Genomic DNA, 60,948 nt, shown 5'->3' on the forward strand with positions numbered 1-60,948 from the left:
TTTTTTGTGGGCTATTAAGCCCTTTGACATTTAGCGAGGAAATATGGATCCTCATACTAATTGCATTAACCGAAGTATTATTACCTCATGTGTTATATGCGTTATTTCTTTAATATGAACGTATAATGGGGTCCAGCAAAATAAAAAGTCATATATGAAAAATGAAATACAAAAAAGTAGGAAATCTAGAAAAACCTTTCAACAGCACTCAGGGCTTGTTAAGTTTTATAGTATAGTACTAATTATATCCAACTATTCTTAAACGCTGCACTTTCCAGCCTTTTGTGGAGTATGGCAAAAAAAGAAAAAAGAAAAGACAAACATTTTTTATAAATAACCGAATAGAGATCCTAAATAGAAATATTAGCAAAGCAATCAACAATTTCTGCATCCTGATTAATTATTAGGTAACAAGACATTGACCACAGTTATTCATTCTGAATACAAAATTTCTCACATAAAAAATTAACCAATCAGACATATGCAAAATTGTACATAAAAGTAGTTTAACCTTCCGGAATAAAGATATTAACCCATCCAAAGATCTTTGTTTTATGTTTATTTGGCCATTTTTTTTTTTACTTATTTCATTCCCTCTATGGCCAGAATCAACTCTCTCAAAGCAGCTGCAGCTTCTTTTGGATTTTGGAATACATGGGGGCAGATTTATCAAGGGTCGAATTTCGAGGGTTAATAAACCCTCGAAGTAAAATCACAAGAATTGGAATATCAAATTTGAAGGATTTAGCGCAAGTGCTTTGATCGAATGATTCAAACGATTTTAAGCGATCTATCAAAGGATTTTTATTTAATCAAAAAAAAGCTTAGAAAAGTGCTGGGGAAGGTCCCCATAGGCTAACATTGCAGCTCGGTAGGTTTAAAGTGGCGTAGTATGAAGTCGAAGTATTTTTTAATCAATCAAATTTGACCCATTTGATGGTCGAAGTACCAAAAAAAATACTTCGAAATTAAATTTTTTTTTCATTTGAATTCTTCACTCGATCTTAGTAAATCTGCCCCATGGTGTATGCCATTTCTATAAACCACCAAACACAACGGGAAGCCCCAGTGGTACACTATTCTCTGGTTACGTAGTGCTTGTGTCATCTTATAATATTCCCTTCTCGAAGCCATAGTATCTGCAGACAGGTCAGCGAAATGGGGATATTAGCATATTGCTCTGAAATATTAGAGCCTGACCTGAAAGTTTGCATAATCAGCAAATTGTTTCGTATTTACCAAACACATGTTTTCGCCTTTAGCAACAATTTGTATGGTATGACAAGTTTCTGGAGTCAATCTGCTTGTGGATAATAGAAACTTGCACACTTCAGTTAATAAATAGGTGGCATGGACTCCGCCAATGTGAAATTGTAAGAAGTAACGACAACCTCCAACTTGGAAAGTACCTCTTTCAGCTTTATGGCTTTTATAAGCTGTAGGCAGCTGGTAGTGAATGACTGACCTTGAGGGTTGTGTTTTCATTGTGCTTTATACTCATTTATACTCATTTTTGGTAAGACCAAATCTCTCAGAGTTCCAGCATTTTATGTACTTCTATTGTAACCCCCATTTATATTCCTTTTAATTTTTTAATTTTCCTGAAAGACCTTTAATTTCTGTAATTTCATGACATGTTAATAGTCTCCATGACATCACAGGTAGATCGGCCTGTGACAGGCTGAACAGAACCTGGAGATGAGTTGTTACTTTGTGCTCAGGATCTTGACTTTATCTTTGCAAAGTTTCTAGCTTCTTGTATGGCATCTGATACATTTTTAGGTTTGAACAATCTCAACTACATACATACATAGTTAACTGGTCTAGGGCTAGTGAATCATGCATCTTTGGTATATAGAATGAGGGAAAGCTTTAACTGACACTTTCTATAATACAAATGCTGCAACAATGTTTCCTGGTCTTTTATTGAGAAATTCTTGACTATGCCATTCTATCCCATAGTCAGGATTAAAAACTTGCTTTAAAGCAGTCTTTTGCAGCTGTACTTCCCCTTTATTATAGCCTTAAAGTTTAAGTTTCCCTTGTAGCATAAGGTTAAGCCTCATCGCATCTATTAATAGTAGCATTAAACTCAAATGGTCCAAGTCAGTCTGTCCACTCCCTAGTAATACCATCAAATGGATCAGGCCTCAGATTTGGTTTATGGATCTGCCCCTCAGTCCCTGTAGAGTTGACCTGGGTGGGTTGGTTTCATGTATTAACACTGGAGGGTCAATGAATACACTGGGTTGGTGTTTTCTTCCTCCACAACAATGTAAAATTTAAAAAAAAAACAGAAGATTGCACAAACAATGTAGTAAATAATTCTGTGTATTGTAACTGCAACTGCCACCAGTTTGTACCAAATGATCTGTTACCTTGTGGGTAGCCTGGCAAGGCATGGGTTTTAACCTGGTACAAAGAAAAAGATGACACACTTGTACGTAATGAGAGTGAATACAGTACTCTCTATTTTACTAGAATATGTAAATCAGAACCATAAAAGAACAAATACAATGAATATCAGTAAAGCAATAAGCAAAGAAAAGCAATAAGGTAATTAACAATATATTAACTGTGGTTTACCATATATAACTGAGAGTTTAGGTCCTTGACAGGCAGGCCTGGACTGGGAGTCAATATAGGCCCTGTCATTCCAGGTACACAGAGGCCCAAACAGCCCCCTACCAGCCCACTATATGGTAACTTTCTATGGAACCATACAGCAGCCCCTCTGGCATTTGCCAGAACCCACAGATTGCCAGTCCGGGCTTGTTGACAGGCTAAGGTCCTATTTATCATGTTGTGTAGAACAAGAAAAGAAAACATCACAGATGATGTTGCCCATAGCAACCAATCAGATCATTGCTTTTGTTTTCTAACTGTTGTAATTGAATTGCTGATTGGTTTCTATGTTTTTCTTCAATGTTTTATACAGCATGATAAATAGGCCCTTTTATGTTGGTACCTACTTATCGGTAATCTGTGGTTAGGGTTGCCACCTTTTAAAAAAAAAATTAAAGGTCATGGTGGGGGGTGGAAAAGAAAGGGTGGGGTGTGACAAAAGGGGCGGAGCCGAGGAGGGGTGCCGCAAAGGGGGGGCCATGGGGAGTAGCGCCACAAAAGGGGTGGGGCCACCGTTCGAAGCTGACGGCGGGCAGGGGATTTTGTAAATGGTATTACAAATTACCAGCAGCTACATTGCCGGTAAATTTGTAATACCGGCCCCCATCCCTGGCAGGTGTTGTACCGGCTACGGGTGGCAACTAGGGATGTAGCGAACGTCGGAAAAAAAGTTCGCGAACATATTCGCGAACTTGCGCAAAAATGCGAGCGGTTCGCGAACGGTTCGCGAACCCCATAGACTTCAATGGGAAGGCGAACTTTAACATCTAAAAAAGACATTTCTGGCCAGAAAAATGATTTTAAAGTTGTTTAAAGGGTGCAACGACCTGGACAGTGGCATGCCAGAGGGGGATCAAGGGCAAAAATGTATCTGAAAAATCTGCCTGTGTGTGCTTGGAAGAGATAGTGTAGGGGGAGAGCTGTTAGTGATTTCAGGGACAGATGATAGTAAGTTTGCTGGCTAGTAATCTGCGTGATACTGCTCTGTATTGGAGGGACAGAAGTCTGCAGGGATTTGAGGGACATTTTAGCTTAGGTAGCTTTGCTGGCTAGTAATCTACTGTTCTCTTTAAACAACTGCCATACGTTGACCTTGTAGGCATTGTTTGCCCAGTTTTTTTGGACGCAGCCACTGAAGCACAGTTGCCAGAAAAAATATGCCATATAAATGCTGAAAATAGTAATTTTTCGCCATACGTTGACCTTGTAGACATTGTTTGCCCAGTTTTTTTGGTTGCAGCCACTGAAGCACAGTTGCCAGAAAAAATATGCCATATAAATGCTGAAAATATAAATTTTTTTGGTTGCAGCCACTGAAGCACAGAGGCCAGAAAAATTATGCCATATAAATGCAGAAAATATGCATTTTTTTGGTTGCAGCCACTGAAGCACAGAGGCCAGAAAAATTATGCCATATAAATGCAGAAAATATGCATTTTTTTGGTTGCAGCCACTGAAGCACAGAGGCCAGAAAAATTATGCCATATAAATGCAGAAAATATGCATTTTTTTGGACGCAGCCACTGAAGCACAGTTGCCAGAAAAAATATGCCATATAAATGCTGAAAATAGTCATTTTTTGCCATACGTTGACCTTGTAGACATTGTTTGCCCAGTTTTTTTGGTTGCAGCCACTGAAGCACAGAGGCCAGAAAAAATTAAACCAGTAGGGTTTGCACCCTAGTTTGTAACGGTGGCGGAGGGAGGAGGACGCTAAAGGACAGCTGTGTGTGGAGTCATGAGGCTTGAAGAGAAGGACAGCTGCATAGAAGTCAGAACAAGTCTTCCGGCGTGCAGTAACCCTCCGAGATCCACCCCTCATTCATTTTAATAAAGGTCAGGTAATCGACACTTTTGTGACCTAGGCGAGTTCTCTTCTCAGTTACAATCCCTCCTGCTGCACTGAAGGTCCTTTCTGAGAGCACACTTGAGGCTGGGCAAGACAAGAGGTTCATGGCAAATTGTGACAGCTCTGGCCACAGATCAAGCCTGCGCACCCAGTAGTCCAGGGGTTCATCGCTCCTCAGAGTGTCGATATCTGCAGTTAATGCCAGGTAGTCCGCTACCTGCCGGTCGAGGCGTTCTTTGAGGGTGGATCCAGAAGGGTTGTGGCGCTGCCTTGGACAGAAAAACATTTGCATGTCTGACGTTACAGACCGGCCAAAGGGCTTTGTCCTTGCAGGTGCGCTCGTGGCAGGATTACTGGCACCTCTGCCCCTGGAATGTTGATGAGTTCCTGAAGTGACATCACCCTTAAAAGCATTGTACAACATGTTTTGCAGGCTGGTTTGTAAATGCCGCATCTTTTCGGACTTGTGGTATGTTGGTAACATTTCTGACACTTTATGCTTGTACCGAGGGTCTAGTAGCGTTGCGACCCAGTACAGGTCCTTCTCCTTAAGCCTCTTGATACGGGGTCCTTCAACAGGCATGACAGCATGAAAGACCCCATTCTCACAAGGTTGGATGCAGAGCTATCCATCTCCGCTTCCTCATTATCAAGGACTGCATCATCCACGGTCTCCTCCCCCAGCCACGTACAAGACCAGGGGTCCCCAAAAGGTCACCACTAGCCCCCTGGGAAGCCTGCTCCTGTTGGTCCTCCTCCTCCTCCTCCACAAAGCCACCTTCCTCCTCTGACTCCACTTCTGGCACCTCTCCCTGCGTTGCAGCAGGTGCCTGGGTTCGTTCTGGTGATTCCGACCAGAAATCGTGCGCTTCCAGCTCCTCGTCACGCTGGTCTACAGCCTCATCTGTCACTCGTCGCACGGCACGCTCCAGGAAGAAAGCGAAGGGTATTAGGTCGCTGATGGTGCCTTCGGTGCGACTGACCATATTTGTCACCTCTTCAAAAGGTCGCATGAGCCTGCAGGCATCGCGCATAAGCACCCAGTAACGGGGGAAAAAATCCCCAGCTCTGCAGATCCAGTCCTACCACCCAGTTCAAAAAGGTACTCGTTGACGGCCCTTTGTTGTTGCAGCAGACGTTCCAACATAAGGAGCGTTGAATTCCAGCGAGTCTGGCTGTCAGAAATCAAACGCCTGACTGGCATGTTGTAGCGCTGCTGAATGTCAGCAAGGCGTGCCATGGCTGTGTAGGAACGTCTGAAATGGGCCGACACCTTTCTGGACTGGGTGAGAACGTCCTGGAATCCTGGGTACTTGGAGACAAAACGTTGGACTATTAAATTTAACACATGTGCCATGCAGGGCACATGTGTTAAATTGCCCAGTCTCAACGCTGCCAACAGATTGCTTCCATTGTCACACACCACTTTTCCGATCTGCAGTTGGTGTGGGGTCAGCCACCGATCGGCCTGTGACTGCAGAGATGACAGGAGTACAGATCCGGTATGGTTTTTGCTTTCCAGGCACGTCATCCCCAAGACAGCGTGACAACGGCGTACCTGGCACGTCGAATAGCCTAGGGGGAGCTGGGGGTGCACAGGTGTGGAGGAGGAGAAGGAGGACCCAGCAGCAGAGTAAGAAGAAGAAGAGGAAGAAGACGAGGTAGAGAGCGATGGAGGAGTAGAGGTGGTGGCAGAACCGCGTGCAATCCGTGGCGGTGACACCAACTCCACTGTTGTTGTTGAGCTACCCATTCCCTGCTTCCCAGCCATTACCAAGTTCACCCAGTGGGCAGTGTAGGTGACATACCTGCCCTGACCATGCTTGGAGGACCATGCGTCAGTAGTCATATGGACCTTTGGCCCAACACTAAGTGACAGAGATGCGGTAACTTGGCTCTGCACATGTTGGTACAGGTGTGGTATTCCCTTTTTAGAAAAAAAATTGCGGCTGGGTACCTTCCACTGCGGTGTCCCAATTGCTACAAATTTGCGGAAGGCCTCAGAGTCCACCAGCTGGTATGGTAAAAGCTGGCGGGCTAAGAGTGCAGACAAGCCAGCTGTCAGACGCCGGGCAAGGGGGTGACAGTCAGACATTGGCTTCTTACGCTCAAACATGGCCTTCACAGAAACTTGGCTGGTGGCAGATGACTGGGAATGGGAACAGGTGATCAAGGTGGAAGGCGGAGTGGAGGGTGGTTCAGACGGGTCAAGGAGAGCAGAGGTAGAGCAGTAAGATGCTGGACCAGAAGGAGTGTGGCTTTTAGTTTGCCTGTTGCCTTTGAGGTGTTGCTCCCAAAGTGCTTTGTGCTTGCCGCTCATGTGCCTTCGCATAGAAGTTGTACCTATGTGGCTGTTGGGCTTACCAAGGCTCAGTTTCTGACTGCACTCATTGCAAATTACAATGCTTTTGTCAGAGGCACACACATTAAAAAAATCCCACACTGCTGACTTTTTGGAAGTGTGCGATCTGGCGGTAACAGTAGAAGTTGGCGGCATTGGCGGCAATGGCGGGTGCGTTGGCCGGCTGAACACAGGTGCCGATACATGTTGTTGCCCTACTGATCCCTGCGGGCTGTCCTCCCTGCTTCTTCTAAGTCTTATTCTCCTACTGCCTCTCTGACTCTCCGTCTCTCCATCTGAACTACCCTCCTCTTGCTCTCTTCTACTAGGCACCACAAAACATCAATCTCCTCATCATCATTCTCCTCAGATGCATCAATTTCTTCTGACACATCACAGAAGGAAGCAGCAGCGGGGACCTCCTCCTCATCACTCATTATGTCCATCTCTGTCGTGTTCTCTGCCAGAATTAAATCTGGTGTAACGTCCTCATCTCCTTCATCTTCTTCTGGCAATAATGGTTGCGCATTACTCAGTTCAAGAAACTCATGGGAAAATAACTCCTCTGACTCCAGTGAAGAAGGGGCACCGGTGGTGGAGGAAGTGTTACGTGGGGTGGCCATAGCAGTGGAGGATGAGGAGGATGTTGTGGTAAAGTTAGAAACGGTAGAGGATGGGGTGTGCTGTGTAAGCCAGTCAACTACCTCTTCAGCATTTTGGGAGTTCAGGGTCATTGGCTTTTTAAAACTGGGCAATTTGCTAGGGCCACAGGATTGCATAGCAGCACGGCCCCTAGCACGGCCTCTGCGTGGCGGCCTGCCTTTGCCTGGCATTATTTTTAAAAAAACAACAACAACAAAAACTCAGTTGGTTTTTCTGGAAACGATAATACACACAGCTAGATCAACGTATACACTACTACAGCGGTGGATACGGATTACGTAAAATATATGAATGCTGCTTGAAAAAAAGTAACTCAAGTGGTTTTTCTAGAGACGATAATATTATCAATATTTAGACAAAATGTGAACAAGCTCACACAGCTAGATGGCGGTTTGAAGAAAACACTGTGCAAATACTGCCCACAAGATCAACGTATACACTACTACAGCGGTGGATACGGATCTCGTAAAATTTATTATGGCTGCTTGAAAAAAGTCACTCCGGTCTTTTTTCTGGAGACGGTAATATTATGGATATTTAGACAGAATGTGAACAAGGTCACACAGCTAGATGGCAGTTGGTTGAATAACACACTGGGCAAAAAATGCCTACAGGGCAAATAATGCCTAAAAGGTCAATTTATACACTAATACAGCGATGGATACGGATTACGTAAAATATATTATGGCTGCTTGAAAAAAGTCACTCCGGTGTTTTTTCTGGAGACGGTAATATTATGGATATTTAGACAGAATGTGAACAAGGTCACACAGCTAGATGGCAGTTGGTTGAATAACACACTGGGCAAAAAATGCCTACAGGGCAAATAATGCCTAAAAGGTCAACTTATACACTACTACAGCGATGGATACGGATTACGTAAAATATATTATGGCTGCTTGAAAAAAGTCACTCCGGTGTTTTTCTGGAGACGGTAATATTATGGATATTTAGACAGAATGTGAACAAGGTCACACAGCTAGATGGCAGTTGGTTGAATAACACACTGGGCAAAAAATGCCTACAGGGCAAATAATGCCTAAAAGGTCAATTTATACACTAATACAGCGATGGATACGGATTACGTAAAATATATTATGGCTGCTTGAAAAAAGTCACTCCGGTGTTTTTTCTGGAGACGGTAATATTATGGATATTTAGACAGAATGTGAACAAGGTCACACAGCTAGATGGCAGTTGGTTGAATAACACACTGGGCAAAAAATGCCTACAGGGCAAATAATGCCTAAAAGGTCAACTTATACACTACTACAGCGATGGATACGGATTACGTAAAATATATTATGGCTGCTTGAAAAAAGTCACTCCGGTGTTTTTTCTGGAGACGGTAATATTATGGATATTTAGACAGAATGTGAACAAGGTCACACAGCTAGATGGCAGTTGGTTGAATAACACACTGGGCAAAAAATGCCTACAGGGCAAATAATGCCTAAAAGGTCAACTTATACACTACTACAGCGGTAGTAAAATAAAAAAAAGTAAAATAAAAAAAAATGAATATTAAAAAAAAAAAAAATTAAAGTTGGTGCTGCTGAACTACTAGGAGCAGCAGATTAGCACACCAGTCCCACTCCCCAACACTGCTAGACTAATAGCACTGGGCTCTTATAGTAGTAGTAGTAGTAAAACAACAAAAAAATAAATAAAAGCAGTCCTTACAAGGCAGCAGTCAGCAGATGAGATCAGAAGCAGGACAGCTGCCCACTGCAGCTACATACAGAGCACTGCAGTAGAAGGTAGATTACTAGCCAGCAAAGCTACCTAAGCTTAAATGTCCCTCAAACCCCTGCAGACTTCTGTCCCTCCAATAACAGAGCAGTATCAAAACGATTACTAGCCAGCAAACTTTCAACTGTCCCTGAAATCACTAACAGGCAGCAGCTCTCTCCCTACACTATCTCTTCAGAACACACAGGCAGAGTGAAAAAACGCTGCAGGGCTTCGGTTTTTATAGGGAAGGGGAGTGGTCCAGGGGAGAGCTTCCTGATTGGCTGCCATGTACCTGCTGGTCTGGGGTGAGAGGGCAAAAAAAAGCGCCAACAATGGCGAACCCAAAATGGCGAACGTCGCGCGACGTTCGCGAACTTCCGGCGAGCGCGAACACCCGATGTTCGCGTGAACAAGTTCGCCGGCGAACAGTTCGCGCCATCTCTAGTGGCAACCCTATCTGTGGTGTATCATCCTTAAAATATAGTATATTTGCTTTGTAATACATTAATGACTATCCATGTGGAATTCCCAGAGATTGCAGTGTCCAGTAGTTAGTGTTGGCTCTTTTCTGGGCCACTAGCTAAGCCAGGGTGACTGACCCTAACGGGAACTAGAACCTGGGTCTCTAACCTACTCTGATCAAGGAAGGGGCCAGACTGATGAACGTTCTGGTTCTTACGTGACAATTCCCTGAGTCCCTAACTGGGCCCTAGATCTGCAACAGCTACAGTGAGGCCTATTGTAACAGGTACCTAAGGGGCCTTAATTGCAGGAAGGGTGAAGTCCTTCCCTGACTGACAATCACTGGGGCTCATTTATCAACACTGGGCAAATTTGCCCATGGTCAGTTACCTATAGCAACCAATAAGTGATCAGCTTTTTGAAGTCAGCTGCAAGTAGAACAATTAATGCAGTAATTTGATTGGTAGCCATGGGTTACTGCCCATGGGCAAATTTGCCCAGTGTTAATAAATGACCCCCACTGACTCAATAAGTAGAACCTGCAGTTGGTGCAGCTTTCCCTGCACTTTACCAACTTTATATCCCAGGGGATCTCTGTCTCCCTGTGCATGCTCACCTTGCATTATTGCCCTGGCTTCCTCTTTCCCAGCATTCCTTACACAGTCACATGGCATCAGTCTTACTGTTTCCTAACACTGCCCCCTGCAGGCTGGACGTGAAACTTGCAAGGTCCTCATTTCTATGCATATTACAATATATCTGTAGGGAACCATATGGTTAAGCTCCCCCATGGTCCTAAAAGTATTGCATGGCTGTAAATCCTCTGCTTGGCCAACTAAGTATTGGACCTAAATTGGATAAGGCAGGGGGAGTGAGTCCTTTGTCCCTGTGCATTGTGCCTTGGCAAATTTCTGGTTTTACCAGAAGGTGTCACTGTTTCATAACTTCTTCATATAGTTAGATGCCATGTGCTCCATGTTCAGTCTACTTTCACTTTTAAGTAGAATGGAATGATTATTCCTTCTGGGCTGCTAGTACCACCAGGCCCCAGACTATGTAAAGAAACCACATGGGTGGTGATGACCTGTGTGGGCTTGGGGATAACAAGACCCCGGTAATAGATGCCTGGAGATGTATTCCAAGGAAAGAGGCTTGGGAGCCCTCAGTGAGTTTTGGCCTGAGAAAAGGGTATTACCATCACTGTTTCGCCTTGCCAAAAAATTTGCAAAACAGTGAAATTTCATGAAATGCATTGAAGCCAGTGGGCGTTTTTACACACAACAAATTTACTCTCTCCAAATGCATTAAAGTCAATGGGCGTTTTGTCTTATGGTGATTTTTCACTGCAAATTTTGCATGAAAAAAAAATTGGGAATTTTGCAGTGAATCCATGGCTGATCACTAGTGTCCACCAAGAGTGGAGTGATGGTCTGTGTCCTGAGTAAAGACTGAGGCAGGAGTTGGAAGACCACATGGGTACCACAGGGCAGGATTTATGGTGCATTGTGTATTTTACTTTGCCTTTTGCCTTTTCTTCTTATATAAAGTTTAATTTATTTTACTGCAATGGTGTGGTTAATCATTTGTTCCTAGTGGGGCCATCTGTAGGTGAATCCCTGGATCCCACTAGGTAGAAGCACTGCCATGGAGAGAAATTCCCTGTACCTGTTCATTTAGCAAAGGAGATTCAGGACTTGTGGATGGTAAGAAATTGATGATGTATATCCTATGGCACAGGGGCGTGGCCAAGATGGGGTTACAATATATATATATATATATATATATATATATATATATATATATATATATATATATATATATAATCCAAAATTGTAGAAACCGCACTCACAGGGCTAATCACAAAATATATCCCTTTTATTAGGAAACTAACGTTTAGGCTGCAACTCAGCCTTTGTCAGAGTTGAGTTGCAGCCCAGTGGCGGAACTACCCCCCGGCAGCTCACGCTCCACTGAAAAAAACTGCCAAATGCAGCCGAATGGAGGGGGTGGGGCCCGGCTGAGCATCACACACCATGGCCCGCCCCCCTCAAGTGACACTACTGTTGCAGTCGAAACATTAGTTTCCTAATAAAAGAGATATATTTTGTGATAATCCCTGTGAGTGCAGTTTCTACAACCTGTGTGTGGTCCAGAAACTATTTTCCAAATAGACTGCATGAATTAAGATTGACCGTGCACCCCACAAGTAAAGATGACAGAGTGCAGGTGTTTTGTGATATATATAGATTGTGCATGGGGATTTAAATGCTAAGAAGAGGCAACCTGTCCAGCCTTTTATGACAGTATTGCAGACCTGTAAATTCATTTTCACATTCACAGTGGAGTCCAATCCAGCCATTTTCTATCACATTATGGATAAATGTATCAGAATGTATTTGAAGTATAGTAATTTTCTGTATGCTTGCGTTTGATATAGGTTTTAAAAGAAATTAAGCTTTTGGATGCCAAAATGCTGCAGTTTTATTAGGGTCACTTTTTATTCCCGGAGAAAGGAGAAAACATAAGAATAAATTGTATATAATAAATATCAAATCCCGCTCATAACTCAAAGTCCACTCTAGGGGCCCCTGCTGCACAAGAGAACTCCCCCCACCCCAATGCATGCTCGCTCATACTTTTCATCTTTCGCAACCAGGAGTACTAGGTTCAAGGTAGTGGTGACAGGGAGCAGGTCTGAGCTGGCAGGGCTCTCAGGGTTTTCTCCCAAAGTCCCGCTGGTCCATTCGGACCCTGGACCAATCCCTTTATGATCATTATTTCTTGTATCCAGTGTTGGAATTTTAGAAAAGGAATACAGGGTTTTCTTTATTGAAGGCATTCATATATCATTAATACTGTATGCATTTTATTTATTTTAATAATTTTGTATATATGTATACTGTTTGAAACATTTTTAAGCTGTGATGAAATACAATGTTATTCTGATCATTACCACTTTCTGTCTTTACTATACAGTGCATCCATGCTTTTCTTCTCTGAATGCCACGTGGGAGAGGCACAACTGACATGGGTATAGGTTATCTGCTTGTCAATGGAACAGAAAGAGCTTTGTTTTCTCCATGAATACAGGGTTGCCTGCATTTGCCAACTGTTGTCATTAAAGGTGTGGTATGTGGGCATCCACGTGTAAGCCACTTAACTAGTACATCTTTCAAGTACAAACTAGTGGATACCAACAGACAAAAGATACAGTTGGACGCTGAAATCCCCAAATGCAAGTGCTCTATAATTGAGCAACATGGAGGCCAATTTTGTACCTGTCAGTGCTCTACCACTAATACAGTATCTGAAAATTTCATAAAGGAGAAAAATAAAGTGTGTGCTGCCACAAGAAAAAATATATAATGTAAATGGTACCACTCTAATAAACCAAAAAATATCATTGTTAAGTGTATAACAGGGAGATCCACTCACAGTTCATCTCAGTCCCAAGGTTCAAAATCCAAAAACACTATATCCAAAAAGAAGAATGTGAGGATCTCCAATAAACAAAATAGAGAGTCCTGGCACTCAATAGCAATTGCAAAGGGGTAAACCCCTACGTGTTTATTCAGTCAAACAATGCACAACATTTCGGGGGCTTGCCCCTTCGTCAGGTGATACATTACAACCACGTAATATCCCTTAAATACCCTTAGGCCCCTCCCACCAAGGTGAGTAAAAAATACTTAAAAATTCAAGTCCATTATAGAAAGTCTATATGTAGGTTAAAGTGAAGCTCCAATCATGTGCAATTATAACTCGATCCATCTGTAACAAAATTAAAAGATGCAGACATTCTAGAGGAACATTTATTGTATTATTCTTTCCCTGTTTAAAAGAAAAACATTTACCTTTCCCTTTGAAGTTATTCAGTATAATTCTTATCAGTAGATTATCTGAAAAGTAAGGAGATACATGGTTACTATTCAAATACAATGTTCTAAAAATATATTTACAAATAAACTGTAACAATCGTATTAAGTAACAATGATAAGGTTACATATGTAGAAAAAATTAACCATCTTTACAAATAACTAGATAGGCTGAACTCTTCATTTATACCTCTTGGGACCTGTGTTTGTAACAGCCAAATCCAATAACTCTCACGTTGGAGTAGTTTTTGTTTAAGATTTTGCCCACTCCTATTTGTTACTTTTTCTAGAATCTTCCACCTCAGTTGTGAAATTCTGTGTGGTTTTTTCAAAACAATGTTTAGCCAAAGTGGTTTCATATTTCTTTTGTTTATTCAATGTGTTACTATCTTCATTTATAGGATTAAAATTGCGTATAGTGGATTTGTGCTCATTCAAGTGTATTTTAATCGGTCAGCTTGTTTTACCAATATAGGCCATACCACACGGACATTTTATGTAATAAATCCCATTACTAGAATTACAGGTGTGGAAGCCTTTTGTGTAGTGGCGGGAACCTTTACTTGGATGTGTGACATAATCGCCTTTGGTAATGCTATTGCAATTACCACAATTGTGGCAAGGATAGGTCCCTGAAGGTGCTTTGTTTCCTCTAGTGTCCATTTTCTTGTGTCTAATCAAATCCCCAATATTTTTCCCTCTCCTGTAAGAAAAAATTGGTGGAGAAATAGTTTGCCAATTTTTACATCATTCTTAAGTATTCCCCAATTTTTCAAGATAATGTTTTTAATTACTTTGGAGTTGGTGTCAAATGTGGAGACAAATGGTACACTTTAGAGCCATGCCTTAAAGATACAACAGATTTCTTGACATGTATAAAATCTATTATTGAACCACCCCAAAACATCATCCTTTGCTCGCTAGATGTAGGGGGCCTATACACCTCAATACCACACGAAGAGGGGATCGAATGTATAAGTACTTATTTATGTCATACACAATTGCCTACATATAAAATCAATTTTATTTGTACTCTTCTTGAGGTAATCCTTACAAAAAATGTTTTTACCTTTGAAAATAAATATTTTCTACAGACACAAGGTTGCGCAATGGGGGTGAACATGGCGCCCGCCTACACTAACATATATATGGACAATTTTGAACAAACCTATATATTCAATAAGCCAGAATTTTCGAAACATATTTATGCCTATATGAGGTTTGTCGGTGACACCTTCTTTGTTTGGACAGGCACACAGATTGAGCTAAATGATTTTTTGGAATATCTAAATAAGACACATAGGTCCATTAAATTCACACTGGAGAGTCACCCCACTAATATTTATTTTTTGGATGTTAATATACAGTACACAGATAAAGGGTTCATAACCTCTATGTATACAAAACCAACAGATTGTAACAACTTGTTAATTCCCACCAGCTTCCATCCACCTGGGTTATTTAAAGGATCACCCAGAAGGCAGATGCTGAGGGTAAGAAGAATTACGTCTACCGATGAGTTATACTCTGAAGAGTCTACTAAAATGACTAAGAAATTTTTAGCAAAAGGGTATAATAGGGAAGAACTGGAAAAGGTTAGAAATGAAGTAGGGAAACTACCTAGGGAACACCTTCTAATAAAAACTGGGAGCAAAAAGGATAAACTCAGTCGTGTACCATTTGTCTCCACATTTGACACCAACTCCAAAGTAATTAAAAACATTATCTTGAAAAATTGGGGAATACTTAAGAATGATGTAAAAATTGGCAAACTATTTCTCCACCAATTTTTTCTTACAGGAGAGGGAAAAATATTGGGGATTTGATTAGACACAAGAAAATGGACACTAGAGGAAACAAAGCACCTTCAGGGACCTATCCTTGCCACAATTGTGGTAATTGCAATAGCATTACCAAAGGCGATTATGTCACACATCCAAGTAAAGGTTCCCGCCACTACACAAAAGGCTTCCACACCTGTAATTCTAGTAATGGGATTTATTACATAAAATGTCCGTGTGGTATGGCCTATATTGGTAAAACAAGCTGACCGATTAAAATACGCTTGAATGAGCACAAATCCACTATACGCAATTTTAATCCTATAAATGAAGATAGTAACACATTGAATAAACAAAAGAAATATGAAACCACTTTGGCTAAACATTGTTTTGAAAAAACAACACAGAATTTCACAACTGAGGTGGAAGATTCTAGAAAAAGTAACAAATAGGAGTGGGCAAAATCTTAAACAAAAACTACTCCAACGTGAGAGTTATTGGATTTGGCTGTTACAAACACAGGTCCCAAGAGGTATAAATGAAGAGTTCAGCCTATCTAGTTATTTGTAAAGATGGTTAATTTTTTCTACATATGTAACCTTATCATTGTTACTTAATACGATTGTTACAGTTTATTTGTAAATATATTTTTAGAACATTGTATTTGAATAGTAACCATGTATCTCCTTACTTTTCAGATAATCTACTGATAAGAATTATACTGAATAACTTCAAAGGGAAAGGTAAATGTTTCTCTTTTAAACAGGGAAAGAATATTACAATAAATGTTCCTCTAGAATGTCTGCATCTTTTAATTTTGTTACAGATGGATCGAGTTATAATTGCACATGATTGGAGCTTCACTTTAACCTACATATGGACTTTCTATAATGGACTTGAATTTTTAAGTATTTTTTACTCACCTTGGTGGGAGGGGCCTAAGGGTATTTAAGGGATGTTAAGTGGTTGTAATGTATCACCTGACGAAGGGGCAAGCCCCCGAAACGTTGTGCATTGTTTGACTGAATAAACACGTATTGGTTTACCCCTTTGCAATTGCTATTGAGTGCCAGGACTCTCTATTTTGTCTATACAGAAGTGTGGGGATTGCCGTATCCCCCAAGGACTGGGCACCTAGCAGGATTAACGAAGGAGGGCCGGTGAGTGCAAGCGGATATTGTGTTGGATCTCCAATAATCAAGAGCTAAATATTTTTTAAAAAAAGTAGAAAATTTATTATACCAAGAAAACCTTATCAAAATTGTGACTGTAGTGTGTATTTTAAATTTTATTTTTCCTTATTATTTTTTCTTATATTTTTTGGTTTCCATTATTCATTATTTCACTTATTGTTTCATTTTATTCATTTTTCTATAATTTTCACATATATATTTTTTTCTTTATTGTTTGTTTTTGTTTGAGGTGTATCTTTGTATTTTTGTATTTTTGTAACATTGTTTTGTGTATGTATAGAATGATTTGTCTTTTAACCACTAGGTGGAACTTCACAATCTGTAACAAAAGTGGTAACACATGCTTGCTTTGTTGTGATTGGGTACAGCCCCTTTATAACATGTGTACAGGGGTGTGCCATTTAGCCTATGAATAAGTGCCCTATCAGGCATGAAACGCGTTAGGTTTTATGTCCTAATAAATTTTCTTCTTTGTTTTAAAAATATTTAGCTCTTGATTATTGGAGATCCTCACATTCTTCCTTTTGGATATAGTGTTTTTGAATTTCATAAAGGACCCTCCTATCTTTATGTGTACTGCTCTACTGTGTAGTACAGCTGTCAATTCAAATGGTAATTTTTACCTGTAGCCAGGTCTGTAGCTTGGACTGTGTGTTGGGTCAAAAAAAGTCTACCCTATTGATTTCTGGCTAGAAATCAGTCTCCTCCCAATGGGTCTCAATTGGCCATAATATAGGTCTTAATATCTAGGTGTCATTATAAGGCAGTTGATGGCTGTGGGCCAAATGATTTGACCAAGTTGGTCTGGCCCAGAATGTGGGCTATGAAATCTGGCAAACATTCACTCCTTTAGTGACTACACAAACAATATTGCTAATTTATCTCTGCCTCTCCTAATGTTTTGTTTCTCCTGATCCACTTACTTTTACTAATCTGCAAGAAATACAACATACAGATAATCCTGGCATAGATATTTTATTTGCAACTAAATTTGCAAGTGTGGAATTTTCAGATATTCCAGAATATATTCAACATCACTGACACTAATGCTCCTTGTTCGCTATACATATATATATATATATATATATATATATAGATGAATGCAAATATGGTGCAAGTATTCATGGAATGTGGAGATCTAGTGATAGCTCTTGTTATGATTACACATTTTGGAATGCTCATAAAATTCTGGAAATCTTGGTAAAAGAAATGTATTGCATGTAAAAATATGGGAACTTGTGCCACTTTTTATACATTGCTTGTTGTTAGTAAATGAGTTCTGCTTTAATTGGAAAGTAATGAATACATTTGATTTTTGATACTTCTTATTTTGCAAATGCTTTCCAAAAGATCAGAAAATGTGAATTGTAGCTACATTACATTACATGTAAGAGAGAGAAAAATTCAATTCCAGGACCATAATCATATTTTTTCGTATGTAGTGTTCAGTAAATTCAATTTAATCAACTAAAATATTAGAAATCAAATGTAAGAAATCACAAAGCTCAGAATTTTTAAATTATGTTGCCCCACTAGGCATATATAGTCCTTTATATTGCCAACTTACAGTAAATATTAGTTAGGAGCCAGACATCATTCTGTTTTTAACTGGAACAATTTATTTTCACAGGTTTAGAAATAATACATTTAAAATGTTAAGTTCAAGAATGTTATATAATGAATAATTATTAGTAACTTTTAAACTGGTATTCATTTTATATAGTTTTAGAATTATTTGCTCTCTTCTTCTGACCCTTTATAGCTTTGAAAATACCCTGGCAGCCAAAAACTATTGCTGTCTGAAGCTGCAGCTTTAGTGTTATTGTTACATATTGTTACATATATTTCTTTTCATCCCTTCTCCAATTCATATTCCAGTCTGACATGCACATCTGCTTGGTTGCTAGATTAATTTGGATCCTAGCAACACAGATAGAACAGAAAGCCAAATAATTAAAAACCATGCATAATTAAAATGCAAATCGATTAATATCGCTCTTAACATCATACTAGAAGTTAATCTGAAGACAACCTCTGTAATCAGTTAAAATGATCACCTTTGCTGCACTTTACATAACTTTATTTTACATTTTCTTAAGAGAAAGAAGGAGACAAAACACTATTAGACAAGTTCTAAGGCGGAACATATTTGACAGTTTTCATTTCATATACTTCTTTTAAACTCATAAGAGCTTTTTCATCTGTTATCTTATGCCATTCATCAGGAAGATCAGCAGGCAGTGCATTATATACCTCTGCAAAATCTTTATTATACTTCACAAAAATGTATTTCCAGTAATCTGAGGCTGTGATGCTGGAGTCAGGCTGAATGGCCCAGTCTGGGTATATTAGACGATAATCTTTATAAGGATGGAATTTCTTATTTGTGTCTGAATTTCTAAAGCGAAACTTACTAATAACATCAGATGAACAAATCTCTGCAACCAGCTTTGTATTCTTCTTATGTTGCAAACGTTTAAACCCTTGAGGGCGATGGACAGATGCAAAGTGCTCCTTATGGTCAGTAGCTCCAGCCTCACAGGGGACTCCACAGAAGGGACACTGCTTCCCACAGCCAAACACTCTCTTAAACAGAACATCCTCTGGTTTCAGTGGGAGTTTGTCAAGTACTGATTCTGTGCTGGAAGATTCCATCTCTGATCTGATCTGTTTCTCTGTTTCTGTAAGAAAAAACTCAATGTCCTTTGAGAACAGCTTGATATCTGCTTGGTTTTGGAAACTGACCAACTGCAACTCTGTCTGGTTGATTACTAATTCACTTTCTAACATCTTACAGAACTTAATCAAAAAGTCAGAGACAGTGGATATATCTTGTAAACTTTCAAGACTGTTCCTGATTTTTTTACAGATATCAGATAGAATGTTTGTTTGCAACTTTTCTAGACCATTTTTATAAGTGTTTACTATGTGCTGATAAATCCACTCTTTCACATACAGCTCATAATGATCAATATACATGAAAAACTGACAAAATTTTTGACCTTTTAAAAGTTTCTCAAGTACATGTGATTGAAAGAAAGCGCGACAACTAAATTTTTTGGCACTTTCATTAGCCAAAATATCCTCTACAACAGCCTTCCCCAGATGCTCCCTAATCTGATTGGTTATTGCAGGTTTCAGGCAGAGCTCACAGAACTGTTTGGCTCTACTTTGTATTTCATCTTTTTCCTGGAATATATTTTTAAATGTTGTTAAATAATGAGGTTTCAGTTTTTCCAGACACAGTACCGGGTTATTTTCCCGAATAAACTCATCATGCATCTTCTGGAATTTCCAAGACACACTTTCCAAGATATGGAGTTTTATATCCAAATCAAACTCATGGGTAATGTGCAGTTTCTTCACATCATCCTCCCTGAGTCTTTCATTGATTATATTGAGCAATTCTTGGCAATAAGTTCCATCATAGTCTCCTCCTGTATTAACCTTCTCTGTTACATTATCTGAACATATTCTTATTAAAGTAGAAGCAAGGTTGGATGTTTTATTATGGAATTCTGTGCTCCAGTATACTTTCACATGTTTTGTATACCATTTGTCTGTATGCTGATCTTTAACCTGGAATTCAACTTTTCCAAACCCTATTAAATCGTTTATCCTAAGTAATATCTCCTTTATAGAGGCCCCTCTGTTGGACAAGTCTCGTTTGAGCTCCAGTAACATTTCCTGACTGACATTGCGTTTTTGTAAAAGATTCCTTGGTAACTCAGCTATTGTACTTTCCCACATATTCTTAAATTCCTTTTCTATTTCATCATCTTCAAGCTGACTTTCCCTTTCTCTGACCTGTTTTATAAGATTGGAAACTTTCTCCTCAATTGTTTTTTGGTAAGTTTTCTGTATATTATTTATCTGATGTTTTTGTTTTTGGATCCTAATAGTATCATCGATCTTTGATGTTACATAACTTTTTAATTCGTTTTGGAGAGAATGTACCCTTCTGGTGAAATCTTCTCTGTATTTTTCAATTAGGTGAACATTTTTTTTTTACTTTCAAAATATTTTTGTAGCAATTGTAACATCATTTGCTTCTCATTGCAAAGGAAAGTAAACAACTTATCTGTAATATCATTGACAATTATTGGTTGTAGTTCATCTGCTGACTGATTTTTTATACTGTTCTCAGTGCTAATTAGCCAGGTATGAACCTGTTTGCGGAAGTTCCATTCCCACTGGGAGTACTCAATTGATAATTGATTGTAAGCTTCAGCTACCAGGCTGTTCCTAAAACTGAAAATGAAATTTTCATGTTTCACAGAGTTCCACAAACATTTTATCCATTCAATAAATTCAAAGATATTCTGGGGTTGTTGAAGGCTTTCATTTTTCTCGATGAATTCAAACAAATATTTTTTCAGTTCAGACACAATTTCACTGTAGCCAGAGTTTACAGAAGCCATGGGTGGGACTCCATACCAAAGGCCAGGAATGTACCAATTGTCTTCTGTAAAGTTATAATCCATGATTTCACTGAAGTTTGTGATCCCACTCTTGTTTTCCATGTTAGCTGCTATTCTTGTCATCTCATCCAAAAGCTCCAAGAGTTTCTTTCTGTCCCTCATGTTATTATCATCAGCAGAAACATCACTCGCATTATGATGAATAAACTGGCATTTGGGTTTCTTACCTATTTGCTTCATTCTAAGAAATGCATGGACCACAATCTGCAAAATGTCGCTCATTTCTACACTATTTTCAATAGCCATATTGATTATAATAATATCACTGAGCCCAATTACTAGAGTTGCCAGCTCATTGTCATGTTCATAGCTGTCCTCCAGAGAAGCCAATTCTGGAGCCTTCAGACCTTCAGTGTCAATTACCAGAATAAACTCACAGCCCAGATTCTCCTTAAGATTATCTTTTACTTTAATCAGAGTCATGAAGGCTCCTCGTGTGCATCTTCCACTGGCCACAGGGAACTGTAAGCCAAACATGGTATTTAGGAGGGTGGATTTCCCTGTGCTCTGCACTCCTAAAACAGAGATTACTCTCATTTTACAGTTCCCTCCTGTCTTGTTATCCAGTTCAGTCAGAAAATCAGTTACCCATCTCAGGGGGATATTGGAGGCATCTCCATCTATCAGCTCCAATGGGAACCCATCTATTAGCAGATCAGCAGCAATTCCTGGGAGATTACAGAATTGTCTCCTTTCTGGTGTGATTTTGCCTTGACTCACCATGGAACATTCAGCCTCATACAACTGCCCCATCTCACGAAGAAAATGTTCTGCTCCCAAAGAACTATCAGATATCTGCTGATCTAACTGTTTTAATTCCTGTTGGTCATCTGCTTTATTGTTACATGTGTCCTTGTATTTAGCCTTTAACATGGAGAGATTATTTCTAGCCATTGAGTCAAGTTCAAATTTAATCCATTTCAGGAAATAATGTTTCTCTGCTAGAGACAAATGTGTGATGGCAGAAATAAACGTACTCATAGGATCAGGTAGATTATCCTGGTTCTGCTCCATGTGTAACTTTTTAAGTTTTTCTGTCAGCTGAGATCGATATTCTTCTGTATTTCTCTCTCCTTGATTTCTCATTCTGCACAATTCCTTCTCTATCTGGGCCACTTGCTTCCACAGATCCCCTTGTAGTTTCATTGTCTCTTTCTTATATTGTACCACATCTTGTATTTCTTTAGTTATTTCTGTGGCATGTTCTTTTGCTTTCTGACATTCCTGGGAATGTTCATCCACTTTGATGCCAAGTTCAGTGGCTGTGTTTGCTAAATCTTCCAGTTTTACTCTCTTATCTGATTCTTTCATAAACTGTTTGATAATGTTTTGTACAAGTTTTACTAGTCCTGCATCATTTGCTTTTTTATCTTTTATCAGTATGTGTGATTTGCAAATATTCAGCAGAAAGAGTAACTTTTTCAAGGATTCTGATGTCTCTTTACTGACACCTTTGCCACTTGGAGTAATGATGAAATAGAACTTGGTGCTGCAGTTACTACACTGGGCTAAGAGCTGACACTCTCTCTCATTAATACTCTCAGCAAATACAAACACTGCTGATGAGACCTGGGTTAGGAAGCTGAATTGGGTCCAGTTAGACTCTATGTCTCCACATAAATTAGTAACAGCAACAGGTTCTGGGAAAGTGTCAGAATTCTCTCTTCCAACAGGTAAAAACCAGGAGATTTCCACTAGGCCATCAGAGATTTGTCTTTGAATATTCCCACCTTCCATATTTTCATGAATAAAGTAGTCATGGTATTGCTGAACTGGGCTGAGCATTTGGTTGAGAATTTTAGATTTAGATAATTTGCTTTCCCCCAGTCTTACAAAGGAAAATAATGGCATTTCTACTTGAACCAGATTTTCCTCTACAAAGCCTTTACTTTCTGCCATAGTGTGGGGTCTCCATCTCTTGACAATGTCTCTCATAGCCCAGAGCATGAAGGTACATTCTGGCCCATCACCAGCAGGGAGCAGCAGTGGGACGGCAAACTGACACATGGACATTTTGGAGAAGATGTTCTGCTGTAAAAACATATCTGAGCAATGCAAGAGAACACACAGAATGTCTAAAGGATTGATGGAATTAGATTCATGATAATTGCTATACAAATACATTTCCTGAAATATATCCTCTTTTAAACAATCTGTATCTGCCCATGAATTCCCAGAAATATCCTCAAGTTGAATTGTTCTTGCAGTCCTGTCCAGAGCCATCAGTTTCCTAAGAAGAGCCCAGGGAAGATCTTGTACAGTCTGGGGAGCAACTTTATTTATATTCTCCTGCCCAATGTCCAGGATGTCCCTCAGGGAGAGCTTCGACTCTTTATAGAGTTTTATCATTTTATTCAGGGTGTTTTGGTTTTCTGGTAAAGAAAAAGGAAACAAATATTCACAGGATTCCTTCTCTTCTGCTAATTTATGTCTGTATATAGATGTTTAGCTTGGTTATGGGTATAAGTTATAAAAAGACAATTATACTCTTTAATAGTGATGGGCGAATAAATTCACCAGGCACAAATTTGTAGTGAATTTTAGTGTTTCACCACAGGCGAATACAATCTGCTGTGAAAAATTGCCAGCATAAAAAAAGAAATGTTATTTGGATGCCCATTATCTTTAATGCGTGCATAAAAATTGACGCCAGTGACAAAATTGATGCAGGCGCCAACATTCGCGTTTCGCACAATTTTCCGCCAAATTTTCCTCCGAAAATTTGCACATTTTTTCGGCGAAATGGGACAAATTTGCTCTTTAAATCAATTTGTTTGGAATCTGTTAGATCAGTGTATACAACCATCAATTGTATGGGATTGCAAACTATGTCTATATAGATACATGTTAATAATAGCAAAAATGTATATATCATTATTTCTGGAAGAAGTTACTGACACATTTGTATGATTGGTGGAGCCGTCCTGCAAACAGAGCTATGTGTCCATACATGCAGTAACTGCCTGATGTTTTCTCCTTCCATCTTTCTTTTCTCCTATTAACTTTGCTTCATTTTTCTCTACTTGCTTCCTTTTCTCCTTCTTGCTAACCTAACACCCCTAATGATCCTGATTTTTACTAGGTTGTCTAAAACAGCTTAGAGGAAAGTAGGCGTAAGTGTTGAGATGGGGCAGGGCATTTGTAGGTGTGGCTGAGCATTTGGCAGGCATTTCAGGGGTCTGACCTAAATATAGTAGTAGTATATCCCTACAGTATCAACTTGACAGGTCCCCACCCCCTGATAGGTGTTACCGCCCCTAATGGGTGGAGTTACTGCTCCTAATAGGTGGAGCTAAATTTAATCTGGTCTTTCTGACCTGATATAGCCACGCCCACTGCGGCAAAGCATTCCCCGCCCACTGTGCAGCCGCCATTTTTGGAAAATTAAGACACCATTTTGTGTAATAACAATAAACCCTAGCTATCCTCTACTGTGAGCATCACCAGGTGGTTATGTTTAATATTACAAGAGCAATATGTGGTCACTGAGTAACTGCGAGGTCCATCATGTGGTTATTGCTATAACTACCGATGATTACCAAAAAAAGACATGTACAGACATGACTTTTGGTATTTTATAGGGTCTCAGGGATGGGCCTAAATGCCTGGGCATGTCTAGACCAGTGTGGAACAAATATGAATTAGAAATAAATAACAGTGCCCCAGCTCCCACCATATGTTCCCTTTTCTAAACCTACACTGTCACTCTCAGTTTCCTAATATTGGCTTTCTCCCCCACCTAGTTACTCCTTGTTGGGACAATAGGCAATCTGTACTCAGTAGCTCTCTCTAATTTTCTGCAGGCCAAGGTCTGCTATGTCTGACCCTAGCCTAACAGTGTTGGGAGACTGGGGAGGGACACCTAAAATGGGTAATTTCTAGGATAATCAGGGGAGTTGACAGTTCTGTAAGCCCACGTAAATGTAAATGGGTATTATCTGCATGCTTTTGGGAAGATAGAGGGGTTGTGCCTTATGTTGGTGAGATGTTGCCTAGAATAATGTGGCAGAGAAAGATAACCATGTCCAGTTTCTTGAACAGCAATATGATACCTTTATCCTAATGATACTTGGGGAATATCTATATATTTACTGTTAATGTTATTAAATGACAAAAGTACCTCTGTGTTCCTCCTCAAATAGGCCAATAGCTTCTTCTTTTTGTCTAGTGGCTCCACATGAATCCTGTGCTGCTGCTGCTATAAAGCTGTCCATGTCTTTAGTGGTATCTTATAACAGAATATGAATGTTACATAGTATCTACCACATATACAGATATTGATGTAATCTATACTGGTACATTCACTGTCCCAATGATTGGAAACACAGCATGTGCACACACACACACACACACAACTAATATACATACTGTGGGGCACATTTACTAAGCTCGAGTGAAAGATTCGAATGAAAAAAACTTCGAATTTCAAAGTATTTTTTGGGTACTTCAACCATCGAACAGGCTACTACGACCTTCGACTTTGTTTCAAGCGATTCAAAGTAAATATCGACCATTCGAAGTACTGTCTCTTTAAAAAAAACTTTGACTACATACTTGGGCAGTTTAAACCTACTAAGGTACAATGTTAGCCTATGGGGACCTTCCCCATCAGTTTTCTAAGCTTTTTTTGATCAAAGTAAAATCCTTTGATCAATCGATTAAAATCCTTCTAATCCAGGGGTCGGCAACCCGCGGCTCCAGAGCCTCATGCGGCTCTTTGTCATGCTGTCATGCTTGCTGCGGCTCGGGACAGGCAAGACGCAAGCAATAATCAAGCAGCTCTTGTGGAACCCGTGCAGCAGCATACCCCAGACCAGACAGAGCCTTTGCCAGTGCCCCCCCCAGGACATTTCTCGGAGATGCTGGGGGTGGCAGAGGACACTTACAGGGTGGGTAATTTTGAACTGACAGCTGAGATTTACGGCTCTGAGCTGGAAGAGCAGCTGCGCAAAGGGGACGCATTGGCACTAGCTGGCGGGGTGACAGATGCCTGCACTCTTAGACAAGAGCAGCCATGCTGAGCCAGCTTCGTCCCGAGGAGCTGAGGGTGCTAGTGGGGAGCATTGCACGGTGCATCAGAGAAAAGTAGAGAGACTCGCACTGCTCCTCCACAGCGCTCTGCTGCCCCTCATTCAGCGACACGTAATGAAATCTTCTCGTTCCCCATGTGCCGGCTCTTGCTGTTGCAGCTGGACCCTGTCACCCTCCTGTGTGGGCACACGTTCTGCAAGAGATGCCTGCGTGCCAGCTAGCCACCGCAGTGCTGCCAGTGTGGGGGTGACAAGCTGAAGGGCAAAATGGAATGGCGAGTCTTATAGGGCCCCGCACTCATTGCTGTTTGAATTGCCATGATCCGGAGAGCCAGGCGCACCGTTTGCTCCCAGGGGAGGACACCCAGTTAGTGAGAGGAGAAGCGGCACATTTGGCTTGTCCCCCAGCTTTGCCTTCCTTCTGCGCTGTGTCCCCTAACACCACGGAGGAGTGCTCACACTGAGGGAAAGGTCGGCTCCCACTCTCTTTGCTCTTGATCCTGCACTTTGCATGGTGTGACCCGGCACCGAGCTCGCATGCTCTTGTCTATACTCTGAGACCCTACTACTGAATGCAGGAAGCTGCGGAGACCCCCGATCGCGAAATGTGGGGATGGAAGGCGCAAAGTTTCACTCGCAGTCCTCCTCTTCGCCTGCAGCAGCATGAAGCAGAGCCCGACGAGAGCATGCGAGCTCGGCGAGTGAGTCTGCGAGTGAAATGGACTGCGAGTGAAACTTTGCGCCTTCCATCCCACGCAGGCATCTCTTGCAGAACGTGTGCCCAGACAGGAGGGTGATAGGGTCCAGTTGCAGCAATAAGAGCCGGCACATGGGGAACGAGAACATATCGGATATGGGGGTGACTTCAGTAGGCGGTGCTGAATGAGGGGCAGCGGAGCGCTGTGGAGGAGCGGTTCCAGGCTCTCTCCTTTTCTCTGATGTACCGTGCACCCTAAGCTCCTCCGGACAAAGCTGGCTCAGCATGGCTGCTCTTGTGTAAGAGTGCAGGCTTCTGTGACCCCGCCAGCTTTGCTAGTGCCAATGCGTCCCCTTCGCGTTCCTGGGCAGAATGCTAGAGAAGTGGCTGAAGGAGGAGACTAAGGTGAAGGCTGTCTTCTGAGGAATACAGCGCTGCACTGGAGCTCGGTAAGTGTACAACTGCCTTATTACATATTTGCCTATTTTCCAGATGACCTGTTCTATAATTAATATGCAGCAGCAAGATGATCGTGGTTCTTACTGTGAGAAGTCAGAGTCCAGCAGCAGGTGTGAGGGCTATGTGATGCATATTTTAATGACGTCTATATCCCTCGCCTATCTGCTGGCGCTGGAAGCTTCTTGAGTGTGCAGGGACACAAAGGAAACAAACATATTATTAATATAGAGAGAATATTACAGAAAAGGGAAAAGCCTACTTACCTGCAGATACAGCCCTTGTGGCCCAAGCCTGCTCTTACACTGAGCTAGTAAAAGGGAGCAGCCATAGGCCAGGCCAGGGTGATTTTATTGCCAAGGGCCTCTTGACCAGTCACTCACGTGTATTGAGTAATAAACCTCTGTGGGACAGCCATACTGAGTGTCTAAACCGGGTAAGCCATAAATACATCCGAAAAAAGAAAAATCTCAGAAGAAAATAGAGAGTTTAATTCTGCATGGACAGATTCCTTTGCCTTCACTGCCAACGACGCTGGCTTGCCTGTGTGCTTGATATGTGTTGCGAGAAATTAGCAAACAACAAAAAATGTAATGTTGAAAGACATTTTCAAAACAAGCACTCAGCATTTTCTAAAACGTATCCAACTGAAGATGAGCGAAAGAGAGCAATTTCAGAACTACTACAGAAAGTTGAGCAGAGCAAACATACTTTCAAGAAGTGGATCAACTCTCCAAACTCAACTACAGCTGCGAGTTTTGTGGCAGCTCATGAGATCGTAAGGAGGGGGAAGCCATTCACAGATGGAGAATACATGAAAGAATCGTTCATAAAAATATCAGAGCATCTATTCTCAGAATTCAAAAACAAACAGGAAATTATTCAGAAAATTAAAGAAATGTCTCTCTCTGCAAAGACCATCAAGGACAGGACCATTAAAATGGCAACAAACATCACCAGTAAGCAAATTGATGATATCAATTCAGCTCAAGCATATTCAATTGCCTGTGATGAGTCAAGTGATATAAATGATATTGAGCAGACAGCACTGTTATGCAGATATGTGAACGCTGATGGGCCACAGGAAGAACTGCTTGAACTCATACCACTAAAAGGCCAAACGCGGGGACAGGACATTTGTGAGGCTGTTTTGAGTTGTCTAAAAGCCAAAGGAATAAACACAGCTCGCCTTGTGTCAGTGTCTACTGATGGTGCACCCAGTATGAGAGGAGCACATAAGGGCTTTGTGAATTAACTTCAAAAGTCGTTGGATCGAGAGCTGATGACGTTTCACTGCATTTGCACCAAGAAGCACTGTGCGCTCAAACATTCCCCCCTGAATGTGTGGAAGTTATGAACCTTGTTATTAAGATAGTGAACAAAATAATTGCAAATGGGTTAAACCACCGACAGTTTTGTTCATTGTTAGATGAAGTAGAAAGCGCATATTCAGATCTCCTGCTGCCAACAGAGTTCGGTGGCTGTCAAGGGGAGACGTGCTGAAACGCTTTTATGCTTGTCTGGAACATGTGAAAACCTTCTTGGAAAGTAAAGACCTCAGCTATCCCAAACTGGGAGACCTTGATTGGCTGGAAAAGTTTTATTTTATGGTGGATATGACAAGTCACTTAAACACGCTGAATAAAAATCTCCAGGGAAAGGGAAGCACGGCCCTGCAGTTGCTGGAGGATGTTCTGGCGTTTGAGCGCAAGATGACAGTGTTTGCCAGAGATGTACAGAGAGGTACGCTCTCTCACTTCCCCTCCCTGAGAGAGTTCAAAGAAAAGAACAATCACATCATAAATTGTGATTATTTACACTGTGCAATTATGGCAATGCAAGCTGCATTTGGAGAAAGATTCAGCGAGTTCAGTCCTTCCCTGTCACACCGCTGGACATCGACCCATCCCGGCCGAACATATCCGCATTCACAGGGATAAGTCAGCCCGATCTTGAAATTGAACTGGCTGATATAGCGGATAAAGACTTATGGGTGTCCAAGTTCAAAAACCTGACAGTGGATCACAAAGAAATCGCCCGTCAGAAGGCCACTCTCGCTAAAGAGCACAAATGGAATGATATTGAAAACCTCCCCAAACCCGACAAGCTTGTTTTTGAAACATGGAGTGCCATTCCCGACACATATATGAACATGAAAAAGTATGCATTTGGAGTCCTGTCCATCTTTGGCTCAACATACTTATGCGAGCAAGTTTTCTCTAACATGAATTTTATAAAATCCAAATATCGCTCCCGCCTCACAGATGACAGCCTAAAGTCCTGTTTGAAGATCAAAGTCACATCTCATAGCCCTGACACAAGGAAGATCAACATGGAGCTTCAGAAACAGAAGTCACATTAAACAGATGAGAACACTAGCATTTGTCTATTTTCAGTGTTTATTTCAAAGTAGGCCTACAATGCACTTCTGCTTGTTGTATTTTGTTGTTGTAACAGTTCAAAATTAAAAAAAGGTTAAAACTTTTAAAAGTTTATAAGCGGTGTTATGTTTTGCGGCTCCAGACTATTTTTCTTTAGTGGAAGAGGGGGCAAAATGGCTCTTCTGATAGTAAAGGTTGCTGACCCCTGTTCTAATCATTCGATTAAAAGGATTTTATCGTGCGATCGAACAATTATTACTTCAATCGATCGATCGTAGTATTTGAGCAAAATCCTTCAAATTCGATATTCGAAGGATATTACTTCGAGGGTTAATTAACCCTCGATATTTGACCCTTAGTAAATGTGCCCCCTAAAGTCTCCAAAATTTCTTTGTATATGGGTCTTATATGCATAGTATAGTCAAAGAAACTATGACTCACATTGTTGAATTTGCTTTCTATAACAAATTACCAGGCCCAGCTGAAAATCAAATAGTATTAATCATATTGTAACTGTTGAGGGTGGTCTTTATATTTGAGAAATTCTACAGTTAACATTACCTCTCTCTTTTTCCAAAGACTGTTCAGCAGCCTCTTCCTCCTTTCCATCAGCTCCCTCTAAATCCTCTGCTCCATCAGGGTTGTCCCTATCGTTTCTAGTACCTGAAAGCAGATTGTGAAGGTCAGATGGCAACTAACAGATAGTTATTAGTACATGAGATTGTGTTACACTCATAGTAACTGTTCTGGCAAATGGAAAATTCCAGTTAATCTGCCTAGGCTCCAAGAAATGTCTCAAAAGTTCCTGTCCTTACAAATGGGTTTTATATTCATTCTTTTGGGAAGTTTGTTTCAGGGGCAATGGTATCTTTTTTTACTCTACTACTGCCATTACCTTTCTCTTCTTCCTCAGAGAAGCCAATACCTTCTTCTGTCTTTTCAATAGCTGTTCCTGAATCCTGTGCTGTTTCTGGGCAGTCACTGTCTTTAATGCATAATGAAAGCAGAATGTGAATGTCACACATCATCCAACACATAAGCATTGGTACATGTTTTAACAACATTCACTCACTCTCTCAACTCACTCTTGTTATCTATCCTTATCTGCAATCTATCCTTGTGATTGCAACCTCCAACCCAACTTTCTATTGCAATCATGTTTTCACTTGGCCCAAACTGGCATGGTGTCAAATTCCTGACACAAAGAATTGGGCAAAAGTATATAGTATTTATTTTTAGCAGTGGCATAGTGTTTTAGAGCATTTTATAATATCATGAACTACAGGACAGTGAATGACACAGGATATATATATATATATATATATATATATATATATATATATAAATATATATATATATATATATATATAATGATTTAGGCCGGTAAAAATCCACACAACATTTGTGCATCCACCTGGCCTAATCATTTTATATAACTGAATATATATCAAAGTATGTGAATTCTTAGCACCACACAAGTGATTATTTCGCGTGCTGTGTAAAATTATTAACTAATTATTTACAGTGATCTGCATTTTTCAGATAGCATTTTTAAGCGACCACTTCACAAGTGTGCAATTTTTTTCTCTCACTACAATGCTGGTAATCAGATGATGATTAATTGTGTATATGAATACCATTTTTTCTTCAAGACTTGTTCATTGCTGGGAAATTGAGCTTAAAGCTCCAACTCCAGTTGCAGGAACAAAGAACATGGAGCAAGATTTATAGAGATCAGCTGGGATTTTTTGCATTTTAAAGCAGATGCTGACTGTGGAGATTTGGGGGAAAGTTTTATTGAGCAATATTGCTTAAACATACAACCCTGATGTTGTTGGACTACAGCTCCCAGCATACCTTAACCTTGATACTATGTTACTTTATTCTGGGATTTGTAATCCAGCAACAACTAATTAAAGTTTGGTTGAGCGGTGTAGTGCAGCAGGGTTTACTACCCAATTAAAGGAATTGTTCAGTGTGAAAATAAAAACTGGGCAAATAGACAGGCTGTGCAAAATAAAAAATGTTTCTAATATAGTTAGTTAGCCAAAAATGTAATGTATAAAGGCTGGAGTGAACAGATGTATAACATGTCAGTCAGAACACTACTCTCTTGGTTTACACTGACTGGTTACCCTGGTTACCAGGCAGTAACCAATCAGAGACTTGAGGGGGGGCCACATGGGTCATTTCTGTTGCTTTTGAATCTGAGCTGAATGCTGAGGATCAATTACAAACTCACTGAACAGAAATGTCCCATGTGGTCCCCCTTCAAGTCGCTGACTAACTCAGAGTTAGAGAACTGAAAAGCAGGAAGTTGGATTCTGACTGTTTTATTAGACATCTGTTCACTCCAGTCTTAATACATTACATTTTTAGCTAACTAACTATTTTAGAAACATTTTTTATTTTGCACAGCCTATCTATTTACCCAGTTTTTATTTTCACACTGAACTATTCCTTTAAAGGACTTTTAGGCAAAACTATTTTCCCCAACCAAAGGTGTGGTCTAATAGAGTTAGCACTCCAGATGGGGGTAACAGTACATTTTTTTTTAAATTAGTCTTGCCAGCGCTAGGACATTTGCACCAGGAGGGAGCTCCCTGTGGCCATGTTGTGCAGAGTGCATGCACATAATGAGCTTTTGACGTCACTCTCATGTACATAATGAGCAAGTCGTGGAGTTTCACTCATTATTCATGTGCCCAAATAATGCCGCTTAATTTGAAAAGAGAAAAAACTACTGTTACCCCCAACTGGAGTGTGGACTCTATTAACGTGGGGGAGGGTTCAGTAAAGGATTCAGTGGAGGACAGGTTAGATGAGATAGTGGGCAAAAGGAAGGGAAAATGGGGGAGGAGATTTGGCTGGGGGCACTTTTAATGATGGGAGGACCACATGTCATATGTTCAATATGGTACCAGTATTAAATGTTTTCCAAATACAACAAGTCTAACTGGTAAAATGGGAGAGGTGGAGGTGCTGGAGGAAAAATATGGTGTGATTGGTGTGGCTGAAACAAGGCTGAATGGCCAGTGTGTTTGGGAGTTTCCTTAAATGAGAAGGATCATGGGGTTTTTGTAGATAACAAGTTGTCTAATTCTGGGCAGTATCATTCTGTGGCTACTAAAGCAAATACAGTTCTTGCATAAAAAGGGCATTAACTCAAGGGATGAAAACATAATTATGTCTCTTTATAGGTCCCTGGTGAGGCCTCATCTGGAGTATGGGGGCAGTTTTGGGCTCCAGTCCTTAAGAGGGATATAAATGAGCTGGAGAGAGTGCAGAGACTAAGTGCAACTAAACTGGTTAGAGGGAGGGAAGAGTTAAATTATGAGGGGAACAGAAGTTAGGCTTCAGGTATTGGCACTGGCCTAGCCACACACCAGCAATGAATCCAACAATAAATGAAAAGCCGATACCTTTTTATGCAATAAACGGGGTGATCCCAAGTTTTATTCCATGGTGCTCTTGACACAGTTCAAACAGATCAAACGTTTCGGGACCACATGGCCCTTCATCACTTATGAAAAAAGGTATCGGCTTTTCATTCATTGTTAAATTATGAGGGAGACTGATATGGTTGGGGTTGTTTTCTCTGGAAAAAAGCCACTTGCGAGGGGACATGATTAGACTTTACAAGTACATTAGAGGACATTATAGACAAATAGCAGGGGACCTTTTTACCCATAAAGAGAATCACGTACCAGAGGCCTCCCCTTCAGACTAGAAGAAAAGAAGTTTCATTTAAAGGAACAGAGTAGGGGGTTCATCACAGTGAGGACAGTGAGGTTGGGGAATGCACTGCCGGGTGATGTTGTGATGCTGATTCAGTTAATGACTATAAGAGGGACTTGGATGATTTCTTGGACAGACATAATATCAAAGGCTATTGTGATACTAAACTCTATAGTTAGTATAGATATGGGTATATAGAATTTACAGTATGTGACAGTAGGGAGGGGTGTGTGTATGGGGCTGGGTTTTCATTTGGAGGGGTTGGACTTGATGGACTTTGTCTTTTTTCAACCCGATTTAACTATGTAACCATGTATGACCTTGAGTATGCAGTGCAGTTTTGGGCTGTAGTCCTCAAAGGAACAATTCAGTGTAAAAATAAAAACTGGGTAAATAGATAGGCTGTGAAAAATAAAAATATATCTAATATAGTTAGTTAGCCAAAAATGTAATGTATAAAGGCTGGAGTGACTGGGTGTGTAACATAATATAACAGAACACTACTTCCTGCTTTGCAGCTCTCTAACTCTAAGTTAGTCAGGGACTATAAAGGTGGCCACATTTGAAATAATTGTTCAGTGACAATATAAACAATATAAATAGAAAATATCAAACACATAAGTATAAGTACATATTATACTATTAGATGTTACAGACATTATAAAACATAGAAAAACCATCCTATGTCTGACTTTAAATGCGTTGGCTAGCTTGAGTTCTGTGTATTGCAGTATATGGACAAAGAATCCCATTGTATAAAGGCGGGTGGCATTGTAAATGTATGCACAAATGACAATGTCCCTAATATATAGATATGGCAGAGTTCATGGCCACTGAAAAACAAAGAATATGCACACATACAGCTAATATTGATAGGTCTAAAATGCACAGCTCCATACCGCTCCCCGCGTAGATAGGCAGGTTGCGCCTTGGTATCTTTTGGAAGGGGGGCTATTGAAACTGGTGATTGATCCACTGATTATATTCCTTAACCTTGTAGTGAGCAGGCTAATTTTTAGCACTCAACCACTCATCCACTTTATGCAAGGTTTTATTTCTGTGTTTTACAGACAAGGTCCAATACTGCGCAGCAGAAGGTCACCAAGTGAGCCTGTGTATTTATTATTAGCATGTATTTATATAGCGCCAACATATTGCGTAGCACTTTAAAGTAAATGTGATTATACAACTACATCACATGAGTTACATATATAGAATATATGGAGTAACAAACATCACAATCAATACAGGTACAAAAAGGTGAGGAAGGCCCTATGCATATGCATACAGTCTAAAGGGAAGGGAGTAATACACAAGGTGTGGGAGTGGGCAAGATCAAATTAAGTGGGTGAGAAATGTGGTATTGTATGTGGTGTTGTGTTTGGTAGTTAAGCAGAGTGAGGGTAGGCTTCTCAAAAGAAGTGAGTTTTCAGAGATTTTTTGAAAGCAGAAAGGTTGGGAGAAAGTCGGACAGACCGTGGAAGAGCGTTCCAGAGGAGGGGTGCAGCCCTTGCAAAGTCTTGAATGTGAGCATGTGAGGAGGTAATGAGAGAAGAGTTGAGTAGCAGGTCAGTAGAGGACCGTAGTAAGCGAGTGGGTGAGTATATAGAGATGAGTTCAGAAATGTAGGGTGGGGCAGAGTTATGAAGTGCTTTGAAAGTCAGTGTAATTAATTTGAATTTGATTCTGAAAGGTAACGGAAGCCAGTGCAGGGATTGACAGAATGGCGAGGCAGAGGAGGAGCGGTTGCTGAGGTGTATGAGCCTCGCAGCAGTGTTCATTATGGACTGGAGAGGTGACAGTCTATGGAGGGGGAGGCCAATTAAAAGAGAGTTACAGTAGTCTAGACGCGATATGATGAGCGAGTGTATAAGAATTTTGCCAGCGTCTTGGGTGATAAATGATCGTATTTTGGATATGTTCCTTAGGTGGAAGTGACATGATTTAATAAGTGACTGGATATGAGGAGTGAATAACAGGGCAGAATCTAGGATAACCCCAAGGCACCGGGCCTGGGGAGAGGGGGTGATAGTGGAATTGTTAACTATGATGGAAACTTCGGGGATGCTACTGGTGTTAGTTAGAGGAAAGAGAACCATTTCAGTTTTAGAGAGGTTTCATTTAAGGTAGCGTTGCGACATCCAGGTAGAGATAGCGGACAGGCAGGAGGAGACGCGAGTTAGGAGTTCTGGGTTGAGATCAGGAGATGAGAGATAGATCTGAGTATCGTCAGCATAGAGGTGGTAGTGGAAACCATACGAATTTATTAATTTGCCAAGGGAGGAAGTATAGAGGGAGAATAGTAATGGTCCCAGGACAGAGCCTTGAGGAACTCCAACAGAAAGAGGTAGGGGAGAAGATGATACTCCATTGTAAGAGACACTGAAGGAACGATTGGTGATGTAGGAAGAGAACCAGGACAGGGCTGCGTCACGAAGGCCAAGCGACTGGAGGGACTGGAGGAGGAGAGGGTGATCTACAGTGTCAAATGCGGCTGAGAGGTCAAGCAGTATTAGTAGTGAGAAATGATTGTTGGCTTTAGCGGTTAAAAGGTCGTTAGTCGAGTCAGGGCAGTTTCTATGGAGTGTTGTGGCTTAAAATCAGATTGTAGGGGGTCCAGCAGGTTATTGTCAGAGAGGAATGAGGTTAGTTGGTTGTAGACTAGGCGCTCAAGTAGTTTAGAGATGAAAGGTAGCAGAGAGATAGGTCGGAGGTTGTCAAGATTGGAGGGATCAAGAGAGGGTTTTTTCAGAATAGGGGTGACAAGAGCATGTTTTAGTTGAGAAGGAAACAGTCCAGTTGAGAGCAAAAGTTTAAATAGGTGAGTTAAGGCTTTGATTAGACAAGGATTGGTATTGCGGAGAAGTTTTGAGGGAATTGGATCAAGCAGGCAGGTGGTAAGGTGAGAAGAGGCCAGAAGCTTTGAGACTTCCTCATCAGTGACAGGGGTGAAGGAGCACAGGAGAGACTGGGGAGTGTGGAGGGAGGGTGGTGGAAGTCTAGGGGGGTTGAGTAGTGTAATGTCCCTTCTGATAGTGTCAATTTTGTTTTTGAAGTGCTTGGCAATATCTTGAGCAGTAGGGATGTAGCGAACGGCGGAAAAAATGTTCGTGAACATATTCGCGAACTTGCGTCCAAAAATGCGAACGGTTCGCGAATGTCGCAAACCCCATAGACTTCAATGGGAAGGCGAATTTTAAAAGCTAGAAAAGACATTTCTGGCCAGAAAAATGATTTTAAAGTTGTTTAAAGGGTGCAACGACCTGGACAGTGGCATGCTAGAGGGGGATCAAGGGCAAAAATGTATCTGAAAAATACATTGTTGACACAGCGCTGCGTTTGGTGCTGTAAAGGGCAGAAATCACACTACGTCACTCAGGTGATGTTTCTGGACACGGAATGTGAAAAAGCTCACACAGCTAGGTGGCACTTGGTTAAAGACTGGGCAAACAATGCCTGCAAGGGCAACGTATACAGTAGTGGATACGGAATATATTATTGCTGCTGTAAAAACATCACTCAGGTGATGTTTACGGACACGGAATTATTATTGTTATTTAGACAGAATGTGAAAAAGCTCACACAGCTAGGTGGCACTTGCATACCTCCCAACTGTCCCTCTTTTGACCACTCAACCCCCTGTCCCTCTTTTGTACTGGAAAGTCCCTCTTTTCTCTGCACTGAACAGCCAGAAAAAAAACAGTTTCTAACTTAATTGGCTTTTGGCAGAGAGCTCAGAACAGCTAACAGGTGCAAATAAGATAACAATTTTGACTCTGGTTGGTGCTGGTAGTGGTGAACTACTAGGAGGAGCAGCACACCAGTCCCACTCCCCAACACAGCTAGACTAATAGCACTGGGCTCTTACAGTAGCAAAGTAAAAAAAACAAAAAAGAAAATAAAAGCAGTCCTTACAAGGACTATTGGGTTATTACAGCAGTCAGCAGATGAGATCAGAAGCAGTGCCCACAGCAGCTACATACAGAGCACTGCAGTAGAAGGTAGATTACTAGTCAGCAAAGCTAACTAACCTAAACTCACTGTCCCTCAAATCCCTGCAGAGTTCTGTCCCTACAATACAGAGCAGTATCAAGTAGATTACTAGCCAGCAAAGTTACTAATCAACTGTCCCTCAAATCACTAACAGCTCTCTCCCTACACTAGCTCTTCCAAGCACACACAGGCAGAATGAAAAAACGCTGCAGGGCTTCAGTTTATATATGGAAGGGGAGTGGTCCAGGGGGTGTGGGGGTGGTCCAGGAGGGAGAGCTTCCTGATTGGCTGCCATGTATCTGCTGGTCTGGGGTGAGAGGTCAAAAATAAGCGCCAGCTAAGGCGAACCCAAATTGGCGAACGTCGCGCGACGTTCGCGAACATTCGGCGGACGCGAACAGCCGATGTTCGCGCGAATTAGTTCGCGGGCGAACAGTCCGCGACATCCCTATTGAGCAGAGACAGATGTGCATGGAGGGGGTGGAGAAGGGGAAAGGGAGAGTGTTAAAGGTGGAGAAAAGTTGTGCTGGTTTTTTAGAAAGGGAGTTAATGATTGAAGTAAAGTATGTTTGTTTGGCTTGGAAAAGGCTGGTGTTAAAGGAGCACAGGGCAGATTTGTAGCTCCAAAAGTCTGATTCTGAACGGGATTTGCGCCAGCGACGCTCAAGTGCACGTGAGTGTCTTTGGAGCGCTTTTGTAGGAGCAGTATGCCAAGGTTGAAGTGGTTTGGGTCTAGAACGTTTAGTTTTTATAGGAGCAGCTCATTTAGGGCAGTGGTGAGAGTACTATAGTAGACAGAGGTAGCCACATTAGGACATGAGATGGCTGAGATATTAGAGTGAAGAGAGTCAAAGGAAGAAGAGTGTGACACGTCTACAGCTTGCAAGTCATGGTAAGTACGTGTTTGGGGAATAGCAGGGGGTGAGGAGGGAGTTAGTGAGAGTTGAAATGTGAGCATATTTGTGATCAGAGAGGGAAAATGGGGAGTTAGTAAAATTGGTGGTTGAACAGAGTCTGGTAAATAGGAGATCCGGAGCATTACCATTGGAGTGAGAGGGGGAGTCTGAGAAGAAAGATAAGCCTAGGGAGGAGGTTAGCGAAAGAAGTTTAGAGACAGAAGAGTTGTTAATGTTGTTAACGGGTATATTAAAGTCACCTAATATGATGGATGGGATGTTAGATGAAAGAAAGTAAGGAAGCCAGGCAGCAAAGTTGTCCAGAAATTGTGCAGTTGGTCCTGGTGGTGGATATATAAGAGCAATGCAGAGTGAAACAGGAGAAAAGAGCCTAATGCAGTGAGTCTCAAATGAGGAGAATGATAAAGAGGGAACAGGTGGAAGAACTTTAAAAGTACAGTGGAGAGAGAGAAGCAAACCTACCCACCTCCAGGTCTGTTACCCAGGTCTGGAAGTATGAGTAAGGTGTAGGCCCCCATAGGACAGGGCAGCAGGTGAGGCAGTGTCAGTAGGAGAGAGACAGGTGTCAGTAAGTGCGAGTAGGTTAAAGGAATTTGCAATGAAATGGTCGTGTATAGCGGTGAGTTTGTTGCAAACAGATCTGGCATTCCAGAGAGCACAGGAAAGATTAACTGGGTTTTTGGGGTATAGGAGTAAGAGTTCTGTACTGTTTGAAATTGCTCCGGAGAGAAGGAGCTCATGGCCGTGATATAACTGGGATGGGGTAAAGGGCCAGGGTTTGGGTAAAAGTCCCCAGCTGCCAGCAATAGAAAGGAAAGAAAGACTAAGTGAGAGTGGGATTTATAAGTCCTTGGTTTGTATGAAAAAGAGGAGTTTTGTGGAATAGCTAAACAGAGTACTTTATAAACTTCATGTGTGGAGAGGGAAGGAGAGGAGAGTAGAGAGGCTGAGATTTGTATAGAACTGGGATTTGATGGAGGAGGTAGTGAAAAATGTTTTATGAAGCACGAGAGTGAGAGGAGGAGAAATGCAGGATAAAGTGTGTTTGGAGTAAGAAGTAACAAACTAGCAGGTACAGCAAATCTGTTTTCTTCTTATCCCAGATGGTTCACTGTTGATTGCAGGGGAATCCGGTTCCTTTTGCCTTGTCAATGCCTTGTCCAACTGCCTTGTTTAACTGTCATTTCTAAGCACTTGTGAAATATTAGCACTCGTGCCATGCCCCAGACACGAGTGCCATCCCCAATACAGGGTCTGAATTTATATGTAGCTGATTGGGAAAACCAGAGCCTAATTAATCAATTAATCAATTAAATAGCTAGCAAAGGGCAGAGTTTTACAGACACCAGAACCAGGATTGGGGCTATAAAAATATCTCTTGTTCACGGAGGAGTGGGACACAGATGTGTGCTTGAGATATTATCAAAGAACAAAAGTAGAATAGGCCTGACAGACAAAAGTTATTGGGGTTAACAAATACAAGTAGGGATATAGCAGAATTACCAGAATTAACAGTTGCAGTATATGGATATGGCAGTGTATGGATATAGCAGAATTACCAGAATAATGTAGTGATGCTTTTGTTACTGTTAAATGGTCCGCATGAGGTTTTTAATTGGGAATAATAATAATAAAAGTTCAATTTTAAATAACTACGCTAAGTCAGAGTTCAATGTCTCTATAAGTATTTGGCTGTCTGAACTGGGTTGCTAAGAGTGAAAGACACAGTGTTTTTCAGAATTTACAGTGTGCTGTGCTGTGAAAATTACCATATACAGTATGATAAACACTGGCGCGCTTGGTATATGAGAGTTCTCTAGAGTGGTATAGGCTTTTTGTATGTTAGCGGTCAGTTTTAGGCCTATAGAATTTAGGCCAGTGCATAAATGATTTATTTAAATCTGCATCTTATGATTGGGAAAACTGCGTGTTTCTCTGATAAATAGCACTGTTGTGCTAAGGACAAAGTGGATTGAGATGCTTGGTGACCAACAGGGTGTGAGATCTAAATTGTTCATGATGTATACAAGTGAGGGACTGTTTAGATTGGAAAACTACAAGGTGTGTATTTAGAGTTCAGCCCCCCATATTTGTTGGTGCAATTGCCCTATTATAGAACATCTAAAAACTCAAGGAGGGGGTTTATAGATTCTAAAAAAAAAATCAAACTTGCAGAAGCAGAATTGTAGTTATACATGTTAAGTATGTCGTGGTAAATGTACTCCCTAACTGCCATCTTTCCCCTCTACAGTCTGTATTAAACACTGCTGCCAGAATTCTCCTCCTCTCATCCAAAAGGGTACAGGCCCCTCCCCTGCTGAAGTCCTTATCATGGCTTCCTATAAAACAAAGAATAACTTATAAACTCCTCCTCATAACCTTCCCTTCATTCCTCTGCACCTCACTACATCTCATCTCTTGTCTCTCTATATGTTCCTGCCCGAAACCTCCGCTCCTCTCAGAGCAACCGCTTGGTTGTACCCCCCACTACTACTGCTGTTTCCCGTATCAAACCCTTCTCTCTTGCGACTCCTTATATTTGGAATGTCATTCCTGAATCTCTCAGGAGAGAATCCTCCTTCAGTGTTTTTAAAATGAAACTCAAAGACTACCTCTACAGCACCTTAATACCCCTCTGAATTGTGTCTGTATGTTACCCTCCCATTTAGACTGTAAGTACTACGGGGCAGGGTCCTCCAGCCTTTTGTCTCATTGACACTGAGCACTTAATCTGTTTTGTAATTATATTTATGTTCATGTGAATTGTATTTCTAATAATGTGTAGGGAATTAGTGCAAATCCATTGCTCTTATCCCTGTAAAGGCAGAAGCACAGAGCCTGTGTGTGTGTGCTATAAGCTGTTACCTAGCAACCAGCTGTTCAGTGATCTCAGTGCAGCAGGAAGTGACAGGAAGTGCAATAACTTTCCATCAGCCTCATCTTTCTGTCCAGCATCCCCTCCTGAATCCTTTCCCACTGGGTTGTCCATGTCTTTAGCATTGTCTGACACCAGAATGTGGATGTCAAAATATTGATACATGGTATAGTGTCACACTCTCAGTAAAATACCAGCCATGGGGAAGGGGGCATAAATTACAAATTTTTCGGCAAGGTAAATATGTAATCCCTAGTTATTCTGCCACCAGCCTGCCTCTGATCTGCACCTGATCCCCTCTCACCACTCCTCTTCTATTCCCCAAGCCCTGCTTTCTTGTGAGATCTCACCCGCTTCATCCATTTATGGCCCCCTCTCAGCCCTGCCCCTTTTGTCATCAGTTAAAACTGACAAGAAAAAGTGGCAACCCTAAATGCAAATAAGCAGATCCAGTTTACTGAAAAGCAATACAATCCCATAATCCTAATGTTTATGGGGGTGTCGGTATATTTCAGCATCATTACCTTTCTCTTTTTCAACAGACAAACCAGCAGCTTTTGCTTCCTGTACAACAACAACCCCCGAATCCTCTGCTGCTGGTGGGCTCTCCATGCCTTTATAGGTACCTAAAAGCAAAATGTAAATATTAGATGACAAGCAACACGCATGCACTGGTAAATGGTACAGTGGTACACGCTTGGTATCTGTACTGGTCATTAGAAGAACAGCATTTGCACTTATGCAGCTAATATGGATAGGTCCTGAACAAACCCACTTTCTTTTATTATTTTTATGTGTATTCAATTGAAAAGATAAAGATGGTGTGCCTAATGTTGGTGAGGTGCTAGGGTATCTGCTATGGGCTCGGTAGCTACAGCTGGAGAACTTGCAGCTGCGAGAAATGACAGGGAGGAGGGCTGGCTGGGTGCCCCACCCCCTGCTACTGATGTTGAGGCGGGAGGGGGGGTGGGGGATGTAGCATTCCGGACTCATCCACTAAGGGAAATCAGGGAGGGATGAGAACAGTCTGTTGCTTCCACCCCATGTCCATCATTTACTCTATCTTGTCTCACATCTTGTGCAGTTACCGGTTTTATGTACGTGAGCAACGTGACATCGCTCATTAATTCAGCCAATTTGCCTCCTGGTATCTCTGTGCTGAGTGGTGCAACTGAGCCCAAAGCCACAGTGGTGGCAGGAGGAGCCAGAATGTAATTGCAATGTACAGTAATTAATTAAATAAGACACACTTTGCTTTTCCTGTTGTACATTAAACCGACTTCCAGTAGTTACATAGTTAGTTACATAGTTAAATTGGGTTGAAAAAAGACAAAGTCCATCAAGTTCAACCCCTCCAAATGAAAACCCATCATCCATACACACACCCCTCCCTACTTTTAATTAAAATTCTATATACCCATACCTATACTAACTATAGAGTTTAGTATCACAATAGCCTTGGATATTATGTCTGTCCAAAAAATCATCCAAGCCATTCTTAAAGGCATTAACTGAATCAGCCATCACAACATCACCCGGCAGTGCATTCCACAACCTCACTGTCCTGACTGTGAAGAACCCTCTACGTTGCTTCAAATGAAAGTTTTTTTCTTCTAGTCTAAAGGGGTGGCCTCTGGTACGGTGATCCACTTTATGGGTAAAAAGGTCCCCTGCCATTTGTCTATAATGTCCTCTAATGTACTTGTAAAGTGTAATCATGTCCCCTCGCAAGCACCTTTTTTCAAGAGAAAACAACCCCAACCTTGACAGTCTACCCTCATAATTTAAGTCTTCCGTCCCTCTAACCAATTTAGTTGCACGTCTCTGCACTCTCTCCAGCTCATTTATATCCCTCTTAAGGACTGGAGTCCAAAACTGAACTGCATACTCCAGATGAGGCCTCACCAAGGACCTATAAAGAGGCATAATTATGTTTTCATCCCTTGAGTTAATGCCCTTTTTATGCAAGACAGAACTTTATTTGCTTTAGTAGCCACAGAATGACACTGCCCAGAATTAGACAACGTGTTATCTACAAAGACCCCTAGATCCTTCTCATTTAAGGAAACTCCCAATACACTGCCATTTAGTGTATAACTTGCATTTATATTATTTTTGCCAAAGTGCATAACCTTGCATTTATCAACATTGAACCTCATTTTCCAGTTTTCTGCCCAGTTTTCCAGTTTAGACAAATCACTTTGCAAAGTGGCAGCATCCTGCATGGAACCTATAGTTCTGCACAATTTAGTATCATCTGCAAAAATAGAAACAGTACTTTCAATGCCCACCTCCAGGTCATTAATAAACAAGTTGAAAAGCAAGGGACCTAGTACAGAGCCCTGCGGTACTCCACTAACAACACTGGTCCAATTAGAAAATGTTCCATTTACCACCACTCTTTGTAGTCTATCTTTTAGCCAGTTCTCTATCCAGGTACAAATACTATGTTCCAGGCCAACATTCCTTAATTTAACCAGTAACCTTTTGTGTGGCACTGTATCAAATGCTTTAGCAAAGTCTAAGTAAATCACATCCACTGCCATCCCAGAATCGAGGTCTCTACTTACATTCTCGTAAAAAGAAATTAAGTTAGTCTGGCAAGATCTATTACGCATAAAACCATGCTGGCACAAACTCATAGTATTATGATTTGCTATGAAGTCCAGTATCTTATCCTTTATTAACCCTTCGAAAAGCTTTCCTAATACTGACGTCAGACTAACTGGCCTATAGTTTTGAGGCTGAGAACGGGATCCTTTTTTGAATAGAGGCACCACATTAGCAATTCGCCAGTCTCTCGGCACAATGCCAGATCTCAATGAATCCTGAAAAATTAAGTAAAGAGGTTTGGCAATCACAGAGCTAAGCTCGCTAATTACCCTGGGATGAATACCATCTGGCCCTGGACCTTTGTTAATCTTAACATGTTCAAGTCTCTTTTGAATTTCTTCATGTGTGAACCATGCATCATTAGTTGTATTACTAGAATTGGGAGTGTTAAGAAGGAAACCTTCACTTACTGGTTCTTCATTTGTGTAGACAGATGAAAAATACGAGTTCAGAATCTGCGCTTTTATTTTGTTTTCATCAACCAGCTGACCCCCCTCTGATAGTAAGGGTCCCACCCCTTCCTGCTTCATTTTTTACTATTGACATATTTAAAAAATAATTTTGGATTTTTTTTAGTTGGTAAGGAAATGAAAGCACTTCATTCGGCTGCATCTACACTTTCTGTGTCTCTTCTCTAGGGTTGCCACCCAGCCAGTAAATTTGTAATACCGGCCCTGGCCCTGGCTGGTAATTTGTAATACCATATACAAAAGCCCTTACCCCGCCAGTGAAATCTTACATTTTCTTGGCTTTGGACGATGTGGCCCGCCCCTTTTCCGGCACTACCCCGTACCTTTTCAAGGCACACTGCGATGGCTCTGCCCCTTTTTACATCACGGTCCACCCCTTAACGCCTGCCCCACCACTGACCGGTAATTTATTTTTTTAAAGGTGGCAACCCTACTCTTCTCTGTTTATCAGTGGCCATTATTTACACTTACCTATGAAGCAATACTTTTACACACACACACACTTTCCAACTCACACACACATCCCTCTCTGGAAAATTTTCTGCAGACACCCATGTTGGGGAGTGTTATATCTCAGTAATGCAGACAGGCTGTTATCAGTTCACCATCTTTATTTCACACACACAGAGAGACTAGCTTGCCACTCTCCTCCCACTATTCCCAACATTCTAACATCCTTCAAAGGTAATTAACTTTATAAAACTTAACACAGCTTATGCAAACACACAACATCTTCCCCCCTCCATTATGCTTCAAAACCTGGAAACCTTATAAAGTACATAGTCATCCAGATGCCTAGGTGAGTTGTTTGTGTGAGCTGAACTTCGGCATATTTCAGTGGCCCGTTCAACAGGGGGTGGAGTATTGCCGGATGGGTTTTCTGGTGTTTGTGGCTGTGTAACCACATTCGGTGTATCATTCCAGAAATGCCAGTTAGAGGCAGTGTCCTGCACCTGTGAAGGCTCAGAAACAGGTACTAAACTGCTCACATGCCAAGTAGATCCATCCTGCAATTTGTAGGTGACTGGTCCCAACTGACTGTGGTTCTGAATGGGATCAGACAATATGGGATCAAATTTTGACCTGGTTGAGGGTTTTCTTATTCTCACCCATTGCCCAACCTTAAGGGTTATTGTCTTGGCTTTTCTTCTTGAATCATGGTAAGCTTTTGTTTTGCCCTGATAGGTTTTTACCCTTGCTCGCAAGTCTCTGGGTTCCGTTACTTTTATCTGTGGAAGTAAACGTGTTAGGGGCAGCCGTAGATTATGCCTATCATCAGTTTTGCTGGTGATTCCCCAGCTGTGCTATGGGGTGCAGACCTGTAGTGCTGTAGAACTGTAGTTAAAGCCTTGCTGAATAGAAGGCCTTCGTGTAGGTGTACCTTTGGCCTGTGGATGGTATTGCGGTGTTAAAATATGCCTTATGCCCTTTAATTGAAGGAAATCTTCAAATTCTTTTGACACAAACTGTGTTCCATTGTCTGTAATGATTTCTAGTGGAAGCCCCCACCGTGAAAACCATCCTTCTAAGGTAGTGATTACAACTTTTAAGGTAATGACCCCTGCTATAGCTACCTCTGGCCATTTAGAGTATAAATCATATGCAACCAACAAATACATCTGGTGTTGTGGTGCTACGGTTATTTCTCCACATATACCCAACTGAATTGTATCCCATGGGGCTTGGGGAAAAGGCCTAACTTGCAGTGGAGCAGACATTTTCTTTAAATTTTTCCCACTGAGTAAGCATGGTTCACCGTTTCGAATCAAGGTTTCAATTTGATTGTCTATGCCAGGCCACCATACTGCTTCTCTGCAAGCTGTTTTGTTCTTACCACACCCAAATGTCCTTCATGGGCCATCCTGAGGACTGCTGGCCTCAGTGCAGTTGGAATAACTGCTCTGTGCCCTCATACTAAACATCTTTCCAGGATGACAACTCTGTTCTCACTTGGTAGTATGACTGAAGGTGTCCTGGTAAAACAGATGGCCATTCTCCACGTAAGTAGTTTAGTATTTCTTGAATCACTGGGTCATTCTGAGATGAGGTCACCAAATCTTGTGGTGTAACTGTGAAGACTAAGGAATTGGACATCATCAATGTGTCTTCTTCCTCCTGTGCAGACTTGAGGACTACACATGACAGGTAATCTGCTACTTGCTACTCTGTTACATTTTCCTGGTCTGTAGCAAACTTCAAAGTTGCATTGATATAACCTATCTGACCATCTGTGAATACGAAGAGGGTGATGGCCAGATCCTGATGTAGGCAGCAAGGACGTTAGGGCTTGGTGATCAGTTCTCAGGGTAAATTTCTGCCATAAAGTGATGCCTCTTTTCACAAGCCCATATACAGGCCAGTGCCTCCCGCTCTCCTGCTGCACATTTCTGCTCAGCTGGAGAAAGAGCTTGAGAAGCAAAAGCACAGGGTGCTCCACTCCATGCTGAATCTGTGAGAAGACTGCACTTATGGCAACAGCCATTGGACCACCAGGGTAAGCGTTATCCACTAGACCACCAGGGAAGCCGTTCCTTACAATAGTTTTTTCCACCACTTATAACCCTTTGGTGGGAAGTATAAGTAAAATTATTAAAAAAACATAGGGGAGTACTACAGGGTGACACAGAACTTCAGAAAATTATTCCAGATAAACCAAAGGTTGTATTTAGGAAAGCGAATAACCTGAAACAAATATTGACAAATAATCATTGCAGCACAAAGAGAAAACCAACAGCTAAAAAAGAACATACATGGGCGGGTTTCTATCCATGCTGTTTATGCACGGCATGCAAATATGGCAAGAAAAGAAAAAAGTTCATATCAGAGGTGAATAAAAGGGAATTTGAAATATGTACAACAAAAAATGTTATACAGTATACTGCTTACAATGTTCATGCAACCTACAATATATAGAAAAACAAACAGGATGTTAAAAGACAGGATCAGAGAACATGTAAATAATATAAAGAAAGGAAATGAAAAACATAGTGTTTCAAAACATTTTAAGGCTGTCCATGGCATGAATCTCACAGGTTTAACCTACTAGGGCATAGTAGAGGTTAAAAATAGATGGAGAGGGGGAGACCTAGTAAAACAACCTTACAAGTAAGAGTAGATGGATCTATAGGTAAGAAACCTTTACACCCAAAGGGCTCAATGTGGACATACATCTAAGAGCTTTTTTTATGAACTGTTTTATCTTTTTTATAACTTAATTTAAATATTGTGACTGTAAATCTTTCTTAATGCTAAGTTTTTAACGTACAAGTCGATACAATGAAATCATTTTATATATATATTTATGTATGGCTTTGCACTTATATGGGAAACAGTGGGATGTAATAGACTCCCAACAGTGATTTCCAACTGGGAAAAGTGTGTACGGCCTCTGTAATTTCAAATTCCCAGAATCTTTGAATATTAGTCAGAATGGGTTGCCATGGCACGTGTATAAAATTATTGCAGGAAAAAGAGATCCGCTATAGAGGCATGTTACCATGGCAACATGTAAACAAAGAAAACAGGAAGTGGAAGTGAGCTCATGTTACCAGGACTACCATCCACATAAGAAGGACATGGAGATTGCAATGGAGATTCCAAAGCCCTTGAGGAAGTCGTAAAGAAGACAAAACGTGTCGGGCAGTGACATCATCCACAGGCGCCCAGGGTTACATGAGGCGGTCGAGACGCTGGCAATTATCTGCACAGACTGCTTGGAGAACCCGGAAAACGGCAAGACGGTGACTCATAATTATTACATGCGCATTTTTACAAACATTGTGAGTGTAATTTTAACTTATTGATGATTAAAGTATTTACGGTTTTACATTATGTCAGTGCATTTTTATAGAGCTGCAGAATTTGGAGCAGTTTGGTGAATCTTCAGCCTATTAATTCCCTTAATGCACACTTCCTTTTTAACGTTTGTAAGTACCCCACCATTTGAATACATCACATCGCATGCTTTGGAGTGGCGTTGCAAGGGGTGCATAGATTGGATAAGCGGAACAATAAGGGCACCTAAGTTCACTATTTCACTTAAGCACTAAGTGGTGTATCAACATAATAGCAAAATACTGCACTATATTGGTATTATTTTTCTTGTCTTTTGTCTAACCTCGAGCCAGTGAGCGCTGTTTTTTCTTCAGTATTGGTTGGATTCTACTACAAATCTGAGGGAGAACAGACAACCGCAGAGGAAGTGAACCACCCGGAGCCTTGACATATCTTTTTTTGACTGTATATATTTTCTCCTTTATTGTAAACACTGAAGAAAATAAATGATTTAGCACACATGCCTTTTCTATATTTGTTACAACAATGCCGATACCATTATTTAAACGAGCCACACTCTCAACTCTCATCTTTTTACATAAATATAAAAATTAAATAAGTTAACTTTTCAGGGTTAGTCTTAGGGGCAGACTAAAGGGCAAATTTCGCCAGCGTCAGCTTCACACTTCGCCAGCCACAAATGCGCTCAGGCTACTCCAATTCACTAAAATACAGAGTTTCGTCATTGCCGCCATACGCTGTCAACTTTTCACTATCGTTACTTCAGCAATGCGAGCAATTGATAGTGAAGGTGCACTAGCGTTCATTTCTGCCTAGCGAAACTTTGTTAGGGATCTTGTGCTCAGGTCGATTTGCGTACGGTGGGAAGTTTATTATATAAGTTGTATGGACATCTTTATGTTAAATGTTGGTGCATATACTTACAAATTACACTTTTTAAAACGCCTCCAGGGAACCTTAATACAGACAAGAGAGTTATTTTAATGCCCCTACACATGTGCCCACTGTAAAAGGAATGTTCAACATGTTTGCAAATGTATGGGGAAAGCCGGTTACCCAAAAAAGTTTGTTTAGGTCTTGAAAAATCAAGCTGAAAAAAGGAAAAGACGCCAGAGTTTTTTGGACTTTGATGCATTTTCAGCTCACAGAATATAATGTAAGTAATAGAAGCTTTAATGCACTCGCCTGGTCTGAGGTGGCAAAAAAAAAAAAGGTGGCGTTCAGTAAAATCCGCACTTTAGTGAATTTGCAGCATAACAACCATTCGCCAGAGCGAAAAGTCGCCTGGCAATATGTGAGTGTGAATGACCGCTAGTGCCCATTAGTAAATTGTCTATGTTCCTGTGGACGGTAATGCTAGCGAATTGTCCGCTAGAGTTAGCCATTTTGCCCTTTAGTAGATCTACCCTTTTAGCCTCTGCTGCAATGCGCTTCTCATTTTCTAATCTTTGTCTTCCAAAGTGCAGTTTTACAACATTATTATATTGTTTAAATTCATTAAATGCAGCGTCTGTCCCCCACAGACTTTTCGATTTCAAATGCTTTTCTCTTTTTTCCTATTCACTTCTTAATTCTGTATTAAGCCACATAGGGGCAAATTCACTAAGCACCGAAGCGCTGAACGCTAGCGTTACTTCGCTAGCGTTTGGCATTTTTGTTACTGCGCAAATTTCGAACGCTGGCATAGTTTCGCTAGTGTTACTTCGCACCCTTACGCCTGGCGAAGTTTCGCTAGCGACGTAACTATGCAAATTCACTAACGTGCGCAGTGTACTGAACGCTACCTTTTACGCTAGACTTCCTTCGCCACCTCTGACCAGGCGAAGCGCAATAGAGTAGATAGGGATTGCTTCAAAAAAGGCAACATTTTTTCTAAGTCCCAAAAAACGCTGGCGTGTTTTCTACATTATGGCTGATAGGCTGAAAAAAGATCGAAATTTTTTTTGGGGCTCCCCTCCTTCCCCCTACATTTCCTAACTCATGGCAACTTACCTAGACAGTGGGCACATGTGTAGGGCAAATAAAAATTTTATTTGATGTTTTGAAGCTTTTCTAGCCATTTGTAGTGCTGACACGTATTCCTCCATTGAAATTTGAATTTGGCGCCGTATGCAAATTAGCCTTCGCTAGCGTAACTTCGCTTTACTTAGCGAATCAATGCTAGCGCAACTTTGCAACCTTACGCTACCCCTGAGCGCAACTTCGGATTTTAGTGAATTTGCGAAGCGCTGGCGAAACTACGCCTGGCGAAGTGTGGCGAAGTGCGGCGAAGTTACGCCTGGTGCAACTACGAATCTTAGTGAATTTGCCCCATAGGGTTGTTCTTGGTTCTTCTACATTTACTTCTTAAAGGAATTGTTCAGTGTAAAAATAAAAACGGTGTAAATAGATAGGCTGTGCAAAATAAAAAATGTATCTAATATAGTTAGTTATATTATGTTACACACCCAGTCACTCCAGCCTTTATACATTATATTTTTGGCTAACTAACTATATTAGATACATTTTTTATTTTGCACAGCCTATCTATTTACACCGTTTTTATTTTCACACAGAACTGTTCCTTTAAGGGAATAAATTGAGAACAGTAAAGATTTAATGTAATTTTAAATGACAACCATTTCTGTCTGTGTTTTTAGCAGTAAACATAATGGCCCAGTCTATGCTCAGAAGGATAGCCAAAAAGGCACTAAAATTAGTTTTTCTGAAATTCAGGTTTTTTTTTTGTCCCAGTGTAGGTTTTTTGCACCAGACATTAAATGAGATCCCATTATGGTCACTATTACCCAGGGGTTCAGTTACTTGAACATTTGCTATAAGTTCTGGGTCATTTGAGATCACTAAATCCAGAATAGCATTTTTTCTGGTTGGCTCCTCAACAACCTGTGCCATAAAATTGTCATGTAACAGTTTATAAACTTTTTCCCATTAACTGATCTAGCAGTACTATTGCTCCAGTAATCATCTGGGTAATTAATTTATAATTACTTTCCCCAAACTAGCAGCCTTTTCTATTTGCATCAGGAGCTTCGCCTCCTCCTCGTCACTTACATTAGGGGGTCTATAGTGACTCCTACAATTAATTTGCTGGATTCTTTACAATTGGTGAAGAACTCCACCCATAAGACTTCTGTCCCCTCATTTTCTAACATAACCTCCTCCTTTATATGAGATTTAAATCCTGCCTAACAAACAGACATACCCCTCCTCCTTTTCTATTGCCTCTGTCCCTCCAAAACAAAGTATATTAATTTACTGCCCAGTCATGTGACTCATTCAGCCATGTTTCGGCCACACCAATCACATCATATTTTCCTTCCATCACCAGCAGCTCCAGCTCTCCCATTTTACCAGTCAGACTTCTTGCATTTGTAAACATACATTTAATACTGGCACCATATTGAACATATGACATGTGGTTCTCCCTATCCTTAACAGTATCCCCAGCCAAATCTCCTCCCCCATTTTCCCTTCTTTTGCCCACTATCTCATCTAACCTGTCTACCACTGAATCTTTTACTGAACCCTCCTCCCACACCTAGTTTTAAATATCCTCCAACCTTCTGGCCATCTTCTCCCCCAAAGCAGCTGCACCATCATCATTGAGGTACAGCCCATCCCTAGCAAAGAGCCTGTAGCTGATTAAGGAATCAGCCCAGATCTCCAAAAAAAAACCAAACCCTGCTCCTTACACCAATTTCTTAGCCACGCATTAATCTCCCTAAGCTCCCACTGTCTTCTTAAAGTGGACCTGTCACCCAGACATAAAAATCTATGCCTAGGCATAGAGTTGGGGCAGGCAATTACTTTCACTTTCCATTCAACACTTACTATATGTCACGGCTCTCCCCACATTCCCCCGTTCTCTTTACCATTTAATTGTGTAACCAGTGCATTGGAATCAACATCAGGTCCCTCATTCTGTTGCACAAACAAGATTCTGAGATGATACAAGACTTGTCTTAATAACAGTGTCCACAAAATGGCTCCTGCCTGCTTGTTATAATTATGAATTCCGAAACTGATGGAAACAAGATTCAAATACTTTATACAGTGTAATTAAAGGAATTGTTCAGTGTAAAAATAAAAACTGGGTAAATAGACAGGCTGTGCAAAATAAAAAAATGTTTCTAATATAATTAGCCAAAAATGTAATGTATAAAGGCTGGAGTGAATAGGTGTATAAAATGTCAGTCAGAACACTACTTCCTGCTTTTCAGCTCTCTTGGTTTACACTGACTCGTTACCCTGGTTACCAGGCAGTAACCAATCAGAGACTTGAGGGGGGGGGCACATGGGCCATGTCTGTTGCTTTTGAATCTGAGCTGAATGCTGAGGATCAATTACAAACTCACTGAACAGAAATGTACCATGTGGCCCCCCTTCAAGTCAGGTAGTTGGATTCTGGCTGTTTTATTAGACATCTGTTCACTCCAGCCTTTATATATTACATTTTTGGGTAACTAACTATATTAGAAACATTTTTATTTTGCACAGTCTATCTATTTACCCAGTTTTTATTTTTACACTGAACTATTCCTTTAAAGTTTATTTTGCTTGACTAATGTGATAAAATAGGATTTGGAATATTTTTTTCAGGTGATGGGTCCCCTTTAATGTTGCTCGTGGCACAGGTAATATCTCTGAGAAAATCATCTTGGAAGTCCTCACCCTCAACTGTACAGATTATTTAAAAATCATTCTTCAGGACTTCAACCAACTCCTCTAACTTTGTAGTTGGTACCTACATTGTGTACCAAGACTGTCCTCCCAATAATCTGTCCACTCATTCCACCACATGCAGAACCATAGCACCAGGCAAGCAGCAGACTATTTAGCATGAAGAGTCCTTACAACAGATTAACCTATTCACTTTTCTAATACCTGAATGGAAGTATGACTAACATTGTTGAATATGTTTCCTATAATAAATGAATAGTGGCAGTTTGTTGAAATAATTATCAAATAACTATTTATTATATGGTAAGTGTTTGGCTAGGTCTCCATATTTGTGACATTAACATTACCTCTCTCTTCTTCCAAAGACAGGTCAGCAGTCTCTTCATCATTTCCATCAGCTCCCACTAAATCCTCTGCTCTTTCAGGGTTGTCCCAATTGTTACTGCTACCTGAAAGTAGAATGTCAATGTTATCTAACAGATAGTTATTGGTACATGATATTGTGCTACACTCTTAGTAACTGTTCTGGCAATTGGAATACACCAACTAATCTGCCTAGGCCCCAAGATGATTCTCAGAAGTCCTCCCAAATGAATGGGATTGTATTATTTTTTTGGGAAGGTCTTCTTTTTGTGGGAAACTGTATATTTCATTTATTCTACTGGCAGTACCTTTCTCTTCTTCTTCAGATAGGTTGTTACATTTTTCTTCGTGTCCAATAGCTGAATCCTGTGTTGTTGCTGGACAGTCCATGCCTTTAACAATGCCTGAAAGCAGAATGTGAATGTCATAAAGCATGCAACACCATAGGTGGATTCTAATGTAAAAGCTGAACACACATGAGCTCAGGGTCCATTTTGCCAGTTCCTTTACCTGAGCAGGCAGGAAGGAAGGAGTGGAACCTAGACAGGTCCAGTCTAGTCAGTGTTAGGCTACTCACTTTCATAGGTCACTCTAGGAGTGATAGATAGGTTATTATCCATGCATGCTGGGTACTAATTTCCCAGAAGTAGGGACTAAGTGTCAGAGCTAGCTCCACTTAGGGAAAAGGCTAAAAGTTGGGTGTACCTCCATACAAGTTTTGATCTCTCTCTTACTCTGCGGTGTCTACACTGACCAATGGTACGTGTGAGTATCTACCTACTGATGTTAAATTTTCCTGCTTATGTATCATTGAACTCCTACATGGATTATCTTGTTCTTTAATAAATCAGTTTCATGGTTAAGTTGCAGGAACCACTGGTGCCCACTTATTGTACATTACATACAGTTATAGCTGCACAACACACTGCCTCCACATATTTTGAACCCCCTAAGAATCATATTATCCGTTGAAAATTCCACAGACTTGGCTTTTTTGCTTATGAAAAATATTGTAAATGGGATTTACAGCACAGTTCTTCAACCTAGTAGACACTGAGGAAAATACTTCAGGGAATTTTTACTAGGAAAATACAACACACAAAGCTTTGCAACAAACAAACATAGACTCTGTATGGAGATAGAACAAAACAAACAGTGTTTACTAAAAATCCTGCCCTGAGGACCTGTGGGGTGCAGCTTTATGGGTTATTATAGTTTTGAGAATAATGGTAAAATTCCCCTAGGAATAGGAATTAAACACCTAAAAATGAAAGTGTGTACAAGTAATTAGAATATAATGTACTGCTGCTCTGCACTGGTAACATTCCTGTGTTTGCTTCAGATTAACTGCTATAGTTTATATAAACATGCTGCTGTGTAGCCATGGGGGCAGCCATTCAAGCACAGGATACACAGTAGATAACAGATAAGTACTACTATAATTTATATAAACAAGCTGCTGTGTAGCCATGGGGGCAGCCATTCAAGCACAGGATACACAGTAGATAACAGATAAGTACTACTATAGTTTATATAAACAAGCTGCTGTGTAGCCATGGGGACAGCCATTCAAGCACAGGATACACAGTAGATAACAGACAAGTACTACTATAGTTTATATAAACAAGCTGATGTGTAGCCATGGGGGGGCAGCCATTCAAGTACAGGATACACAGTCGATAACAGATACGTACTACTATAGTTTATATAAACAAGCAGCTGTGTAGCCATGGGGGCAGCCATTCAAGCACAGGATATACAGTAGATAACAGATAAGTACTACTATAGTTTATATAAACAAACTGCTGTGTAGCCATGGGGGCAGCCATTCATGCACAGGATACACAGTAGATAACAGATAAGTACTACTATAGTTTATATAACAAAGCTGCTGTGTAGCCATGGGGCAGCCATTCAAGCACAGGATACACAGTCCATAACAGATAAGTACTACTATAGTTTATATAAACAAGCTGCTGTGTAGCCATGGGGCAGCCATTCAAGCACAGGATACACAGTAGATAACAGATAAGTACTACTATAGTTTATATAAACAAGCTGCTGTGTAGCCATGGGGGCAGCCATTCAAGCACAGGATACACAGTAGATAACAGATAAGTACTACTATAGTTTATATAAACAAGCTGCTGTGTAGCCATGGGGGGCAGCCATTCAAGCACAGGATACACAGTAGATAACAGATAAGTACTACTATAGTTTATATAAACAAGCTGCTGTGTAACCATGGGGGCAGCCATTCAAGCACAGGATACACAGTAGATAACAGATAAGTACTACTATAGTTTATATAAACAAACTGCTGTGTAGCCATGGGGGCAGCCATTCATGCACAGGACACACAGTAGATAACAGATAAGTACTACTATAGTTTATATAACAAACTGCTGTGTAGCCATGGGACAGCCATTCAAGCACAGGATACACAGTAGATAACAGATAAGTACTACTATAGTTTATATAACAAACTGCTGTGTAGCCATGGGGCAGTGGGCCACAGGGGGCAGCATCGCTAGTGCATTGAGCACAATAGTGATCTCTGTACTAGTGGAGCCAAATGTCCAGGTTGAAAACCAGAAATTAGGCTCTTAAAGTTGCAAGAGGCGGCTTTTTGCTTTTTTGAGTCACTCTGTCTCTCTTTGTCAGACACTCACTGTGTCTCAGGCTCCACAGGCCCCTCTTTCCTCTCTCAGTATTCCTCACATACACCAGAACAACAGGAGAGATCTGTCTCCTCCAGACATCCAAGATAAAGCCCATAGGTGAGGAAACACATCCCTTTTATCTGCAGTAACAGCTCTGCTCTCAGCTGCCACCTAATTACCTGATTATGAGGGAATATTAACCCTATCTGCACTAGGTATCCCCCTGCAGCCCATATCATACACCTTAAATGCAAACTTTCCTGTACAGTCACATGTGTTTTCTAAACATATTGTCACACCCATATTGTGGAATATAAGAATATTATCACTGAGTCACTGAGAAGTTCTATGACTATTTGAAGGCACAAGGCTGAAGTCAGAGAACTATTTGACAAAAAAACAGCACACGCTATAGTACATTTCTCTTCTTCCTCAAATAAGTCAGTAGGTTCTTCTGCCTCTCCAATCGCTGTTCCTGAATCCTGTGCTGTTGCTGGACAGTCCATGTCTTTAATGGTGCCTGAAAGCAGAATGTGAATGTCACACATCATTCAACACATAAGTATTGGTAATCTATCCCTGTGATCCTTTCACCTGGCCCAAACTGATGTGGTTTGCAAATGTTGCCATTATTTTCAAAAGTGTCATAGTGCTTCACTGAATATCTCTCAATATCATGTTTTGTGCTAAAGAGTGATTGAGCAGCAGGAGGACAGACACACACATATACATATATATTAAATAAAACTCCACTAGATTGAACTTCACAAAAGATTAAAAAACGTATATGTTTTACGTAAAAAAACTATAATTTTATTCCTAGAGCCAAAATCATGGGTGTAGTGTATCTGAAGGTGCAGTGCTCACTGCTGGTAAAGGTCTCAGTGGTGGCTATTAAAGATTGCTGAAGCCTTTGCTAACTCACACTGTTTTAAAGTTCAGCAGATTTTAGGTACCGATATTTTTTTTTAGGTGGTTGTATTGTTTTTTCTTCAAAAGCCTGCTCAGAGCCTACACATGTCAGAGCCTACACATGGTGGATTTTGGCACAACAAAAAGCATATTTTGTCATTTTTGTGCAAAAATCCATTGTGTGTTTACTGACAGGCCAATGCTATACCTGCCTGAGCAGACATGGGGAGGAAATGAGTATTTACATCTGGCATCACAGGGTCCAGATCCACCAACAGGTTACATATGGAGTATTATTATTTGAAGGGGAAAAGGGAAGGATCTGTTTTGCAGGCATCTGCAACTGTGTCTTTCTTTAGAACCAGGGAAAGCAAACTCTTCCCCTACGAGCAAATCATTTTTAAATTCACCAATTACCTCCTAAAACATCAAATTAAGTTCCACCTGCATTTGGTGCTTGTCTCTGCTTCAGAGCCGGGCCAGAGTATACAAATTCCATCCAATGGACAGCACTCCTTTTTCCATAAAACCGTCTTTATTTTTCTTAGGACAGCAACAGAGCCGGGCCAGGCCAGCCAGGCACCCTAGGCAACCTGGCAAGCTGCGGTGCTGACATGGTGCGTGCTCGAATAGACTTTTGTGCGCATGCACAAATAGATGTGGAAGCGCAATTGCAAACAGACATGGAAGCGCAAACCCAAATCAATGCACAGGTAAGATGGCAGTTCAGAGAGGGGAGAGGGGACTGGACTAGGGGTAGGAACCAGAGAAGGTACATGCCCCCAGCTTTGCACCCTAAGCTTGTGCCTACTCTGCCTACACCTAGTTCTGTTCCTGATCTGCCTCAGTGAATACACAATCAGGAAAAATGAGCTTCCCTCTGGGGTGGAGTGCATGTAGAGACGCACTGTTTTCACATACTTCTTTAGGAAATTTTACAATAAAACAAGTTGACTGTTTTACAGCATGTTATTATATGTGCAGTTTCATATTCGAAATAAATAACATTCAGACTTTTACATTAACAATAAACAAATATTGTTAAGCATTTTCACCTGTTTCTCAATTATTTATTGTTGCTCGAACATATGAATTTTAAAATCCAGATAGTTGATTACCATAGTAAATACCATTTATATAATTATGTGAATTGTGTAACAACTAGATTCTATTCCTGAATTTTTGATCAACCTTCCCCATAAGTTTGAGTAAAAATTCCTTTTTGTTGTCATCTAAAGTTTCCACATAAATTGACCATCTCCTTTTTATTTTCTTTCTTTCTTTTATTTTGAATCTAATAACTTCTTTAATACATGAACTATGCAAATATGAGAGTACATCTTTCAATGTGAGGGCTTTCTCTGTTATCCAAAATAAAAATACAGTCTTCCTAGTGGCTGCCATTAGTAATTTACAGAAATCAAGAATTTCATTTGAGGAATTGACAAAAAAAATCATTATTAGTCTTTAGAGATGAGATTTTCATATCTAAAAGTGCATATTCTGGACCCAATTTATTATTTTTTTAATTGAATCTTTGATGAAATTTCAATCTTAATTCATAGCCAAAAATCAACCATGGCCTCTGATTAAATTGATAGCAAGATGTTTATTAATGTTTATTTGCAGCAACCAATTAAATCGCTTTGTGGTAACAAAAGGAAATCTGTCCACGGAAAATAAATTTTGGAAACAGTAAAATGTTTTTTGTAATAATAAATCATACTCGAAAAAGTTTTGCCTGCCAATATGCAATTTGTTACAATAAAGTACTGACAAAAGCTATAGCAAACAAATATTTGTATTCACAGTATCTTTTATAATCTTTTTTGTGTCTGCAAAAATAAATGCAATATATATGTTTAAGTCAGTGAGGGGAATGTGTTATGTGGGAAACACAGGCACAAAATTAATTTTGTGTTAAGCAATACATTGTATATAAATAACACCGCAAAGAATTGTGCATCTAAGAAAGCAGAAACTATATATTGTGAAATTATTATATTATATATTATGTAAAATTATTATATTGTATTGTTAATAAGTAGAATATTATATTGAGTGACACAAAGGTAGAATCATATGGCAGCTACATAGTTATATAGTACATATTTACATTAAAAAAAACCAAAGTCCATGTTTTAACCCTCTATAAAAGCATGTATAACACACTTACATGTTACATATATACATATACTAAACTAACAGTAGATCACAATAGCCTTGGATATTCTGCTTGTCCAAGTCCCTCTTAAAGTCATTAACAGAATCAGCATCATAACATCATCCAGCAGTGCATTCCCCGACCTCATGTCAGACTGCATATCATAAGTCATAAACTAAACATGTTTTACAAGCCATGATAGGAAATTAGTCCTTTCACCCACAAATGATGTAAACAATGTAAAAAAAACCCCAAAAAAAACCCCATTTTTATCTGCATATGTACATTTATATTTCTTATCTCTATCAGGCTACTAGGCAGCTGTAATCTGGAAGTGTTTTGCTTACTAAACCCTGAGGGACCCCACTACCTTACTCCAAGTAGAGAATGTCCCATTAACAACCACCCTCTGTACCCGATCCTGTAGCCAGTTTCCTATCCACGTTCAAACGACTTCATTAAGCCCAACAGACCTTAGTTTAGAAAGCAGTCGTTTGTGGGGCACAGTATCAAATGCTTTGGCAAAATCCAAATAGATCACATCTACTGCCCCCCCACTGTCCAGCATCTTACTTACCTCATCATAAACAAATCAAATTACATTTTCCTATTTGGCTCCTCAACAACCTGCGCCATAAAATTATCATGTATCAAGTTTATAAATTTGTTCCCAATAACTGTCCTGGCAGAAATGTTGCTTCAGTCAATATCTGTATAATTAAATTCCCCATTATCATTATTTGCCCCGATCTAGCAGTCCTTTTGATTTGCAACAGAAGCTTAGCCCCTCTATCTTCACTAGAGGGAGTTGATAGCATACTCCTACAATTAGGAGGCTCTTCTCCTTTCTCAATATCACTTCTTCCTAGTTTCCACCAACTTAGCTCTCCTTCAAGCAGCTTCTTAGCCTGTCACTCACACTGCCAGTATGACCACCCCTTCCACTTCTAGTCCAACATATATCTTCCCACAACTTTAACAGAAAATTAAGTCAATTTTACATCTATACCAGGAGATGCTACTGAGTTGCTACTGACCAAAGCCAGCCTGGGTAAGACACAATCTATGGTCCAAAAAACTGTTACACAGAGATTAGACATGATTAGTCTGTGATTAAGTGTCCCTTGGTGACACAAAATGCATAAAGGCTTTCTGTTTTTTAAACATAATATGAATTAAAAACTTTTTTAGTATTTAAAATTTTTGGCCTCCTGAATTCTACTCCTTGGTATTCCGGATTGATGCCTGCCTATTATGATGTTTTCCGAGTGAACTACTCTACCTGATGGAAACCCATGTAAGCACAGGGAGAACATACGGACCACTTGGATATAGTACCTCTAGGTTTTAAATTGAACCAAGGACCCCAGTAAGACAACAGTGTTAACCCTATGTAACTTTGTAACTATGTAACCCTTGCACCACTATGTTGCCTATATCAATTTAGAGGTGAATTCACATTACCTTCAGGCAGTCAGTGTTTCCCTCAAAACTCTGAACAGACGCAGCTCCTGAATTTTCTTCTGTGCACTGGTTTCTCAGCAAATCTGTGTGTGGGAGGGAGCTGACTTACTCTTTATACAAAGCTGAGGACAATGCAAGTAAAACATGTGATTTCCTGGAAAACTGTTCTTTTAGTTTCACTTCCTTTTTTTTAATTTTTAGCAAGGGCATAACAGGAAACATTACAGCCCATTTGCTAATGAATTGTTAAGTACCCTAACAGTTTATTGGAGTACAAAAGGCACAAATATCTGTCTTATTTTACATTTAAGGGCAAAATGCAGTACTTTTCTAATACATTATTATCAAATGATATTCATTGTTGTGTGTCTTGTATAGATTCAATATTCATTATGCCTAAACCTATTTGCTCTTGTCACTTATTATTATTACTAAGCAATGGAACTGGCAGGATCTTTTTATTTAGGATTTTTTAATATTGTATTTTTATTATTAAAGGGGTAAATATATGAAACGAATTAGATTAAGCAATTAAAATGAGACAAACAGGCATGCTTAAAGCTTCTTTATTGAGAGAACAACTTATATTTTCTTATTATTTTCCTTTTTTTATTTTTAGCAAGGTTATAACTGGAATATCTAGTATAGGTCAATCTAAAACAACTGGACTTGCTGAGTAATCAATGAAGACGTTTCACTACTCATCCGAGCAGCTTCTTCAGTTCAGTTGAAC

At 40.5% G+C, this 60,948-nt stretch overlaps 1 protein-coding gene across 1 annotated transcript; it reads right to left on the reverse strand.

Annotated features, from left to right (window-relative positions):
- Positions 1-18,119: 18,119 nt before the first annotated feature.
- Positions 18,120-60,320, reverse strand: LOC108706251 (interferon-induced very large GTPase 1-like). The gene is given in 10 exon segments (XM_041578738.1): positions 18,120-20,530; positions 20,533-23,376; positions 25,125-25,232; positions 30,130-30,231; positions 30,464-30,553; positions 41,616-41,717; positions 52,997-53,098; positions 53,321-53,416; positions 56,094-56,195; positions 60,216-60,320. Coding segments are annotated over 9 exon segments (5,406 nt in total). The 5' UTR covers positions 56,182-56,195; positions 60,216-60,320; the 3' UTR covers positions 18,120-18,656.
- Positions 60,321-60,948: the final 628 nt, after the last annotated feature.

This window comes from Xenopus laevis, chromosome 9_10S, assembly GCF_017654675.1.
Source record: "Xenopus laevis strain J_2021 chromosome 9_10S, Xenopus_laevis_v10.1, whole genome shotgun sequence".
Taxonomy (NCBI): domain Eukaryota; kingdom Metazoa; phylum Chordata; class Amphibia; order Anura; family Pipidae; genus Xenopus; species Xenopus laevis.